The sequence below is a fragment of the Homarus americanus genome, unplaced genomic scaffold (assembly GCF_018991925.1).
Source record: "Homarus americanus isolate GMGI-L3 unplaced genomic scaffold, GMGI_Hamer_2.0 scaffold4060, whole genome shotgun sequence".
Lineage (NCBI taxonomy): Eukaryota > Metazoa > Arthropoda > Malacostraca > Decapoda > Nephropidae > Homarus > Homarus americanus.
The window spans coordinates 8,745,049-8,806,244 of NW_024746161.1; the positions used below are offsets into that span (position 1 = coordinate 8,745,049).

Below are 61,196 nucleotides of genomic sequence, written 5' to 3' on the forward strand. Positions count from 1 at the left end.
TCAAAACACAAAGGTAATAACTAACTACCCCCCACACCCCCACACCCCCACCCCCACCTCCACACACACACACACCTTTTAAAATCATCACTACTTAAAAACAAACTTGAATCAACAAAGAAAACAAAATCATATAAAACACTACCACACATCCCTCCCTCCCTCCCCAGAGGAGAAACATTCACAAACCTAACCTAAAAGAGACAACACACCCAGACAACCTGTTTCCCCCAAGACGAACCATTATTTGCCTAACCACTCTACCAAATGACATTCTTATCATCTCTTGAATATCATAAGCACCCCCCTCAAGACACTTATTAAAAAATATAATAAAATAAATAAAATAATATTAGTCCCCTTGAGATCAGGATTGTAAAAGAGGGGTGGGGCGGGGAGGAGAGGAGAGGGGAGAGGAGAGGGGAGAGGAGGAGAGCATTTCTGGCTAGTGAGTGAGTCGAGGAGCTGTAATGCGCCCGTTCACCCCGAGTCAGACAAGCTTCGTGTTTGTGTATAAGAACCAACTCACTCCATCTCGATTCTTATCCAAGGATCTTCAACTACTCGAGGTGTTTATAAAAGAATCGCCAGAGATTCTAATACGAGGATCAGTCTTTGATTCTCAGATACCAAAAACAAAATAAAAACAATACCATTTGAGTCTTAGGGATATTTCAGCAGTGAGAAGCTGTGACTCTTACCGCGACCTCAGCAACACAAAAATGACTTCTATGTCAAAAAACTTCCCATCCATATCACTCCTCCAGGTAACAGAAGCTAAATGACAGACGGAGAAAAAAAAACACACCTGCACTCATTAACGATAAGAATGACACCTGTATTGTGGCTAATTACCTTCACGGCCACTGACAAAATCTTCAAGAGGGAACGTTAATGCCGTCGACCAGGTGTATTGAATGTTATAAGTGTGATAATTAATTTGATGTCAATTTAATTAGAATACAACAGGTAAGTGTAGGTAAGTGTCTCTCTCTCTCTCTCTCTCTCTCGTGTGTCTGTGTGTGTGTGTGTTTGAAGGCGGAAACAAGAGCGTATAACCCGACGACCCTGTACAGTAGTAGTTGAGGAAGAGACATGACCCCTGGCAACTGCTCCCCCTTCTCCCTTCACTTTTAAGTTGAGACTCTCCTCCTCCTCCCCCAATGCCACATCCTCACTCTTCATTTAACACTTGTCTTTCGATATTTAAATCTCTTAATACAGATACGAAACAGATTTTTGTTTCCCTGTCGGTGTGAAACTTGTTATAATTGTTGTTCCTCTTCGTCTCATGTGTTTACAACCGCCGCAGCACTACACGGGGAAGGAAGGAGGTACTCCACGTCCTTCACACACACTGTAAGGTCACATCTCTGGCCATGACAACCGGCAGGAGATAGATGACTTGGTATTCCTTTACGTGAGACATTGAAGACTGAGGAGTGAAGATTGAAAGCCTCGTGATTCAATTCATAAGTCCTGACGGCTCCGAGTGGAAGAGGACTTGATATAGACCACGAGAGATTGTAGTTCCGCTCTCCCTTCTCCCCATCGCTCCTCATCGCTCCTCCCCTAAACTCGCTTCACTTCCTCATCTCACTTCCCATTTTCACCTCGCCTCACATCACCCCCCCCAATCCATCTCACCTCTCCTCCTCACCTCATCTCCCCTTACCTCTCTTCTCCCCTCACCTCTACGAGTGTCAATTATTCAAAAGTTTTCAACTTTACGAACTAAGATATTCCTTAACGACAACATAAATAAATAAATAAATAAATAAATAAATAAATAAATAAATAAATATATATATATATACATATATATACATATATATATATATATATATATATATATATATATATATATATATATATATATATATATATATATATATATATATATATATATATATATTACACTATACATATATATACATAAATATATATATATTACACTACACTACAAAACACAGCAGAAATACGTAATGAAACACGCATTTATTTCCATCATTTCATAAAGAAACAAAATTGATCACACACCATCATCAAAATAATGTGAATATAAATGACGAGTGAATGACAGACGTTCAGATGTAAACAAAAAATAAATAGAAATAAACGAAATATGATAATAAACACTGATTTGGTTAATTGGTTGCTTACAGAAAGCATTAACCGATGGTTCACTGTGCTGTAGAACTCAAGTAGGACGGTCATTGTACCTACTTAACTAACTCTGTAATAAAGGTCTCCCAAGGGGCGCCTTACCTCGAGTGTGTGGTGCTTCACTTATCGCCTCGAACACTGCTCGAGATGTCAACATTGCTTCGCGTATCTGAAACAGGAACACATTATGAAGCGGTTGCCAAGTGTAAGTGTATCAGGGAACAAGGGAACAGGGAATACATCATCAGGTAGCTACCTGGTATAGTGTATCAGGGAACAGGTAATTACTTCATGTATAAAACTCACCGGTATATATTTACTAGTATCTTATAATCTATTTCACCTTTCCCTAGGTAGGAATTCAAAACGGTTAATATAGTATATTAATTATTATCTAAGCGACTCTCGGTTTTAATTTGACGTTTTATTAGTATTTCCACTATAAGAACTCACCATCTTCATATTTAATAGTCCTTAAGGCTTAAAAATTAGTCCCTCCGGTGACGAAAGGAACTCAGAGTGTCCACAATATATCCCGCTCTGGATGGGATGGATGATGACGTCATATAAACCCGTCATAACAGAAAAACCAAACAAGAAAGCATCAACAACGTATACCACGACTTTCACGCCTCCTCAGTGTGCCAAACTTTCCCTCACACTAATTATTCACAACTTGATCCTTGTTTATATGCTAATGACCAATGAAGTACGTAACATTGTTGGCGGGTGAAAGTATATACAGTGTTTAACTCAAAAAAATCGGTTGGGGTGAGAGAGAGAGAGAGAGAGAGAGAGAGAGAGAGAGAGAGAGGTGGTGGTGGTGGTGGTTGTTGTTCATGAACCTGACAGGAGGGGTGAGAGTCTTCGAGGGTACGTGAACTCTTCCTTCTTCCTCTACCTCCTTGTTCTCCTGAATCACCCCTCCTCCTCCTCTTCCTCAATCCCTTTCCCCCCCTCTTCCTCAATCCCATCCTCCTCCTCCTCCTCCTGTGTTATGTAGTACAGGTGTGTTATGTAGTACAGGTGTTCTGTAGTACAGGTGTGTTCTGTAGTACAGGTGTTCTGTAGTACAGGTGTATTATGTAGTACAGGTGTGTTATGTAGTACAGGTGTGTTATGCAGTGTGTTCTGTAGTACAGGTGTGTTTTTGTAGCACAGGTGTGTTTTGTAGCAGGTGTGTGTTATGTAGTACAGGTGTGTTATGTAGTACAGGTGTGTTCTGAAATACAGGTGTGTTAAGTGGGATACAGGTGTGTTATGTAGTATAGGTGTGTTATGTAGTACAGGTGTGTTATGTAGTACAGGTGTGTTCTGTAGTATAAGTGTGTTAGGCAGTACAGGTGTGTTCTGTAGTACAGGTGTGTTATGTAGTACAGGTGTGTTCTGAAATACAGGTGTGTTATGGAGTACAGGTGTGTTATGTAGTATAGGTGTGTTATGTAGTACAGGTGTGTTGTGTAGAACAGGTGTGTTATACAGTACAGGTGTGTTATACAGTACAGGTGTGTTATGCAGTACAGGTGTGTTATGCAGTACAGGTGTGTTATACAGTACAGGTGTGTTATGCAGTACAGGTGTGTTATGTAGTACAGTTGTGTTATACAGTACAGGTGTGTTATGCAGTACAGGTGTGTTATGCAGTACAGGTGTGTTATACAGTACAGGTGTGTTATACAGTACAGGTGTGTTATGCAGTACAGGTGTGTTATGTAGTACAGGTGTGTTATGTAGTACAGGTGTGTTATGTAGTACAGTTGTGTTATGTAGTACAGTTGTGTTATGTAGTACAGTTGTGTTATGTAGTACAGTTGTGTTCTGTAGTACAGGTGTGTTATGCAGTACAGGTGTGTTATGTAGTACAGTTGTGTTATGTAGTACAGGTGTGTTAGTAGGTCAGTATAACACCGTCGAGCCTGACTCATGGCGATAACATCAGAGTGTCAACAACAGGGTAAACACACACACACACACACACACACACACACACACACACACACACACACACACACACCCATACACACACACACACACACACACACACACACACACACACACACACACACACACACACACACACACACACACACACACACACACACACACACACACACACACACACACACACACACACACACACACACACACACACACACACACACACACACACACGTATTCTCATTCTTCTATACTTATAAGACTCTTGTTCACTATAAAAAAGAAAGGATTATAACTTGGTTGTAGGTATATAGTTGTGTAGTAAAAATCTTCACGTGTTAGCTTAAAAAAACACTATTGATAAGACTCCCACCAGTACCTCTTACCAATTAAACTGGATAAATGGCTGTAAAACCTTACTACAAAAACAAATGCCTTGTATTGGTTTAGAGATAAGGATGGTGTTTAACCCTTTGATGATGTTGATGGTTTAACCCTTTGATGATGGTGATGGTTTAACCCTTTGATGATGGTGATGGTTTAACCCTTTGATGATGGTTTAACCCTTTGATGATGTTGATGGTTTAACCCTTTGATGATGGTTTAACCCTTTGATGATGTTGATGGTTTAACCCTTTGATGGTGATGGTTTAACCCTTTGATGATGTTGATGGTTTAACCCTTTGATGATGATGGTTTAACCCGTTGATGATGATGATGGTTTAACCCTTTGATGATGATGGTTTAACCCTTTGATGGTGATGGTTTAAGCCTTTGATGGTGACGTTTTAACCCTTTGATGGTGATGGTTTAACTCTTTGATGATGGTGATGTTTTAACCCTTTGGTGGTGATGGTTTAACCCTTTGACAGTGATGGCTTAACCCTTTGATGGTGATGGTTTAACCCTTTGATGGTGATGGTTTAACCCTTTGTTGATGATGGTTTAACCCTTTGATGACGATGAATTAACTCATTTTGGACGCTGATTTAACCCTTTAAAGACAAGTGTTTAACCAGGTAGAATAATCTGGGATGCCTTATCTTCAGGTGACCCGTTTATTTATATTACCCAACACAACTATGGCGTGAGTCTAATATCTCTAATTAAAGGAATATTTTATTATCGTGTAATAGTTAAAATAATTAAGAGAATTACGAGTAGCGATAAATTTAATGTTTTTTCCTCGATAAACTGTGAGATAAAAGGATAATTATCTTAGTATTTACTGGAGTTATTAACAAACTTCAATGTAATGACAGAGGTAATGTGTTTTTCCTTCTATATAGATTAGTTCATTCTTGACTGTCTGTGGATAAAGTTATTTTCTCTTTATTTATACAATTTTATGATATTTTTGTTATATATTCCAGTAAATTACCGTAAACTTGGTGATGAGGTTCAGTTTTTTTCCTGAATTAATCTTAACTTAACCTAACCTAACCTAACCTAACCTAACCTGGCTTAACTAAAGAGCAACATTACATTTTGTGACAGTAAAGGCCGAAACGCACAGTAATACCTCCCTCACCGCCTCCCACAGCGCCTGCCTCACCGCCTCCCACAGCGCCTGCCTCACCGCCTCCCACAGTGCCTGCCTCACCGTCTCCCACAGTGCCTGCCTCACCGTCTCCCACAGTGCCTGCCTCACCGTCTCCCACAGTGCCTGCCTCCATCATCTCCCACAGCCTGCCTCATCACCCTCCCCTGAGTGCCTGCCTCATCGTCTCCCCCCAGCACCTGCCCCTCATCGTCTCCCCAGCGCCTGCCTCATCTCGTCTCCCACAGCGCCTGCCTCACCGTCTCCCACAGCGCCTGCCTCATCGTCTCCCACAGCGCCTGCCTCACCGTCTCCCACAGCGCCTGCCTCACCGTCTCCCACAGCGCCTGCCTCATCGTCTCCCACAGCTACACATGAATTAACGTGATTCAAAGAAAAAATTGTTGAATCACCTTTCAAGTGCTTTTAAATAAATTAATTAATTTCAGGGTGAGGCAGTTCCCGGTCCTCTGTGGCGGCGTTTCAAGCACTAGGAGAGGAGCGGGAGATCAGTTAGTCTCCCCCCTCACCCACCCTACCCGGGAGGGGCTCAGGTGCGCTCCACCACCAGCTTGATAAAACTCCCCCTACCCTCCCTCACCCCTCCCCACGATCTCCCCTACCCTCCACAACTCTCCCCCACCTCCCCTCCCCTCCTCCAAATGCAGCCCTCATCCCCCCTCACCCCCCACCACCACTCAGATCGAGCAGCTGGCAGGAGTCACGTACATAGCGCCACGCCCCGCCCCGCCCTCCCTCACCCGCCAGTCATGTACCCATTCACCTGCAGCCCCGCCCCTCGCCCCACCACCACCCATCCACACACCCACACGGTCTTAAAGTATTAACCACCACCACCAACGACCATTAACATAGTCACAATGCCTTGCTAAAATAATGATAACAAGAATAATAATTATATCACCACGCTTAGCCCACTATATTCATATACCTCAGCCCACACTGCCCACACTGCCCAACTTCTTCAAACACCCCACACACTACTTCCCACACTACCACGCAACATCATTCCCCCCACATCATCCCCCCCACACCATCTCCCCCACCCTCCATGTATACTTTGACCACATAAAACTCTAACTAAAACTACTAACACCACCATTGAGTATTTAAGAGCCTCTTGTGCGTTAAAAAGTCAAATTAAAAAATTATTAACGTCACGAGAGATGTAATGACATGGAGGAATATGATTGAATTCTTAAATGGTAAAGTGAAATCTCTTTTTAACGGATTATATGAAGATGAAAATCCGTTATATCGAGGGTCCGTTAAATATGAAACTCCCATTTAACGGATTATACGGAGAGAGAAGTCCGTTATATGGAGATTTCACTATAATCAGATTACAGTCACACTTATGTCGGATTCTCGGTCAGTCGGTCAGTCGGTCAGTCGGGGATTGTGATGGACAGGATATAAACTTGAATTAAATAAATGTCTACTGGTGTTGTGCAGGTGTGTGGGTGTGTAAGTGTGTAAGTTTTCAGGTGTGTAAGTGTCTAGGTGTACAGGTGTGTGGGTGTGTAGGTTTGTAGGTGTTACTGTATTATTATCATTATTATTATTATTATTATTATTACTACTACTACTGGTGTCATTACTATCATTACTACTACTACTATTATTACTAACACACAAACAAACACAATGACCGACCACAACATTCCCCCCTAGAGACATAACTCACAACACAACCCTATATATCTACCCCTTGTTTATAATTTTAACCCCCCCCCCTTCCCTTCCCCTATAATGAACACTACCTTCCTGTTAAACAACTCCCCCCTCGTCTCTAATGGTATGGAATTAAATATATATAAAAATGTAACTGGGTTTTTTTTTTCTTGGGAGTATTATAGTGCTTGGATTATCAGCACTGTTGGGTTGGGTTGGGTTGGGCTGGGCTGGGTTGGGTTGGGTCTGTCTGTGTGTGTCGGTCTGTCTATCTGTCTGTCCTGAGGCTCTACGTGTGTCTGATGATGATGACAGAAAACACAAGAATGTCATTTTTTTTTCTCATTTGCCACGACAATTTTCAGTCGTCTGGTCACCATGGCAACGAAGAGATATGGCTGCCCTCCTCCTGGTCGGATAAAAGCGGCCGTTGCTCGTGATAATTTGCCGGGAATATTAAATGCACTAATACGCGTCAGTTCGCTAAGGTACAGTAAATTACAGACAGATTACAAGGTCCACCGAGCTGTACCAGGACACACCAGCAGCCATCACACTATCCCACATTCTGAAACTTTTGTACGATATATGTATTTTGTTTTTAAAAGTGGGTTGGTGTGGGTTGGTGTGGGCTGGTGTGGGTGGGTGTGGGTGGGGTGGGGTGGGCTGGTGTGGGAGGGTGGGGTGTGGGGTTTATGGTGTGTGTGTGTGTGTGTGTAAACAGGTAGAAATGCAGAATGAGTGATGGAGCAATTCTTGGCCTGTTGTGTTCTGTAGGCTACTGTATTCTCCCTCTAGCACCACCACTAACACCTCATCTACCATCACTACCACCACCACCACCATACATACGTTCCATCTCTCCACGTCTCACCCCCCACCTCACCTCTCACTCTCCCCACGTCCACCCCTCACCTCCCCCCCCCCACTTATCTTCCACCTCACTAGCTCATTACCTCACCCCATCAACCACACATGTAGGTCAAAGTGTTCAAGATGGTTAAAATAATATGCATAAAGTGATATATATCTGTCAGGCGCCCTTGTTGAGGTGTTGCTCTCCAAAATGTGACCCAGTTGTAGTGAATTTCAATACTGTAATAGTTTATCGACAGTGTGACCCGGTGTGTGTTTGTTTGTATGTGTGTGTGTGTGTGTGTGTGTACCTAAGTGTCAGTTCTGTGTTTGTTTATCGACAGTGTGACCCGATGTTAACATAATAGTATATATCGACAGTATGACCCTGAATTAGTAAGCTTCAGTAGCCCATCATCTTACAGTAACACACGAAATTTTTTTATTTATATCAAGCTTCAAAAAACTTTAATCTCGTGAGCGTAATGTTGATATATTAATCGTAATTTGTGTTCGTATACCTGAACTTCGGACACTATCAGGGCTCGGGGTTCAGGGGTAAAGATTCAGAGCTCGGGTTCGGGGTTCGGGTTCGGGGTTCGGGGTTCGGATTCGGGGTTCAGTGGTCAAGATTCCACTCTCACCACCCTCAAAAATACCTGAAGACTGCTGACGGAAGTGACGCCTTTGACTGCACCATTAGAGATTTTATTTTTGGGGACGCGATTGGTTGATAACGGCTCACTGTCCACTTGATGACGGTGAAAGTTTGTAAGTGGTGTTGGATGGTGGTAGCGACTGGTGGTGATGGTGGCGGTAGAGGCAGACAGTGATGGTGACAGTAGTGGTGATAGTGACTGGCTAATGATGGTGACAATGGTTATGGTGGGAAAGGGGGAAGGAGGATGGGGTAGGGTGGAGTGGGGAGAGGGAGGTGCCGTGGGGATGGGGAAGGGGAAGGAAGGAAGGGCGGTAGTCTAGTTCAGTCTAAGGGTGATGTAGGCTTTACGTTCATTTCTCACTTCATTAATTCTATAAAGACTTAAGTACTTCAGTGGAAATAAGCTTAATTAATCTTACCTGTATGGCGAGTTTTACCTGAAGATATAACGCCTCACCTAAACTTTTGTCCCCCCCCCCCAAAAAAATAGTTAAATAAGTTGGAAGGTCAATCTTCAGGTGTTTCAAATCCCACTTCATCACAAATAACGCGTAAGACTGTCAAGACTGTCGCTCCTAAACCACATTAACACACTCCCAGGCAGCTGAGGACAGGTCAAGTCAGGTCAGGTCAGGTCAGGTCAGGTTTATGTTTTGTGAGGAGTTACGTCATCAACATTATGCTTGAAACGTGTTTGTGTCACGTAGAGAAGTTATAATATACCTAAATTGTTGTTCAAAGGTCACTTATGTTTGGCTCTTGACACTGATTTACTGATGAAAATGAAACAAGAAAGAATAATAAATGATTATCTGTGGACCTAAAGTACCCATTTGCATCAGGGTTCGTTTACCTAACACCTATTTTAATTAATGTATATTGAAAGTGGACGAAAGAAAATGTTTAGGATCTGTGTTTGGTTTAACTGCTGATACCTGGTTGAATTAACTGTGGTGGCGGTGGTCGGGAATCTTCCACACGTCTGCTGAAACCTAAAACACTCCACCCCGCCACCGCCACGTGTTATGGTAATCGGAAAGGGATACATGTGTGTGTGTTGAGTTAAGGAACACATATGTGACTCATATAAAGTCACATATATGTTTATCTGTTCATCTATCTCTCTCTTTATGATATACTGGGCATTATTTAAGACGAGACTGAGAGACAAACATTCTTGCATTATCTTACTTTTATGCTCGGTCCCCACTCACATGTGTCCACGTAATAAATCACCAGCTGAAAAATTAAGATTATGCCCTTGATATAACTCTTACTAGGGGAATGGAAACTACCCAGGATAGGTTAGATTAGTTTAGGTTAGCTTAGTATTAGTGCGGTTGATTTATACTGAAATAAGCTGGGTATATGGTTAGGTTAGGGTGGGTTTGGTTAAGTTAGTAATAGTGCGGTTAATTTATACTGAAATACACTGGGGTTGGATTCGGTTAGGTTAGTGTGGTTAATTTTAAAGTGAAATAAGCTGTAGGTTAATCTTCAGGTGATCCTAATTAACGGTGACCTTGGTAGGGGCTGGGAAGTGCTGAAGACAACAGCTCAAGGCTCGTGTCACCCTCTTGCAGCCACATAACTTAACTTAACTTAACTGTACATATGTATTGACGCGTCATAGCGTTAGTCAGGCCGCACCTCCATTATGCGGTTCAGTTCTAGTGTCCTTATTATAGAATGGATATCAATTCACTGGAGTCGGTGCAGCGAAGAATGATGAAAATGATTCCGGGACTTAGAAACCTTCCATATCAAGATAGGTTAAAAGAACTAAACTTGCATTCCCTAGAAAGACGAAGAGTGCGGGGAGATATGATAGAAGTATTCAAGTGGGTGAAAGGAATCAATGAAGGCGATATAGATAAAGTTCTTATAATATCCGAGCAGGATAGGACTCATAGCAACGGATTTAAGTTGCATAAGTTTAGGTTTAGGAAGGAGATAGGAAGGAACTGGTTCACAAATAGGGTGGTGGACGAGTGGAACAAGCTTAGCAACTTTGTAGTAAGTGCTGGAACTCTGGAAAGTTTTAAAAGGGGTCTAGATAGATTCATGGATGATAGAGAGTGGTAGTAACTCTCGACAGGAGCTGCCATGCACAGGCCAACCGGCCTATTGCAGACTCCTTATTTTCTTGTGTTCTCTGTCTCTCTCTCTCTCCAACCAACCATTTTTTTTCTTTTCTTTCTTTTTTTTCAGTTTTAACTTTTCAGTTTTTTTTATTCTGGCTATTACAGTTTATCATCAAAGTTAAATTATAATAGATACAAAATTAACCCCATGAAATCCCACCCCACCCCCCCCCCCCCAAAAAAAAAATTTGACGCAGTAGAAATTGGATAAAATATCACTCCACATGCTTGGGAGGATATTCTCAGGATATTCACATACATAAATATTCACTGGGGATATAATGGATATTTGGAAAGTATCTACAGTATATTCAGGGTAATTTGCCGCCACAGACACATCCAATGTTTACCCAATGAGCTGCGTCGAATCAACCGAGTGAGTGTACAGGTGTGTCTTAATTTTACAAACATCAGGTACAGTACATTCTGGTTTTTTCTCGAATATTTATACACCTTGTAGTTTGGGTTAGGTCAGGTCAGGTCAGGTTAATATCCTCCTCAGTAATTGTAACGGTAATGTGTGTGATTACCTGACCACTATCATCTCGTTATCAAACTGATGGTTAATTTTCTCGTCACATTATCATTAGCGTTAGCGATTTTTTTTACTGTTAAGTGTGTATGTTATGAATTACTCCCATATTCAGATTACAAACATACACACGCGCGATAAATACACAAACACGCGCGCCAAATACACACACACTCACACCAAACACACCAATCACACAAAAAACACCTACCCACACACACACACACACTAATAATAATAATAATAAACAAAACACACAATCACACACAAACAGGAAGCAACGTTCTTGACCTACAGCTTTCAGGTTCAACTCAAAACACCTGCACTATTTTCTGAGCCTCTATTTTAAGGAATTACCTGGCGAATTATTTTTAACATTATATAAATAAACTTAAATTACGGTTTCCTGGAAGCCTGGGTGAACCGTGACGTGGTCTGAGCCAGGCAAATGACAGAGACGAAATGTGAGTTACGAGGGTTATTTAAGTGTGTGTGTGTGTGTGTGTGTGTGTGTGTGTGTCACCATTTCCTTTGGCCATCTGGAGCTCCACTTTTCAACACGTTAGCGTAGGTGAAGGTCGCAGTGCAGCAGTCAAGGTGAAGCTTACCAGGAGAATGTGCCAGGTGAGAGGGCTAATTGAGGCGTTCAGGTGAAGTAGCAAATAAATGAGGTAAAGAAGTACTGATGGTACTGAAGATAAAAGATGAAGTTACTAGGTGATGGGAGAGAGTGAAGGGACAGGGGGTGTAGGAGGGGACTATATGAAGGGACAGTGGGTGTAGGAGGGAACTAAATGAAGGGACAGCGGGTGTAGGAGGGGACTAAATGAAGGGACAGGGGGTGTAGGAGGGGACCAGGTGAAGGGGAGCAGGAGCAGCAGCAGGAGCAGCAGCAGGAGCAGTAGAGGTAGAGAGAGATATAATACGTAGTGCAGTGAACTATTAATATAACTACAGCCCTTCGTCGCCAGCCTTAACCTCACCCCTGCTCCCTCACCCTTACCCCTCACTCCTTCCTCTCAAAGCATGGTGCGTGACCCTAAATACAGACGGTCACAATGAACCAATCTTTTTCACCAAACTAAGTAACCCCACCCCTCCCCCAACTGAGTAACTCCACCCCTCCCCAGCTGGATCCACCCCTCCCCCAGCTGGGTAACCCCACCCCACCCCTCCCCAACTGAATAACCCACCCCCCCCCAACTGAGTAGCCCCCCCCCCCAACTGAGTAGCCCCCAGCCCCAGCTGAGTAACCCCACCCCAGCCCCAGTGCCCCACCCCCTCACCCAACTGAGTAGCCCCACCCCCAGCCCCAACTGGGTAACCCCACCCCCAGCCCCAGCGAGTACCCCACCCCACCCCACCTCCCCCAACTGAATAACCCCACCCCACCTCCCCCAACTGAATAACCCCACCCCTCCCCCAACTGGTGTCAGGACCGCTAAAAATACCATCGTGGAGGAAAGAGTTCCGTGCTCGTAATCTCTCTAAATTCACGGTCACTATATACCTGGCGTGAACGATATGGTGTTTTGGTTTTTTTTTTTTCCTTGGAGCATAATAATAGAAGCTCGTCGACCATCCAGCATGAAGGATACCACAGGAGAGAGAGAGGAGGGAGGAGGGAAGGGGGAGAAAAACTATATATAGGTATTGATTCTTAGGTGTAGCCAGACTTCCACCTCCTGCCTAGGTATTTTTATCATGAAGGGATGGAGGGAGGTGGAGGATTATAACCAGAGGACTATAGTTAGAGGCAGACAAGAGTTACCTGGTTATTATTACCTTGGGGGATAATGAGGTATTGGGTGATGGCTCTCTAACGCCCCTCCCTCCTTCCCTCCTTCCTTCCTTCCTTCCTTCAACCCCTCTCTGCAATCTTCATCTTTTTTTTTGTATTCGTTTCAGGGGGACCAGGGTGTTGTGTGTGTGTGTTGATAGGGGTCAGGGTGTTGTGTGTGGGTGTTGATAGGGGTCAGGGTGTTGTGTGTGGGTGTTGATAGGGGTCAGGGTGTTGTGTGTGGGTGATGATAGGGTCAGGGTGTTGTGTGTGGTGTTGATGTAGGTGTTTGTGTGAATTGATAGGGGTCAGGGTGTTGTGTGTGGGTGTTGATAGGGGTCAGGGTGTTGTGTGTGGGTGTTGATAGGGGTCAGGGTGTTGTGTGTGGGTGTTGATAGGGGTCAGGGTGTTGTATCTATGTGTTGATGTGTACTGGGTGTTGTGTCTATGTGTTGATTTGTACTGGGTGTTGTTGGTTTGTACCTATGAATGTATTGGCGAATAACAAAGCCAACTCCATAAATGCGGTTTCTCTCTGCAGCAGACGGTATAGCCTGACCCCCCGTTCCGTGAGTTGACCCTCGTCTCGGACCCGGGACTCACTAATGGCTGATGAGATTTCTCCCTTGAAACTATTTACATTTATAAATTTGTTTACCATTGACTGGGATTAATTATTTTACATTTATTCTAATTTATTTGCCTTCTGATTTCTCTTCATCCCTGACCCAACAAACTAACCTAACCTAATCTAACTCTTATTGAAATGCAAAATCAAAACATTAATCTCTCTTCCTCACTTCCAGCAGAACTTCAAAAAAAAAATCTTCATAAGAGTTCGGATTACATTCTTTTTATTCTGGAGGTAAGTAATCCCATCACCGCTAGCAATAACAGGAATTAATATGAAAGCGATAACACATCTTTATACACCTGAGAGAGAGAGAGAGTGTGAGACGAACGGGCAAGTGAACAGGAAAATTTGGTCGGGGGAAAGAACCACTAATTTCGCCCTATATTATTATTATTATTATTATTATCATCATATATACCACATCATTCAATAATTACTTCCTCCCATCCCTATTTGGTGATCGTTATATCGAGGTTCCGTTAAATCGAGTTTTTTATATCGAGTGTCTATTATATCGAGGTTCACTGTATATAAAATATTATACAAAGAAGCATTGAAATTTTACCTCTATTCATTACAGGTAAGTTAGGCTATGATCTTACCTGTACTTAAAATGATCTGGGTTCACAGGTAGGCAGGAGTATATTGTACACAAGGCAGCAGTGGCAAGGGAGGTAGCATAGTGAAACAAGATGGATGACGACCGTAGACTTATCAAACACACCAACTTGCAACAATAAGTAAAATTCATTCCATATTACATTAAATACCGTTACTATACCACTTTTAAACCATAGATAATCATTTCTGTAATCTATTTAAGCTCATATATGTAAAAAAAAAAAAGCAGCATAACGTGAGCTGAGACACACTGAGACGCATATCTGAAAACCTGACCATGCGCTGAGAATTTTTTTACCTTTGAATACAACGTTCGCCCCTTGTCACAATATATATATATATATATATATATATATATATATATATATATATATATATATATATATATATATATATATATATATATATATATATATATATGTGTGTGTGTGTGTATATACACCTCAGACAGACATACTGACATTCAAAAGCTCCATAAAAAGAAGAAAAAATTTGAATAAAATTGTCAATCCTCTTCTCTGTTTGGTATTTGAGAGTTTGAGAAGGGTGTATAATGAGAGTGTGTGTCGTGAGAGGCCCAAACCAACCTGTGGCAGAGAGGGAAGACCGAAATAGAAACTTGAGGAAATGGAGGAAGACGGTGACTCCTGGGTCATTACTCGCCTGCCGCCGCCCTCCTCCTGCTCTTCCTCCTCTTCCTGCGCCTGTTCTCCTCCTCTTCTTCCTCCTCCTATTCAGCTCCTGCTCCTCTCTTTCTTCCTCTTGTTCCTGCCCCTCTACCAACTCCTCCCTCTCTTCTTCCTCTCTTTCTTCCTCTTGTTCCTGCCCCTCTACCAACTCCTCCCTCTCCCTTCCTCAGCGCCACCCACACGCACCATCACAGCACACCACACTGACTAATACACGTCTGATTTCTTAATAACAACGAGAAGTATAGCGTAAATATAATACTGTGAATTAATCTTCATGATCACAAAATTTTTCTAAGTATTTACTAACAGTGAAGCGAGAGTTTATAACACAAACGCTGTAGATACGTCTAAAACAACGCCACATTCTCTTATATCAACCAAACCATTCTCGTCTTCCTTGTAACTTCAAAAGGGGTTAAAAATATTACTTCTTGTGATGATTTAAATAAAAAATATATCCTTCAAGGCCTCAGGGCATCGACCAAGACCTTAAGAAGTTAAATAGAAATTAAATTAAAACTATAGTTCTTAATATAGTAACGTTAGTTTCTATTATCTTGAAAGACCCAGTTAACACGAAAATCTTCCCACACCTGGTGACCTTCACACACCTGGTGACCTTCACACACCTGGTGACCTTCACATACCAACTGACCTTCGTACACCTGGTGACCCTCTCATACCTAGTGCTCCTCCCACATCTGGTGACCCTCCCACACCTAGTGACCTTCCCACACCTGGTGACCTTCCCACACCTGGTGACCTTCCTACACCTAGCGCCCCTCCCACCCTTAGCACCACTCCCCCTACCACTCTCACCCCTCCCACCCTTAGCACCACTCCCCCTACCACTCTCACTTCTCCTACACCACCACTCTCACTACCCAATCACACCATTATATACTAAGTCTCACGGTCAAAGAATGTCCTGCTGTTCGGGTGATAAAACACAGGCTTCAAGTACCACAGTGTTTGATACGTCCAAACAAAAACAGTAATCAAGATGTTTTGTTTAGTTTTTTGATGCTAAGTTATGTCTCTAACTGCGTGGTGGCGTCGCTGTCACTGATTGGTCGAGTTAGATCACTTCAGCAGTTAAAAGGTATACTGGGTGGTGGTACATCCAGCGCTGATTGGCTCAAACATCTGGCGCGCCATGTTACATCAAACCAATGATTGGTTAAAACCTCTGGCGGGTCGTAGGTACTTCTACCACTGATTGGCTAGAATGTTTGGGACGTCATGGTACATCGGCCACCTGATTGGCAAAAAAAAAAAACACGTGAACCGGAAAAAAATTCCAGAATTTTTTTTTATAGATATTTTTTTACTCTGATATCTGACTACAGTTCGGGGGTCACCAGAACGCTCTCCACACCCTTCAAACTCAAAATCCCTTAACGAGCGACGAGAACACCTGCGCTATAGGTCAGGTAGATAAAGCAGCTCTTGTCAGCCCTAAACACCAGCATCTTCGTTCACACAGCACAAATTCTGTAGATGTACGTGACCCACACCACACTCATCTCAGTTCCCTTATACAACATGCCAACATAATAACACTGTAGTTACATAATTCATCTCCTGTATCCGTTAATGTCTTATTATACTGTATAGGTTATTAGGCATACAGTGAAACCTCCATATAACGGATTTCACTCTCCATATAATCCACTAGATGGAGGTTTTTATATCTAATGGACCCTCGATATAACGGACTTTCATCGCTATATAATACGGTAGGAGGAGGTGCCACATCTAATGGACCCTCGATATAACGGACTTTCATCGTTATATAATTCGCTAAATAGAGGTTTCACTGTACAAATAATGAACTTCACTAATGCACTAATTACAGGTGAGTTAATCAAGGGACGTACGAGTTAGAGGTTACCTGTCAGCTGAAAGGTATGTGGTCAGGTGTGGTGCAGGTGTGTGGTGCAGGTGTGTAGTGCAGGTGTGTGGTTCAGGTGTGTGGTTCAGGTGTGTGGTTCAGATGTGTGGTGCAGGTCTGTGATGCAGGTGTGTGATTCAGATGTGTGGTGCAAGTGTGTGGTTCAGGTGTGTGGTTCAGGTGTGGTGCAGGTCTGTGATGCAGGTGTGTGGTGCATGTGTGTGGTGCATGTGTGTGGCTCAGGTGGGCAGGTGTGTGGCCCAGATGTGTAATTCAGGTGTGCTGGTGTGTATGGTTCAGGTGTGTGGTGCTGTGTGGTTCAGGTGTGTGGTTCAGGTGTATGGTGCAGGTGTATGGTGCAGATCTGTAAAGCAGGTGTGTAGTTCAGGTATGTAGTTCAGGTATGTGGTTCTGATGTGTGGTGCAGGTGTGTGGTGGTCTCCATGGTGATCTCGTTGCGATATAAACACGAGTTTCCTTGACGGTATTTTTTTTTCATTTTTTTTTCTATTCATCAAAGGTCTTCAATGGCTTTAACTTAAGTGATTCCTACGTAATTAAAATTTACTTATATGTGATTTATTTTTATTTTTGGGTGTTGTTAACGTGTGGTAGTTATTATTGTTGTTGTTGTTGTTGTTTTTGTTTTTGTTGGTGGTGTTGTGGTTGTTGTTGTTGTTGTTTTGTGCTTGTTGTTGTTTTGTTTTTCATTGGGGGGGGGAGGTGGTGCGTGTTGTGGTTGTTGTTATTTGTGTGTGTGTGCGCGCGTGAGTGTTTTGTTTTTCTCTGGAGTGGGAGATTGGGGGAATTAGGGTGAGGGAGGTTATAAATTCACCCCCCAAATAACCCCTAGATGACTACCTGTATATCAATATGAGTGTCCCATCCCACCTCCTAACCTAACCTAACCTAACCAAATAAAACCAAACCTAACCAAATCTAACCTAACCTAACCAAATAAACCAAGCCTAACCAAATCTAACCAAACCTAACCAACTCAAATCTAACCAAACCAAACCTAACCTAGCCTAACCAAACCTAACCAAACCTAACCTAACCTAACCAAACCTAACCTAACCAAACCTAACCAAACCTAACCAAACCTAACCAAACCTAAATTTAAAAAGTGGCTAAAGAGAACTCATTAACATCTCTCTCAAAAGCCACGAATAGAAAAAGTATAAAAATATAATCCAATTATAGGGAAGGCATTCGAGGGACTAATAATTTACTCAGTTATATGACACATCAAGACCAAGTTGGAGCCTTAGTTGAAGTTATAGGAATTATAGTAGCAATAATACCTCGGGTCGTATCATTAACTCTTATCATTCTACCTGAAATATGGGAGGAGGAATAATTCTAGAGAGGTAACCTGGCGTGTATACAGACCTTGTGACCTCACCTGCAATACTGTGGTGTGGTGTGTGAGCGCGTGTGTGTGTGTGTGTGGTGTGGTGTGGTAGAGGCGAGGAAACAGGGTCAAGTAGAGTGAGGATATAGATGCAGCGTCTTGTGAGTAGGAGGAGGAGGAGGAGGAGGAGGAGGTGGTGGTGGTGGTGGTGGTGGTGGTGGTGGTGGTGGTGGTGGTGGTGGTGGTGGTGATGGTGATGGTGGTGGTGGAGGTGGTGGTTGTGGTGTGTCTGATGTCAAGTAAACTGTACTGTAGTAATTCGAATTGTCAACCACCTCACTCACTCTCACACATTCTCACACTTACTCACTCTCACTTACTCTTAATCTCACTCACTCATTCCCTCACTCCTTTCTCAAAAATTCGTATCTGTTCTCACTATTGCAACTATATATACCCACTAGCCTCTCCACATCCCCATAGTAAACTTATCATTAAACAGACAATACCAATGATTTCATACGTCAGTCAGTGTTATTTATATCACGGGACTGAAGCTAACATCCCTCAAATAAAGTTGTAAATGTCAACACGTGTAATATTTAGAGAGATCTGAACCCGTGTTGCGTAGTAGACAGAGTTGACATGACATTTAGCGAGATTCAAACCCGTTTAGCGTAGTAGAATAATGACATGATATTTAAGGAGATTCGAACTTTATGTTGCGGATTAGAGTGGTTCATTATGACGTGCGAACCCTGTATTTCTCTCTCATATAAAAACAAGAGAACATCAGTTATTAGCGATCACATATCCAAGGAAACTAACCGCCCAAACCCGACAGTGTATACCGGGGAACGGAGGAATACACACAAATTAGTATACAGTATAGTATTACCCACAATTGTTATTCAGTAATGTCTTCCCTGAAATCCATAAATTATATATTAATGTGTAGTTCAATGTCTCTCATGCTCACACACACACACACACACACACACACACAGCGATTCTCAAGTGCGTGTGAAAGATATGTTAAGAGTTACCAAGTAAAAACATTATACAGACCATTCCACCACCAAGTGTCCATTCATTCCTCTTGTTTTGTCTTGTTTTTAGTTTAAACAATAATGACACACACACACACACACACACACACACACACAAGTTGTTTTATGCCACGGCGATAAACAACGCTTCCAGATTCTTACCTATACTATAACAACCAATAGTTAATACTAAACTAAACGTGACTAAATTCTATTACATAAATCAAACGCCCCCTTACTTATCAGTACACACATTATTATGAACATATATATATATATTAGCAAAATAAACTAATACACACAGCTAAGATACCGGACACTAATTAAAATACGTAATAATGTAATGTATATTTTTTCTTCATTACCCAAACACAGGTATATATTGTTAATGCTTGGGGAGGGAGGGGGGGACATTACGTACTAATTCCCCTTTCCTTCATTGTTTCCATCCTACCCACATCCTTCCTCCCTCACCCTTACACTCCACACAACCCTCACACCTCCTCCTCCTCCTCCTCACAACCCTCACTCCTCCCTCACCCTCACCCTTGCACTCCACACCACAGGCAATCGATAGTGCAGGAACTTTGGTCCATGGTGGAGCAGCGGCGACCCTGCCAGTGTCTGCTGCCTCCTGCCCACACCACTATCACCACGCCCACACCACCACCACGCCCAACACCACTATCACCACGCCCACACCACTATCATTCCCACACCACCACCACCACGCTCAATACCACTATCACCACACCCAACACCACCACCACCACCACGCCCACACCATCGCCACGCCCAATACCTCCAATACCACACCACCATTAACAATAAATATAAAACACTACACACACACACACACACACACACACACACACACACACACACACACACACACACACACACACACCTTCTCATTCTACAGCCTCGATTGTGTATATTTGTGTTAATTGCGTTGTATTAATTGTTTATATTCAGTCAAACCATCACTAAGTTGTTGTGTTATCTTTATGTGATAGTTAACTACTGTAGTATGGTAGTGGTTCCGGTATGGTGATGGTTGTGGTTGTGATTGTAACGATGGTTAGTTGTAACGGTGGTGGTTGTAACGGTGATGAGTATGGTGATGATGGTTAATGATGATGGTGGTTGTGGTGATAGTGGTTGTGGTGATGGTGGTTGGATGGGGACGATGATAGTGATGATAGTTGTGGTGGTGATGATGATGACTGTAATGGTGACTACGGTGATAATAATACTGGCTGTAGTGACTATAGTGATAATGGCAGTGACTATAGTGACGATGATAGTGAGGATGGTGACAGCGGTGGTGGGCAGAGAAGAAGAGAGACGACCATTGGACACTGAGGCGCCGCAGTCAGCCCTCGCAGTAGTGATGGTGATAGTGGGAGAGAATGAATGTGTGGGAGAGAATGAATGTGTGGGAGAGAATGAATGTGTGGGAGAGAATGAATGTGCGGGAGAGAATGAATGTGTGGGAGAAAATGAATGTGTGGGAGAGAATGAATGTGTGGGAGAGGAATGACTGTGGGAGAGAATGAATGTGTGGGAGAAAATGAATGTGTGGGAGAGAATGAATGTGTGGAAGAGAATGACTGTGTGGGAGAGAATGAATGTGTGGGAGAGAATGAATGTGTGGGAGAAAATGAATGTGTGGGAGAGAATGACTGTGTGGGAGAGAATGAATGTGTGGGAGAGAATGACTGTGTGGAAGAGAATGAATGTGTGGGAGAGAATGACTGTGTGGGAAGCTGCTGTCGCTGCTAGTGTGGCTGAGAGAGGAAGGGGGAGTTGGCAAGGCAAAAACAGTGTTTGTCTTGTGTTGGTACGACTGCCGGTGGAGAGAGAATGAATGAGATAGAGAATGAATGAAACGGAGATAGAATGAATGAAACGGAGAGAGAATGAATGAGATAGAGAATGAATGAAACGGAGATAGAATGAATGAAACGGAGAGAGAATGAATGAGATAGAGAATGAATGAAACGGAATGAGAATGAATGAAACGGAGAGAGAATGAATGAGATAGAGAATGAATGAAACGGAGAGAGAATGAATGAATGAGAGAGAATGAATGAAACGGAATGAGAATGAATGAAACGGAGATAGAATGAATGAGACAGAGAATGAATGAAACGGAGATAGAATGAATGAGACAGAGAATGAATGAAACGGAGAGAGAATGAATCAATGAGAGAATGAATGAAACGGAGAGAGAATGAATGAGAGAGAATGAATGAAACGGAGAGAGAATGAATGAAAAGGAGAGAGAATGAATGAGAGAAAATTAATGAAACGGAGAGAATGAATGAAACGTAGAGAGAAGGACTGAAACAGAGAGAGAATGAATGAGATAGAAAAGGAATGAAACAGCGATAGAATGAATGAAACGGAGAGAGAATGAATGAAACGGAGAGAGAATGAATGAAACGGAGAGAATGAGTGAAACGGAGAGAATGAATGAGACGGAGATAGAGAATGAATGAAACGGCGATAGAGAATGAATGAAACGGGAATAGAATGAATGAAACGGCGACAGAACGAATGAAACGGAGAGAATGAAACGGAGAGAGAATTAATGAGATAGAGAATGAATGAAACGGAGAGAATGAATGAAACAGCGATAGAACGAATTAAACGGCGATAGAATGAATGAAACGGCTATAGAATGAGTTGAATATGGCGTAGACGATTAATGTAAATTAGTTAGAACGTGAAGGTATATGGTAACATCAAACGTTATTACGTCTTTGTGATGAATGAGTGTGGAATGAGGAATGGTGTGTGTGTGTGTGTGTGTGTATATATATGTGTATGTATGTGTGTGTGTGTGTGTGTGTGTAATATGCCCGTGTACGTGGTTATTTGCGTGTCTGTATGAGTAGTGTGTTTGTGTGTGTCAACAGAGAAGCACCCGAGACCAACTTGTGTTCACATACCCCCTCCTCCCCCCTCCCCCTCCAAGTTGTGATCTCATATTTAAAGTACACGTCTGGACATCATTATTCATAACACTAATATTGACGTATGAGAAAATTACCAATTCTGTTTTGACTTTTTTTGGCTACGTAAAAAAAAAGAAAAAATAATTCTTGTGTGTCATAAAGAAAATTGATAGATGAGTTTTTTTATTGCTCAAAATTGGATCATTCATCAAAACTTACCGAAACAGAAGACGATCACTCTTACCGCCAACAAACTATGGTACTAGAATATTTTACCTGGGATTTTATTTGTTATTGATTATTTAATTCCCTTTTATGCGATTTTTTAATATAATACATACATACATACATACATACATACATACATACATACATACATACATTACTTACATACATACATACATACATACATACATACATATATATTACAGGTAAACGATTTCCAAGGTATACAATGCAGTTATACAAAAAATGGTAAAGAGTGAGTAATTGGACCCAAGGATCGACAGTAAAAGCCATCAGATCCTGTTTCCCAGTTGAGGTGTTTCATAAGTACACCAAAAGCAGAATTATAAGCGACAGTCGTGGGGAAAATGCACAACAATTCGCCAGGTAAATGTCCACTAAGAAAAATTAAATATAACTCCATTCATATAAGCTAAATATAATTCGTCAGTGATAAAAAAAATATATCTATAAAAAAGAAGTTTGGTAGATGAATATACTCAGTGTGGTGGTGTGTGTAGCTTGATCAGTGTTGTGTAGCAGTGCGGTGAGGGGCGATGCAACTTTCTGGGGTGTAACTAACTCCGTGTTCAATCACTGTTTAAAACCAAGAGAGGAATATTGATGCAAGACTCTATAGTACACGGTATTAAAGCTGCTATCCCTCTGAGTGTACTAACTAGAAGGTAGTAGTAGTACCAACCAGCCCCGATACAGTACTTAATTTAAGAACATTTTGCTTCGTATCATCGATCAATGTGTTAGGCTACGGAGATTCTTGCCAGCGCAGCATATTTAGTTTCCAAAGGCTGTACTATAAAATGTGAACATGTCGCTGAATTATACTGTTTCTCCCTGTTCAAGATATATTTAAATCATTCGAATCCTCATCCCCAGAGAAGCTTGATATCTTATGTGTATTGTCTAACGGGATATTTCTCACATAACCACCTAGGCTTTTTTACACATAGAAAGTCTTCTACGTTCAGGTTACCTTGTACACACTAGTCTACAGCGTTTACCACTTGGCAGTTTTGAGGAAAATCGCAGCAGGTTTGGTTAGATTAGGTTAAGAAACAGTATGTGCAGTGTTTACTTGGTGCGCTGCCTAACATGACAGACTGCGTCACTTAAAGTTCTTCAGTGTGAGAAGGCAAAATAATAAACTTGCCGGCGGAAAAAAAAAAATCTCACCAATATTTTAATCGATATTTTGCATGAATTGATTATATGGCATAAAAAAATCACAATTCATGATATGATAGATTTTTATGAGATAAGTTACGAGATATTTTAAATCAAACTCAACAACAAGCAATGAATTAGACAAAGGTTTAACACCCGGAATGGTTTAATAATTTTGTGACTGCGAATGAAAAAAAAAATATGCATTAAATTTTATATATGTCTGGTAAATGAACAGTCTAATGCTACTGTTTATAACTGTGAAGAAACAGCGGAAGCAGATATTACTGGTTATAAAAATTAATCCATTTACTCTCCGAGTTGAGAAGTATATACTGCTCAACAACGGTGATTCCTGAAACTAGCTAAAGCTGCTTAGAAGAATGTTATCATATAGATCTATTATGTGTATGTGTGTGTGTGTGTGTGTGTGTGTGTGTGTGTGTGTGTGTGTGTGTGTGTGTGTGTGTGTGTGTGTTCGTTTAAGGACACGACAAGGTCAAGCTGTACATAACAAAAAGTTCCAACTCCCAACCTTGACAGCGATTGTACTGTAGTTTTTTTTGTCTTAGTCTGTGTTTGTGATCCCAAATAACCTGACAAGGACTATATCAATACTTGGCTGTGGTGTACCAGAAAAAATGCGAAAGTTGGTCCCATAGGCAAGACAACCCGCTAGGAGACACCATAGATACTGGGGTCTTGGTGATACGGCGGGGCGGAGTGTGGAAGCCGGCACTTCACGCGAACCACCACCGTCAAGACAGATTTTGCCTTTAAATATTAATCATCCAGTTTACGGTAATATAAATGTATGATTAAAACAATTAATTTAAGTGACGTTTTCACCAATGTAATGATCACAAAAATATGAAACTGTGTTCACCAAGGCGAGTATAGCGTTCTTACTTGGGTGAGCATTTCTATCACATAAATCAGAAGAAGAAAAAAATATTTAAAGATAACAGTTTACACAAAGAAAAAATTATCTCCTTTTTTGGGGGTATTCTCATTTTCATACTAAAACACCATAACTCTTATACATTCACCATGATGTCAACATTAGCTCTTCCAAATGTGTTGTTGAGAGAAATGTTATGATGTGTGTTGACGAATGTTGAAAAAAACGTTGGTTGGGGGAACATTATTTTTGTGGTAACAGAGAGAGGACATTGTTCTACCCACAGCTGCAGGACTATAAATATGTGATGTGTTTTAAGCCTTCATGTGTGTGTGTGTGTGTGTGTGTGTGTGTGTGTGTGTGTGTGTGTGTGTGTGTGTGTGTGTGTGTGTGTGTGTGTGTGTGTGTGTGTGTGTGTATGTGTGTGTGTGTGTGTGTGTGTGTGTCTGTGTTTGGTGTGTCTGTATTTGCTGTCTGTCTGTCTGTGTCTATGTTTGGTGTGTGTGTGTGTACCTATGTGACAGTATGTGCGTGTGATGTCTGTGTGTAGGTTTGTGTACATGGTGCTTAGACTGCACATATATGTGTGTGTGTGTGTGTGTCGTATTTCTTGGCGGTAACAGAGTTCATAGTGGTTATGGAGTGCGTCTAAATGATGGGCGGGGTGTGGTAGTTAAGGCTGTGTTTGGTTAGAGTGGTAGTTAAGGCTGTGTTTGGTTAGGTGGTAGTTAAGGCTGTTTGGTTAGAGTGGTAGTTAAGGCTGTGTTTGGTAGAGTGGTAGTTAAGGCTGTGTTTGGTTAGAGTGGTAGTTAAGGCTGTGTTTGGTTAGAGTGGTAGTTAAGGCTGTGTTTGGTTAGAGTGGTAGTTAAGGCTGTTTGGTTAGAGTGGTAGTTAAGGCTGTGTTTGGTTGGTAGTTAAAGGCTGTGTTTGGTTAGAGTGGTAGTTAAGGCTGTGTTTGGTTAGAGTGGTAGTTAAGGCTGTGTTTGGTTAGAGTGGTAGTTAAGCTGTGTTTGGTTAGAGTTGTAGTTAAGGCTGTGTTTGGTTAGAGTGGTAGTTAAGGCTGTGTTTGGTTAGAGTGGTAGTTAAGGCTGCGCTTGGTGAGAGTGGTAGTTAAGGCTGTGCTTGGTTAGAGTGGTAGTTAAGGCTGTGTTTGGTTAGAGTGGTAGTTAAGGCTGTGTTTGGTTAGAGTGGTAGTTAAGGCTGTTTGGTTAGAGTGGTAGTTAAGGCTGTGTTTGGTGAGAGTGGTAGTTAAGGCTGTGCTTGGTTAGAGTGGTAGTTAAGGCTGTGTTTGGTTAGAGTGGTAGTTAAGGCTGTGTTTGGTTAGAGTGGTAGTTAAGGCTGTTTGGTTAGAGTGGTAGTTAAGGCTGTGCTTGGTGAGAGCGGTAGTTAAGGCTGTGCTTGGTTAGAGTGGTAGTTAAGGCTGTGTTTGGTTAGAGTGGTAGTTAAGGCTGTGCTTGGTGAGAGTGGTAGTTAAGGCTGTTTGGTTAGAGTGGTAGTTAAGGCTGTGTTTGTTTAGTGTGGTAGTTTTTATAAGTTAAGGCTGTGTTTGGGTGGCGTGGGTGGTGGGTACTATACAGTATGTTTGGGTGGCGTGGGTGGTGGGTGGCTGCGTGGGTGGCAGGACCTAGTGTTACAGTAGCGAGGACGGCGGTGGAGCGGCGTTCCAGGTTGAACAACTCTCCGGATCTATTTTTAGAATCTTTTCCTATTGGAACATTTTCGACGCTGGGTTTTGTTTTCCATGACCCTAATGTCACCCCTGCTTCAGCCCCATGACGTCAGAACCTTCTACAAGACCGAATTCTCTGAACGAAGTAGATTTCTGATCTAGAGCGGATCGCTGATTGGTGAAGCTATTTGACGTCAAAACGTCCCGCGCTCCCATTGGCGGGTGAAGCGCGTAGTAATCAATAGTTACCGGAGGCTCAGCCAATCACTGCACCCTGAATAGATGAAAGAAAGTGTGAATCGGGTGCGTAGGAGGATGTTGTCTGCGCAGTGGTGAGGGATATATAAGGGAGGAAGAGCGAGGAGCGTTCACTCAAGCTGGTAGAGCGACAAGGAAGTGAACCACGAGAGAAGAGAAGAGACGAGAGAAGGACAAGACAGCCAACAGCCACAACTCGGCATCTCGCAACCTTGTGTGAAAACCTGATTTGAGGAACTTATAAAAAAAAAGTATTAATTAACGAAGTGAGGAAGTTTATCATAAAGAGTGATATATATTGGAAGGCGGATCCGAGCTTGTGAACTAGTTAAATCAAAGGTAAGATACACGACTATACTTGTGGTGTGTGTGTGTGTGTGTGTGTGTGCGCTGTGTGTATTTTAGGAGACTTCAACGCTGTCTGAGGCTAGTTGATGGGCTGTTCTTGAGGTCTTGGCTGAGGGAATATATACATTCTAATATACACTTTTAATAACACATGGAGATACTGTATACACAACCTTCACTACTCAAATGACTCAACTTATAACCGATGTAAAATAAAGAATAATTTTAAACTCCATCTATCACGTATAAGTTTAAAGTGAAAATCTTTAGCATAGCTTTAAATATTACTCAAAATAACAATGTTCTGTTGATGACTTCCCCCAACGGTTGGCTGTATCAGAGGAAGACTTGACCTTTGTAACCAACCACCACCACCACACAGCTGATCTATATATAGCGTGACTAACAGTTCCCTTTAAAGGTCCGAGCAGCTAAATCGGGAGTGGTCCTTCATGATTGATCCCCCACCTGCCCCGCCTCTCCAGGTGTGAGGGGGAGGGGACGGGGTTAGTGACGACGGGCCTGGTAACAAGTCGTTCTTTGGGATAATTTCGTAGACATGTTCGATATTTGATGTGATCAGAAGACGCGATTTGTTGTTTTGGTAATTTTGTCTCTTCAGAGTTCTAAAAAAAATAAGAACATCAGTTTTTATATATATTTAGCATAACCAACGTGTCTCTTACCGGTGTATTTAATGTAAGAACTTTAAAGTTGGTTGATATAAGTTGCGTGACTTATCAGAACCACCGGGAGAAGCTTGTCTTTACCTCTGACTCATTAACAGCCTGTCACTCACTCACCTGACCTGCCGCACGCAACACCCCACGCCGGGAGAAAAGTGCTAAGCCACGTTTTCAACAGAGGTCAGTTAATCAATCGTCAGCCATGAGAATTTGATCCTTAACTACCTTGTCGTGAAAAACTGTGGTCGTCGCCAGGATCGTGTTATGTCGCGTGTCACTCCTGCTTTTACCACCAATATTTAATACTCTCGTGGGGACCCAGACAACGAAAAACAGCCTCTAATGTCCTTCTAGGCGGCGACAGGGATTATATTTAGGCTTAATCGGAAGAAAATATTGATTTACCAACCAAGGTGACGGCTATTTCTCGCCCCGGAGTCACATTTGTCACCGTGTCTCTCTCCGACTAATGTTGGGGCGGCCATATTGTATGTTTACCAGTGATTTTCTTTAACCAATATAATGCGCAGAAAATGTGTGTTGATATCGATGATGTTGTCAGTTATAGCAGTTTATGTTGTCATTTTAAATAAGTACATGCACTTTTACCGGGGCTACATGTAACAATTCAAAAGAGAGATATATAACAGCCTCAATAACAAGACACTGGTGGTTATGACACAGAGTTAACAGCGCTATTATGATTCTCTCACAGATGGAGACCACGAAGGTGCTGACGTCTCTGCTGGTGCTGACCCTGACGGGGCCCACCCTCGGCTACCCCTACACCAGGGGCGTAGTCTCAAGGACGAGTGGGCGTAGTCGAGACCAGTTTCTGGATGGAGGCCTGGGGGACTATCTGATGGGGTACACGGACGACGAGCAGTACGCCCTCCCCCAATACGAACCCAACAAACGCTACGCATTCGCCGCCCAACGACCCAGAATAAACCCTGTAAGTGAGCGAGACATTGAGTAATCACGTTACAATCGCTACAGTTAGTCTAAAAATAACTATAAATATTTCAACCACACCAACTTGTCTAAAATAGTGATTATTTGTTATATTTTGGTTATACTTTCAGGAGACTCTGGCCGCGTTTCTTCCCATCTTGGCTGATGCTAATAATGATGACGACTACGTGTACGACTACAACACGTACTCCGACGACGATGGTACCTGGTACGAGAACACCGCCAATGGTGAAACTGTCGAGGACAACCTCCTGCCAGTACTCCTCCAGCGTCGTACATCCAGGTGAGAAAAAACCTCCTCCTCCTCGTCCTCTCTCTCTACCTGTAGCCTAACACACATTGACAAACGATAATTATTCCTCGTGAACTTTATTTGAGAATTGAAGAGTAGTCCATCCCGCCCCAGGTACTCCATGGACGACCTAGAGACCCTGGAACGCAAAGCTGCCATGGAGGACAACACAGAGAACCAGCTGTACGCCCTCATGGCCAACAAGGTGAGGCAACCAACATCTTTTTCACTGGTAACATTTTCCATCAACTTTTGCTATTAATAAACCATAAAATTATCATTCTTCACTAACGTTTCAACATTTTGTCTCCTCTTTCAGCAACAGAACTTGAAGAGAACCAGCATCCCCTTGTTGGGAAGCCGTGTTGCCGTCCCCCCCAGACTCCTGAGGAAGGGACAGAAGGAGGAAGCCTATGATATCCCTGCTACCTCCGTCAGACGCCCAGTATTTGCCCGTACAGTCACCACCCAGCCTGAGGAGCAGGTACATACACACACACCTGTCATTCTTAAACACAGTCATTAGTACCTTAACTCCTATACCTCAACAATATATCTTACAACAGCTTTAGAAATAGAACAAAATAATACCCAAACCTTAATGTCCTTATCAACAGACCGAGACACAGTCCATCAACAAGAACGACAACAACAGCAACACACAGAAACCTGAAGAGACTAAGAAGGACTCAAGTGACAGCAGCAGTACCACCACCACCACCACCACCAACCACAACAATGTCCTCAGCAGTAGCAGTAGTAACATCAATGAGGTACTGCCACCAGTTGAGACAGCGACCATGTCCCCGTATATTTCCGAGCGGCACGAGGCCTTCAAGAACTACCTGGACACCGAGAGGAAAGTCCGACAGGTAAGCTTGATAATTACTCTGGTGTGTTACCTGTGTTGTATGTGTGAGAGAGAAAGAGAGAGAAAGAAAGATATAACAAGTGAGACAGTAAACCTGAGAAAGTGTGAGAGGAGAAAAACACACATATACAGTACACACACACACACACATATACAGTACACACACACACACACACACACACACAACAAGGAGATAACGGGAGAACAGGGATATAACAATAAGATAACAGGAGAAAACGGAGATAACAGGGATATAACAGGAGAACAAGGGTATAACAGAACAAGGATAAAACAGTTAAGATAACAGAGATAACAGAAGGAGTTAACAGAACAGGGATATAACAGAACAAGGATAAAATAGTTAGGATAACAGATATAACAGGAGAAGAAGGAGATAACAGAGGAGAAGGTAGGAGAAGTAACGTTAGTGGTTATAATGTGGCTGGACTCACCAAACCCAGGGGAGCGTGGTGTGCCTCCTAGCAACTGGCTCTCTCTCTCTCTCTCTCTCTCTCTCTCTCTCTCTCTCTCTCTCTCTCTCTTCTACCCATTTCTCTTCCCTTTTTTTATCCCTCTTAATTCTCTTTATCCTTCGGGGTTTTTTCCTTCTCCGCCTCTTATTCCAACCTTCCTCCTTTCACACACACATTGTCTTATCGTGTATCTTTCCTTCATTCGTATATCTTATCTATGTTATTTCCTTCTTTATTCTTCTATCTTCCGTCAACGTATATAATTCTCGTTCGCAGTTCAATAAAATGTCTAATAACTGTCATTCTAAACAAAACAGAAAAAAAAATCCCTCAATATTAAAATCCTCCTTATGTCTCCCACATCTAAAAGTGATTATTGCATTACATGAAACTATTCTGGCTTAACTACACTTTAAATAACTCTTACATCATGTTTTGTTCATCGAGGAAAGAATTTGGAAGAGTTGAGAAATAACGAGTAAATACCCAAAGAATTAGATTTTAGAATAAGGATAAGTTGAGAAATATGTAAATAATTATCAAAAGAATCCAATTTTAGTCCTAGTCTAATATGGTGCAATCAAATATCACCATTAAGACTAGTAGCGATAGATCTCTAAATCCCGCGAGGTGGTATAAAGGGCTGGAGTGTAGGACAGAGGAGGTGTGTGTGTGTGTGTGTGTGTGTGTGTGTGTGTGTAGGGTTAAAGGCAAGGCGACCGTGTAGTGCCTGGTGACAAGGGTGAGGCTGGTGTGGAGGGAGGCGGCGGCGCGTGGGCGGGCGTTCAGCTTATTGATCCAGTGTATCATAGTGCAGCTCCTGGCGCCGCCCTCCACCACCATCACCACTACTACCACCATCACCACCACACACCACCACACATTTGCACTTCTCTGTTATTATTGTCTAATTTGAGTTCAAACTAATTCACTTATGACATGATACTCTTACCCTCCCCTCTCTAAAATCACCAGAAATATTTAATTTGCACACCATAATTACGACATAAAAATAAGCGTCTTCTTGCCATTATGTTAAAAAAAAAATATGTAAAATTAAAATTCACAAAAAAATGAGTGAAGGGAGGAGAGAGGGAGGGAGGGAGGGCAGGCAGCAACAGTGGCAGGGAACAACAGAGAGGTCCACCAACACCTTGTAAATAGAAATGTTTCCATAGAGACCCGGCGACACACTGTTGTTAACACACACACACACGGGCTCACGCTTCACCCTACCACCTCCCCTTACCCCCAACACCCCCTACCCCACCACCACCCCCTACCCCACCACCACTATCCATTAACCACTCTTCCATTTGTTTTGTTTTCAGTCTTCTTGTTATTTCACTATACTCAGATGTTATTATACTTTGTTAAATAATTCCCATGGAGTTCAGGTTTAAGGTAGCCAAGCTCGGTGAAAACGCTCGGTCATTTATTTCGGTAAAGGCAATACACGTCCCTCCCACGCCCGACACACACAAGTTGCCAAACATCGCTTTGGGTGCAGATGGGCTCACTCCCACGCACACAATGTTAAAGCTGAACCACCTCCCCCTGTCTCTCCTGCCCTTGCTCTCCTCCACGCTGTCTGTGACCTGGCTTCTCCCATTCATCCAAATATATCTGGCAAAAACTTTCTCTTAATACGACTCATCATCAATACCTTGTTCGCGTTGGCTTAAGTCTCCTCGAAAAACCAGCTTTTGGAAGGATTCAATTCCCAAAGGTTCTGTTACCATGGAGACGAAAACTAAGCAACCTGTTGGGGGTCCTATGTGGGTGGTAGAGGCTGCCAAGTACTACCATCACCCTTTACCCCCACCTTCTGTTTCCCTCTACACTCACGCCCTATGGTAAAGACTTGAAAGACATAACCTACATATATATATATATATATATATATATATATATATATATATATATATATATATATATATATATATATATATATATATATATATATACTCCTTTGATGACCGTCAATTCCAATATTGTCCCAATAACTGATAAAGTCAGAGTAGGTTGTGTTGGTAGTGCTGGAGCCGCCCACACCAGGGAACTTAAAGAGAGATATACCGCTAGATGGTCACTTCCCGCGCATCTCACTCATACATCACACGGTCCTTCCTCCTTCCCTCGGTGCTCCCTCCTCTCGCCTCACCTACGTTCAAATGTCTTCCCCTGAATCTCGAGTCTTTGATGGTATATTCTACGCCTGTATCGTCACACGCTGCCCCATGTTCATTTGCCCACTGAAATATAGTTTTATATTCAATTTCCTGTCATCACATTCGTTAACTACACAGGTACACGATTTAAGAACATAAGAAAATAGGGAGTCTGCAATAGGCCGGTTGGCCTGTGCATGGCAGCTCCTGTCGAGAGTTACTACCACTCTATCATCCCTGAATCTATCTAGCCTCCCTTTAAAACTTTCCAGCGTTCCAACACTTAATACAAAGTTGCTAAGCTTGTTCCACTCGTCCACCACCCTGTTTGTGAACCAGTTCCTTCCTATCTCCCCCCTAAACCTAAACTTATCCAACTCAAATCCGTTGCTGCGAGTCCTATCCTGCTCGGATATTATAAGAACTTAAGACCAACTATATACAGTATACATTTTTATTAAGCTTATAACTTTACATATACTGTTTCAGTTTATTAATTATACCCTCGATAGCAAAACTCAAAACAGATTTAAAACAGTAGTGAGTCAGCCTAAAAGACAAAGTGTCTTAGAATAAAAGAACTTTAAAGGGGAAGAGAAGAAAATAAGCCGGGAGGGGAGCGTCGGAGTGGAGTATTAACGCGCCCAAGCCGAGCCTCTTTGTTGTCAAGTACTCCTCCAGTAAGTGTCCTCACCGCAGCCACTGACGTCAGCTCCCTTCTTCTGACGTCAACTACACGAGCACGGTGATTGGCAAGGAGAGGCTATGACGTCAAACCTCTTTATACTTATTGGTCAAGGTTTAGTAGCGTCAGAAAATTCCATCGATAAATTACAAGACCCACTGCTTATTGCTGACGTCAGTGGTCCATAAACGGGCAACCAGAGAGTGTTTTCTGTTTAATTCTTAACTATCCAGCATTGTGTGTTGGTATCTGTCCAATGTTATCAAACAGGCTAAACCCACACTAAGTGAGTCACACAGATCTCAATAGCGAGGCCTTAGACTTTAAATAAATACTGTACATAAAACTTGACTGTGTAGGCAAGAGTGTGTTGTGGTGAGCGTCATCAGTGCGGTATAGCGTACTTGTGGCACGTCTGGGAGTCTCCATGAATAATTTTTGTGTATAGATTGTGAGGGTATTGTGTACGCCGCCTAGAGTGTTGTAGTTTTATGGTGGTCATGACAAAATGCTATATTTCGTGTATTATTACAGTTAGTTATTACTGTTAGACTATGTGGCTGACGACATCCTTTCTTCCTCAACAGCTCCAAGACATCGAGATGGAACTCCTGGAACAGAGGCGGGCGCCCCAGAAACGTTTCGTGGCCGAGAAACAGTCACTACCACAGCAGTTGGTCAGCCTCAAAAAAGTGGCCTAAGGCTCACAACTCTACCTGGTGTTCCTCATTTACTGACGACATTGGAGATGATGACGAGGAAGTGGAGTCACGGAGGAACATAAAATTTCTCTTCGACAACACGAAGACTGTGTCCTTGACGCAAGCATTATGGTATGGGAAGCATACCAGCAGCATACAATGCATGAGGACAAAATCAACTCAGCATGAGGACAACCCCACATAACACAGCTGGTGAAGGCAGCAATGATTGACGTCCTCACGTCATCTGGCCGTCACAGTCAGCTGACGATGAGGACCGTCACCCCTTGAGGGCTGCCTACGTCTGGAGGTTGCTAGCAGAACCTAGGACAGGTTTCCTGACGTGACAATAGCAGGCTTCTGAATGCCTGAATGATGTATAATCCATTTATTTGGTTTTATAATTCTAATTTTCCACAACCCTGAGGCGACTTGGAATCCATAAAATGTGTTCACACTCTTTGAACTTAGATAACTTTTGCATTTGATGCAAATTCGGATAATGTATTGTTTTGTTTGTAATGTTAATGCACACATCAGCCTTTGTAAATATTGGTTGTTACTTAGATCGAATCTAAATTCTAAGCAAAGAAACAATTTTGAGAAAATTCTTCAGTAAGAAAGTTAATTATCTAAATGCAGTTTACTCCCAACAACGACTGGCGTATTGTGCTGCCTTGTCAATAATATTGTCACATCAAGTAGCTTACTATTGACCGAAGAAAAGAGGTGTTTCTTTGCTCTGTAGGTACTGATGAATTTGTGCACGAATCTGAGCCCCACGCGCTGAGCCGTAGAGCCCAGATCACTTTGTCTTGACACAGTGGAACAGCGAGAGATTGGTGATATTTATCTCTCCAGCAGTCACCTCTTGTGTGAAGTAATCTTTTCAGTGATTCTCTCTCACTTTCTTTGGGCATGCATATACAGTACATACTCATCTTAATAATCTACATCCCATAACAAACCATATATGGAAATTTTATCAGAAAACAGCGCCTTAAAATTGCCATTTGGTGCATTATAAACGCAGTTCATATAATATCTTTTAATACTTTGAATTTCCACTCCAAGAGATGGAAGTAAAAGTTCTAATGTTTTATGATATACAGTATTCATCTATAAGACTCACCACCCACGGGGAAGCCAGTTAACTAAGTACTTGACAATATATGTGTATCATTAATATTTAATCATTATATTCAGAGAGTTCACTTGTGCTGGCCGACCCTTGGTGTATTGGCTGGGCATTTCACCCATAGGACTTGTTCACCATTTCTTCTGCCGATCTCTTCTCCTGTCTCTCAATATATATATATATATATATATATATATATATATATATATATATATATATATATATATATATATATATATATATATATATATTCCTTCCGTTCTCTCTTCTACTACTTGGAGTTTACCAGCAGTTTTTGTTATGTAACTTCAGTGTTTTCATTGAGTTGCGATCCTGAGAACAGAATCTTGTCCCAGTTCTCAGAAGAATGTTTGGTAAGATTAAGATTATTTCGTGCTACAAGTTGTACCTGTTTATATGAGTTACTGTTTACATTTAAATTTCTGATAAAAAAAAAAGAAAATGGTTGAATTTTGCCCAAGTGAGATTTTTACTGGGGTGGGCGGGCCTCAAGTGACAAATTGCCATGTCTTTCTCATACTTATTCTCTCATCTAATGGTATTGATCAACATTTATCTCGTGGGAAGGTGACCAGTGTACTTTACGTAGTGGTGACCGTAGCCTCAACATCGTGGATAGCGACGCTGAGGCTATTACCGACCTAGAATAGATGTACTGATACTGACTAGTGTATACTCTACCGGCAGATAAAGTCATTGTCATCTTCCCGCCTGTATCCTAAAGCTTCATTCATCTCTGCTGTCTCGATCCCGTTGTTTGGGCTCAAGCTGTTTTTATTTTGTCGAATCTTTTATCCTGTTCCGATGCCAAATATTATCATTATCAATATCCCACTATTAAATCCTTCTTCTAAGGATATTGAATTTGTACATTGTATGTACCATATCACCTCAAAAATCAAATGACTTATTTTTGTATAATAAAAATAAAAAAAATCCAACAAGAAACAATGTTATGGTGACAGGGCATTAGCGAGATCTGACACATATCATAGTATATGTTGGGATGCCAATTGGTCATTTCTTCTTCAAATTATAGGCCCTAATGCCTTTAAGCAAGGAACTCATTTCTTGAAATGTGATACTATGTAATTTCTCTGATATTTGTTAATAAACTTTTATCTTTTATTAATCTAGCATGTTATTGTTGGAGCCAATATAAAATAAGCCAGGGTGGTCTGCCAAAGAGAGAGGCCCTGTATATATGCGTCACATCTAGCGTAGCCACATTATGTTAGTCAGCAATTTTTACTTCCTACACAGTTCTTGTCTTTCATACTATTTTTCAATAAAATATATAAATATTTAATCATCTATTCGTAAAAGAGATTACCTCACACTGCCTTTATTACCGAGACACGCAAGTGACTGTGTACAAACAACAACAAATTATGATATAATTTAATAATATAATAACAATAATCCACTTCCACTGTTAAGAGACAACAGTACAAGTTATACATCAGTTACCGTTCTGATATGCAATCGACATGAAACTAGACAATAACTACATGTGAAGAAATATAAAGTATCTCAAAAAATAGTAGTCCTGGTTATTCAGACTTTCCTCAAAGACTGGGTAGGGTGTCCATACAAGCCGGAGGAGCCAAACTATTGAGGCAAAGAAGTCTAATATTGACTGAGCTGCCCATTTTCTACGGATTAAAATCACAGAATCGTCTACGAAATCCTGTGGTTTTTGAGTGATCGGCTAAAACAGTCAACAAAATTCCTTACTTAACTAGTTCTGTTGAGTTATTCCGAGGGTTTAAAAGTCAATATTAAGTCAACTGCTAAATGTGTTTGATACGAGACAGCTAATTTGACTTTCAAGGTCCTAAAGTTCTCTTGGTGAAAAAAAAAAACAGTGACTATTTGAATGATTGAAAATAATAAATACAGTAATATAAAAATTATAAAAGACAATACTGTATGTCTCCTTAAGAAAAGAAAAAAACGTTTGAAGGTAGACTATACTATTTTGAACCAAACAACAAAAGTAACCCTGCCCCCTCACTAAAGAATTCAAAACAATGGCCCGTATTATTTTTGATACGCTGCTTATCCAAACTTACAGCTGTAACATTTACCTACCTACTAACCAGCATATGAAAAAACAACAATACAGTACAGACCAAGAGTGCAGTCATGCAAAACACAAAACTGATCAAATCATTTTCACCCTTACAAAACTGTATATCATTATAGTACAGTTACCGGAACAGCAAAATGTATTCGTTATCTATACGGTAATTAAGAACCACTTGATTAGTTAGCCACGTGTAGGAGAGATAACTTAAAAGACATTACTCTGATATCAACAAGGTTTTTCGTCTGAATGTGCCTCCTACCTCCCAAAAGATACAAAAATGCCATCACAAGAAGAAAAACTACAATATCCTTCCCCCTACAACGATCACTACATGCAGAGGGTGTAGGGAGTGACAGTTTGGCAAAAGTTTTCAAAATCTAATTGCTTGGGTTGGATTATTTGTCTATCGGCCACGCTAATTCCGAATATGTTTGAGTTTTTTACATCATTGCATTAGAAGGTTTGTGGATACTTTTGGGTTTGGCATGAAAAACGCGAAAAAACTGTAAATAATAAAGGGACTGGCAATGTGGCACAACCTGTTAAAATCAAGTTATTGAATTGGATTATTCGACTACTGTGTACACTGGTTCATAATATGCTATTGTTTTACAACTCAATGCGCTACAAATTATGCCGATATTTTTGCTGCAAGTCACCACATACGTATATTTCGAAAACCAGGGCCCAATATTACCAACGGCGTGGATAGATTCCGTGGAATGAATTCAGGACATTCCCGCTCATGGAACATTACCAAACTCCGTATATGTGCCAATGGCAGGCCAATGGCAATATTTACAGAGTTTGTTGAGGCTCCCTGGACGGGAATGCCCTGAATTTATTCCACGGAATCTATTCACGCCGTTGGTAATATTCGTCCCAGGACTGATCAACGAATTCAGCCCAAGTAGCTTGACTTGGACAGTTAAGGACAAAATCTCAGTCCGTACTTTTGAATAAAATATTGTTCAATAGGTGGTGATATTGAAGTGCTGAAAGTTGTTTTTTCTGTGTTGTTTTGCAGTTAGTTCAAAGGGCCGCCACCAAGATGGGTCGTCCTAAGATTAGCAACACTCAGCTGCGCCAGGGTAACGATAAGGTGTTCGGGGTTCGGATGCCTCTGCCATCTAACAAGTTGCCTCTGAACAAGGAAGTTGGAAGTGCCCTGGCTTATGAAGCAGAAAACGAGAGGTTAAGGAGAAGAACAAATGCTTTTGATTATATGGATGCCACCAACAAGGTGACTGAGAAGGTACTGGATGTGTATAGGAAGGCCACTGTCCCCACTATCTCTGAAATCAGGGTGAAAATGAGAGTCCACGACCTGTGGAGGATGCGGAGGGAGACGATGATGATGAAGGGAAATGGACAGAAACAGAAAAGGAAGAAAACGAAGAACGGGAAGCTGAAGATGAGGTTCGAGGATATAGCTGAGAAGTTGTTTGATGTGGCAGACGACAGCAAAGTGCACGAACGAGAGAAAAGCTTCCTGGCAGCCCAGAGGAAACCGGGAAGGGAGGGCTGCATTGATGGCGTTGACAAAATTGTGACTGCCAAGCTGAAAGAAGAGAGGGAGAAGGAAGCGAAGAGGGCAAAGAAAAGGGCTGAGGAAGAGAGGAAAACTGAGAAGATGAGGTCAAAGAGTAAGGAGGAGATGGAGAGGATGTCGTGTAAAGTGTCGGCAGTGGATGACAGTGCTCAGGAAGAAGATAGTGATTATAAGGATGTCAATGACAATGAGTTCAAGGCTATGGTCGACAGGAGAGCAAGATCAGAGAAAAGGAAAAGGGAGAAAGAAGCCGAGGACAGGATCGGAGAAACTGCTGACAGGTTCAAGGTATCCAATGATGCAGTGGCTCACATCGCAAACACCATCAGAGCTGCAGACAACATCATAACTGAAGGGGACAAGTCTAAAGTGACTAACTGGAAGAAAGTGGAGAGAGTCAGGAAGAGGTCACGAGAACAGAAAAAAGAAAAGTTCAGGGGATTCCCGTCCAGGGAGCCTCAACAAACTCTGTAAATATTGCCATTGGCCTGCCATTGGCACATATACGGAGTTTGGTAATGTTCCATGAGCGGGAATGTCCTGAATTCATTCCACGGAATCTATCCACGCCGTTGGTAATATTGGGCCCTGGTTTTCGAAATATACGTATGTGGTGACTTGCAGCAAAAATATCGGCATAATTTGTAGCGCATTGAGTTGTAAAACAATAGCATATTATGAACCAGTGTACACAGTAGTCGAATAATCCAATTCAATAACTTGATTTTAACAGGTTGTGCCACATTGCCAGTCCCTTTATTATTTACAGTTTTTTCGCGTTTTTCATGCCAAACCCAAAAGTATCCACAAACCTTCTAATGCAATGATGTAAAAAACTCAAACATATTCGGAATTAGCGTGGCCGATAGACAAATAATCCAACCCAAGCAATTAGATTTTGAAAACTTTTGCCAAACTGTCACTCCCTAGTGTACAGAAGTGTGATCTACAAGCTACATAACACACACTGATCGATTTTTCCTACAGTAATTGTCGTATCCATGACCTTCTACAAAATTGTAATAAATAATGATAATATTAATTTCCAGTTTATGTTAATGCATCAATCAGGAGGCGGTACATACCACTCAGTTATTTACACACTTACTATGACACACACACTAAAACACACACAATATAATACACTTAAACTCGCCATGACACACTATAACACACCAAAAGACTCTATAACACACTCACCATGACACTATGAGAATCACCACAGAGCTACAAAACACTCACAATAGCATCCTCGCTATGAACACACTATGACACACCCGCAAAGACACACTTACCATGGCATATATACCGTTACACTCACCATGACAAATAAAGCATTACAAAATCATCATGACACAAACAGAAACACTAATATAATTGCACCATGATGCACTTATATCTACGTATTCACTAGGATACCCTCAACACAACACACTCACATTCACTCATGATACAAAATCAATGGTGAACTGTATTCCTCCTGACACACTTATTCTCACAACCGCCCCATGAAACACTTTACGACAACAATCCATGAAACAATCACCACATACTCAAAAGTATAGATCACTTTAATACAGCAAAGGCAGTAAACATGACTCTTTGTATCCGTAGTTCATTCGGGAGTAAACAAACCCTCACAAATGGTCTAAAATACACCTCAGGTTAGCCATCGAACCCAACGCTTATATTAGCCAGTTAGATTATGCATCTTCGTCACCTGGAATATACTGTATGTCACACCATCGTGGATCTCCTTAGTTAAAGTACAAATAAAACAAAAAACAATTCATTGCATATTAATATACAGTACACAATCCATAACACACACACACACACACACTATAATACACCTTTCAAGATTCACTTTACACAAGTTAAACACATTTGCGGGACTTCAGTTCATTGACACAATTATAATCTCAACACACCACGACGCAAGCCATCTCATTTACATCATCGAACAACACACTACGACTCGCTCACTAGGATAAAACTACCATAAACACCCTCATAATACACACCCCATGACACGATGACCATGAAACACTAGACACACTTATCATGGAACAATTCATGGTATCGTCCCCTGAAGTAAAACAAAAACAACTACCTAACCAGAAATCGTAGAATTTAAAATAACGTAAAAGCCCAAATGTTCTCAACCGTTTTCAATAACAAACTATGATCTGTCCCGTTATACAGTACAGTAGATGTTATACCTGATGAATCGCCATCACCGCTTATTTCACCTTAAGTTAAACCACCTAAACACTATTTGGAGGGTTGACATTAGTTAGCGTTAGGCAGTGGCGTATATACAGTATGTTCATGGAAAGGGGGGGGGGGGGCCAACTCCCGTGAGTCTCAAGATGAGGCTATGTAAAAGGATACCCGTTTCATTTTTCATTCACTTTTTAGCAATCATATTTTATTTACATAACAGTAAAATAAGCAGATATACAGTAGGTTTAATTTGCAGTTGCATTTTGGAAACTGTTATGAAACCAATTATACAGTGTACAGGCAATTGTATTCATGGAACACAAAAGTTCCTTAGCCAAAAATTTTTATACATGTTAAAAGAACACATTTTCTCTTCTAGGATTGTTGAAAAATTAAGTACTTGACAAAGGAGTTAATAGATAGATAGATTGATAGATAGATCTAGATAGATATAGATATAGATAGGGTATTAGCTTACTTGTGAAGAGAGAGAACAGTACTAGTTTACTTGTGGAGAGAGAGAGAGTGTACTAGCATACTTTTGGAGAGAGAGAACAAAGTATCAGCTTACTTTGAAGTCCAAAGCCAAGTAATCTGTTCTTGCCTCCAAATTCATTGAGGACCTCATCACAATTAAGTTCCATTTCTTTGTGGACAAACAGTAAAACTAATCCAATCAGTCTTTGTTCTGACATAGTGGAGAGCAAATACGACTTCAGATACTTTAGGCAGCTGAATGAGAGTTCACTTGTAACAGTTGTCACAGGAAGTGTTGCAAGAATATGTATCAGAGTTTGGATGTTTTGATATGTGCCAAATTCTCTGCAAAATTTTGGTTGGGCAACAGCCGTTTATGGTCTGTCTTTTCCATGTGTTCTGCTCTCTTGCAAACTACTGGCATCAAGGAACTAACTGTAAATCACATCTGCCTCGCTTACTTCCGAGAACATTCTCCTTACACAGAGAGACGGTATCAGGTAGCAGAGCTTCCGAGAGAATTTGCTTAGGCAGCTAAGTAGTAAAACCCTCTTTCAGTTGCAGCGTAACTGTGTCAATGAAAGGCAAAATAAAACGCGCCTGTAATAGGAATAGGAGTATGTTTCATCAGCTGGGGGATTAGACCGTCTGTTGTCTCCCTACACTTCTTGGGGCCTTAATTTCACTCCCACAGTTTTGTTCTGCATTCTCAAATAATCTTCTGAATGTATCAATATTTCTGTACATTTACAACACATCCATACAGTCCTTAACTGTCAAAAGCTTGTACCAGATCCATCTCAACAACTTGCAATTTCTGAGATAGAGGTCTCGTAACATTATAATAGCTGATAGAACCTCCGTAATTACAAGGAAAGAATATGATGTCATACTCTTTAAGAAAGCTGGAGATTTTTCCACCAAAGTTGAGTCCTTTGATGCAGAGAAGCCTTCTAGTGCTGGATACAATGCTTTGAAGATTTGAGTAGACGATTGAGACTCAACCCATATTGTGGGGCGGTGCTTTTTCAGTCTACTATGACAGTCAGAAGAACTCTTGGTTATCATACTTTACAAATGAGCTGAACGCTTGTTTGATTCCCTGAAGAATGTGATTATTTCTCTCATGATAGTACAAACTGAATTTCTCTTACATTTGCTGCGTTCTCTAAGCAAATTTTAACGCAATGAGACAAATAAAAAACTAACAAATCAACTCTGTATTTGCTTTATGTAAGTTATAGCAACAGACCTTTTCCGTTAGTTTACCTTAACTGCTCTCTCACCCTAATGTAGAGGGTTTCCATCGTTAAAGGGAAGAAGTTGCAAAGGAGTGGTGCTAATGGTGAGAAAAAAGGGGAGGGGGCATGGCCCCCCTATATACACCACTGCCGTTAGGGTGGTTAATCTTAATGTGAACTAAGCTAGGGTGGAGATTATTCAGGAGATACAAAATAACCATTCACATTACTCGTTATAAAAAAACAAAACATATCATCACACATTACCTGCACATCGTCAAAGAACCACCGGACCAGAATAGTAAACATCAACTTGTTCTGTGATCATCGAGGCTTGTTCCTATGTGGCTTTTCTGTAAGATTACCAAAAAATTTTACTTTTTTAAAACTAAAGCACTGTACATACTGTATATCATCACTCTCTCAAGCATAAATAAACTAGTGAAAGATATTGTTGTCTTTTCGTACACACCGTAACTATTACATTCATGACATTTTGCTAGACTAGAGTTATGTAACTCAACGCGAATCCGTTGTCGAAAACTGGAAAAATCGATACTTCATAACTTGTCTCTTTAAAAACAATCAAGGAACTGCTTCAACTACTCCCGAGTCCTAGAGTGGAGAGTATGCAATTTTAATGAGGTAAGGTGTGTACTTTAAGAAACAGTATTATAGTGTATGAAACCTTTTAATACATTTTTAATAGTTTTTATTATTTCGTTGAAATATCATTTTGTTATTTTTGTGTATTAATTAATTTTGAAAAGTGTCTAAATAACTTTATGTTCTTATTTGCATTATTATTGGAATGTGACTCGTGTGCTTCATTTTCCACAGGAGTCAGGAGGAAAGTTCGAAACCACTGAATGAATTTACGTAGGAAATGGCCGGTCGTTACTTGAAGAAAATATTGACGAAACAATCACTGATTTATATATAATTTTAGGGAGAACAAACTACAGAACGATATACAGTATACAACATATAAGATGGTAGTATTGTTTTAGTCGTACGATCACAGCTGCTTCTCTAGACGTGTGGACTCGGGTATGTGTGTTCGGGGTGGCAATTTCATATAAGTATTGGCGGTGGGCATTTTTATTTTTATTTCTTTATTATTTACAATTATTTGTAGATTATAATATTTGTAGTTAAGGAATTGTGTGGATGTATAGGAATTTTTGTGTTGTACGTCGATGCTATGTTGTTCAGTGACTGGGGAAGTTGTTCGTGGCTGGAAACTGGTTAAATTCAACAGTGGATGATTATGCTGCCCTTTAGTTTCCCTGTATTGCTCTATGTTGGATACATGTTGAAACTGTTAATTCAATATAGGTTAGGTTTGAACTTAAAAGTTAGACTCATATTAATTACAACTGGCGGCTCCCCAAGAAATAGGGTTTTACAGTCCAAGACTCCATGCACTTGAATTGATAATCATTATAGATAAAGGGTCATTCCTGTCATTACTTGTGTTATAACTGAAGTGATATTGACATTTTCTTTAATAGGCAGAGTTACGAACAGTAGAGTATTGAACAGTACAGTATAGCCAAAAATAATGCAATGGTCAACGGTGGTACATCAGTAACGCGCATAACTCTCACCAATCAATATCAAGGGTTCGAGCCTCCGTCCGGACATACGTGAGAAGGGTGTTATCCAGTGTGACCCTCACTACCAGACACCACAGGTTCCCGGTCCCCGGTTTCCTCCTGGTCACAATTTAGTAGTCTATCTGAGACCAGTTGAATTGTATCATGGTTATTATACTAATATTTGGTCAGCAATCTGTGATTATATACGAGTAGATTCAACCCCAGATAAGTAACGTTCCTGGCTGTGACCACCAAGTCAAATTTACTACTCATCAGCCTATAAATTGTTCAGGTGGTCGCTCTGTTCTTTGTTACGACCTTCATTATTTAGTGTTTGTGCAGGAGGAAACTGAAGTACAAATAGAAAACCTGCCATGTTTAGTAGATTTACTCTGGATAAAAACCCTTCTCACATCTATCCTGGGCCGGGGAGTAAATGAACCCAGATACACGGGTTACCGCTGCACTATGTGAGATTGGAGTTAACGCCAACCCACATATATGAGGACGGTACTCTGATGAATCTATTTACAATTAAACTACAAAATAGAAACAATTCTACTTGACCATAAGTATGACATATTACATTGTACTAGTAACTAAAACCAATTGAGTTGTTTTTTCCACGGCACAGCATTAATGAATCAGTAACACACGAAATCATTGTTTCTGCTTAAAACTGTAATATTGTGAAACATGCCATTCCAATCTCTTATGACTGTAGAGAAGACAGTGTTTTATGTTTGATTGCGTATTCCAAGCAGTACAATATTATGTCTGGCTTAGACAGAACCCAGTCCCTGCAGAGTATAAGGAAAGTTTTACATGGTTGGTTAATTTTACTTATTCTAAAATGTTACCCTCATTGCAGTTGATTTGGAACGTCCAAAAGAGGGCCAAGAGACATGTGCCTGCACTCCGGCACCTCAGGTACCAAGAACTTGCCAACAGAGACGTGACCGACCGCCCAAGCAGCTCACAAGCCGATCAGAAGCAAAGAGGGTAGATTAAAAGTAAAGCTATGTCCGTAAAGGCCATCACGTAAACATAAGATATATTTTTATACTCATAAAACCCCGTCAAACATAATTTTACCTAAGTTCTCCTTTTCACATACTCTTTATGGGTTCATAAAGGAAAACGTAAAATAATATGGTAAACTACTATGATTTAGATCAAACTAATATTAGTCACGTTTGCTTGAGGGTTAATCATTGTATGGTAGTTTGTATGTAAAAGGAGCTTGACATTCGTAACCCAAAGGCGGCTTACTCGTGCTAAATAAAGGCATCCTAGCCATCAGACATACCTTGATGAAGAACAGGGAAGATAAACATGCAGGCAGTTACATGGACCATGGCAAACACATTGTTTTGTGAATGAAAATTAATGCATTTCTGTTATTTGGTTTCTGTTAGTTATCAATGATGTCCTCTTGAGCTGACCTACACAGATCATACCATTGTTGCTAGTAAAAAAATGCCGGAATAATTTATTAGTGAAGCGACTGCAATCCCTTACAAAGACACGAGGTAAATAGAAGAGGTCCTACTCTACTGCAGTTCTATATAATTTCACCACGGACACTCTATTAATTATTGAAATTAAAACACTTTCTATATAAATATTAGAAAAAAGTATTCTAAGCACCAATTCAGTCGATTATCCTGGTGTAAGTTAAAATAAGGAGTTTAAGCTACGTCTCATATCCTCATGCTCTTATAATTAAACCATCACTAAACTATTGATCATAAGCTTCTTGGCTCTGAAACAAAATTCTTGCAGGTCATGATTGGTGTGACTGAACCTTGGGTTGCGGGATTTAGACATGGGAGGTGGTGAGACTGAGGCATGGGTGGTGTGACTGAGGCATGAAAGATGTGATTGAGGCAAGGATGATGTGACAGAGGCATGGGTGGTGACTGAGGCATGAAAGATGTGATTGAGGCAAGGATGATGTGACAGAGGCATGGGTTGTGACTGAAGCATAGGTGGTGTGACTGTGGTATGGGTGATGTGAGTGAGGTATGGGTGACATGACTGAGGCATGGGTGGCGTTACACAAAGGACTAGAGAGAGGGACAAAGATCTAGACAGGGGAACACTGCTTAGGTAGAGGGCACCCCAGCCCTCCTGCCACTCTGGGGGCACCATAGACCATGAACTACCCCTGGAAGTGTCCTTCAGTCACCCTGGGAATGTCAGACCTAGAACCGCTTCTTGGGACACCTCGGACTGCCAGCCACCCCTGTGAACACCCAAGATTGCAGCTGCCCCTGGGTGTATACCATTTGCATTTTGACATTGGATCATAACAGCCATTCCTCTGACCACTCCTAAAAGTGAGATCTTTCTGTAGCTCTTCACAGTCCATTTGGTTTTTAATTTTCCTGAATTACTTGACATCATCCACAAACATAAGGTTCTACTATATTGTTGGAGCCCTATTAGCCTTCCTAAGCACACAGTACATGTAAATTGTATAAATGCTCCAGTCCAAGTAGAATACTGTTAGTATAAAGTACAAATGTATTATGCACTGTACCATTACATACACAGTACTGTTAACACCTATATATATATATACATGTCACTAGAAAAGGTCTGCCAGACTATCATAATATTTACCCCAGCCACAAGTGCAGTTAATATGCCCCAGTATTAACTTACACCTTGAAGTAACTAACAGATAAGAATAAAAATTCTACATGTACATACAGTATATTCTCATCTATCTAGAACTAATCAGCGGCAACAACAAAGTACGGTTATTATCACATTATTGCAATCCATAAGTAACTCATTTTTCCAGGCAAGACCAATTTAAATGGATTTTAAATGGATTTTATTATTCTTATAAAAATGACTTACTAAATTGAAGAATTTTTATATAATTGACTACGATAAATGTTGGCAACGATGTTTGGTCAACGGTTCTTTTTTTACAAAGCTATGCAAGATGCCGAAAAATTTGTAGTACTGTACAGTATACTGTACTAGTACTGTATTCAAGATATTTTTCCCAAATTTCTTTCACATATTTTATATCACTAAATAAATTTACCCTATAATTGTATGTACAGTACAATCATGGTTGAATTTACTTTATTTTTTATTTTTCCAATTCAGACTCGGGTGTTGGTGGGAGGAAGAGGCTGTACGTGTAAGGAGGCGATTCACGCAGGTGCTGCCCATTTTTATAAGAGGAGAGGACTTCTGCTGGTCATTGCTCTCAACCACTTTTCTTTCTTTATAAATGTTCAGTAGCTTTAACCATTAAATTATTTTATAGAACTGCACTTCAATTATTGTTCTACAACTGAAAACATAAAATGGTTACAGGTATGAAAAACAAACTGCTTCCTTTTTTTTTTCTTTACTAAAGGGTACACACATTACTCTGCATCATCTTTGCTCTTTAGAGCATCTGCCTTCCTTATGGCAACACGGTCTTGTCTGCGCTTACGGGCTTCCTTTGCCTTGGATCGGCGTGCTTCTGCCTGGTCACTGAGCATCTTGGCACGAGCATTGTCGGCCTTCTTCTTGTGGATGTACTCCATAAGCACACGCTTATTTTTGAAGACATTACCCTTCACCTGAGAAAAATCATCTTATTAGTACTATAGGTAAAAACAAAAATTAAGCCTACTGTTATATTGTCAAATGCAGTGAGATTCAGATAAAAGGACATTATTATTCAACAATTTCAAGAAAAATAGCACATGGCAAACCAAATCTTTTACCCCCAAATTTAAGGTATTTGCACCAAGCATCAATTCTACACAAAATAAAATTTCACTCGTGCCTTAAACAATGATCACCTTCATGTACAACTCATGATACAGATGCCTGTCAATCTTCTTATTGTCGCGGTACTTTCTCAGCATGCGACGCAGGACAACCATACGGCGAATCCAGAGGATCTAGAAATAAAATTATAAACTACAGGTTATATGGAGAACAAGAAAATTACAACCAATTTTAACAATACTGTGGCTAAGTATGGTATGTGCATTAGTATTCATACAATGGAAGTCGTTACGGAATATTAAAGGAAATTATTTTTCCTGGCTTTTCTTTATCATATTCACAATCTCGTCCACCATGGCCGTCAACCAAGAACACACATCTGTTACATGCTACTGTTGCCTATTTTCCACTTTATATGCCACATACAGTCCTTTGATACTATAATTGGATTACCTGGTCACATGCTCTCAGTAATTGTACTCCCAAATTTTACTAGTCTACATAAATAACCCAGATATTCCTTGGAAACATTCAGTAATTCCAGTGACCCTTTACCAACCCTGAAACTAATCAACTAAAGACAAAGGAATTAAGAATCCTAAATAAAAACAAAAGCTTGAAGAAGTAAGGATAAAGGCCATAATTAGCCACTTATCCCTATCCAATTTCTAATGCAAAACCAATGGATCAGGAAAAAAGGCTGTGTATAATGTTCAAGTAGGAGTTGTACACCAATTCCTGTTCAGCCGATATTGAATTAAAGATCAGAGGAAAAAATGTTTTTAAGACTGCATTAAAAGACCAAATGAAAGAAGGGAAGGTGGTTACTGGGGTTTGAAGAAAAGCTTTGGGAAGGAAATGAATAGGGTAAGAATGCCAAGATAATATAGATACTGTATGGTAATTAAGAATTAAAGATGAAATAATATCACGTAAAAAATACATTGGTCCCTTCATTACGGGGACGCCACTTTTATTCAGCAGAGACGAACCCGAACACATAAGGTTAATGGGAAAGAAGTAAATACAGTACTGAACAGGTACAGATACCATGCAACTGCTACTTAACACATGATAAAGGCAAAATTGGCTGACTGGGATGCTAAAAAGGTGAAAATAAAGTGAGGATGATGTGTAACTAGCTGTGAACTAGCTTACAAATGTTATGGCACCAAGAGAGAATGGAAATGTTAAGGATGGTAGATAAAAATGTGACTTGAGTGAATGGTGTTTGTTGAATCGGGCTATACCAGTGCATGGTAGCATTAACTGTCATGAGAACTGTCGGAAAAGCAGAATATATAGAAACAGATTTTGTGGGAACTCATGTGTATCAAGTGTTTGTATTATGGAGCTTGAGCGAAAAGTTTCCGGAGAAGGATTTTTTTGTGCCCTGGGTAATACAGTACAAGCACCTGGCACAGCACTGAATATAATAAGAGGATGTTACAGCATTAAGTGTGAATGAATGACCACAAGTCTGTGTGTGCATTTGATTACAAGTACCCTGCAATAATAATAATAATAAATGAGGTGGGGGAGAGTGCAAGCACTTTCTACATTTTTTTCTTCACAACTACTGATGCCCAATGAATCTGCTTCCACATTATGTGGTTTGAATTTTTATGGAGTGCCTCACCTTTTGTGGCATACGAGCATTAGCAGTACCCTTCCTCTTGCCAAAGCCCATATGACGACCTTTTTATGTAGCTTCTTGATTCTTGCGGACACGGGCCCGTGAGTGAACATTGTGGGGCTTCTTGATGATCAAACCATCCTTAATCAATTTGCGGATGTTCTGACCTGTAAAAATAAATAATTACATGATTTCATTTAGAGGAATCTGTATAATTAAAATGCTTTAACACCAAATCATTAAGTAAATTCTCCATTCTTAGAAAAGTGGTACAATACAACTCCTAATTTTTCCATTATAAATATTGGACATTATTAACTGGAAACAACAAGGTTTCTGAATATTTAAAAATCTTAGTACACTCTCAAAATTAAAAATGTACTTAAAATAACAAATCAACATGAAAGAGTCAAATTGAGATCTTTTGACTGTTTTGACTGAAAATACATATACTGTATGTACTTACGAGAATTAGCCTGGCCAATCTCCCCTATCTCGTTGGGATCCAACCAAACTTTTTTCTTGCCACATTTCAACACCTCAGAAGCGAGGCGCTTCTGTACCTTGAGCGAACTGTAAATAAAAGTATCCTCTTCAGTACAAGCCCTTGACATAAATGATGTGAAAAATGTTCAGAGTTCCTGAAAAACCAGTTGAGCACAAGAAGCTGTAAGATGGCTGTGGAAGGACATAGAGCTGGAACCCTAATAACACAAGTAATATTTTGCCAGGTATCTATTTCAAGTAGCATAAACACAAGTTGTTTCTACACCAGGTCTCTGCTCTTACCTTCTGCCAACAAATTATATAATTCAACTTACTGTACTGTAATATTTAAGGTTGGGTTTAGTTAGTTTTAATGTTTAAGGAACTTTCAGAATACAACTGATATGGCTGTGTAACTCCAGCACTTTTGCCATCTTTGATCAAATGTGTGGTTTGTATTCGTGTAGCAGTGGCCAGCGTGTTTATTTTATGGTATGGTCAATGCCATGAGCAGCAATGCATGGATCATACATTACAGCAAGAGGCAAAGAGGATGGAAAGGCAGCAGTTTATGAAGGTCCTGACTGTGGAATTAATGAAACTTTGGGCACAACAGCGGCTCTCGCCCAGAACTGTCAAGAACCTTGATTGGCATCATGTGCCGCATGTGTGAACCTTCCAAAGACAGGAAATCGAAGAAACTGTGCACCAGCTGCCAGCGCCACATCTGCCCTCTCCACAGCATGCTCATCTGCTTTGACTGCCAGTAAATGCAGTCCTATCCTGCTCGGATATTATAAGAACTTTATCTATATCCCTTTATTGATTCCTTTCACCCACTTAAATACTTCAATCATATCTCCCCGCACTCTTCGTCTTTCTAGGGAATACAAGTTTAGTTTCTTTAACCTATCTTGATATGGAAGGTTTCTAAGTCCCGGAATCATTTTCGTCATTCTTCGCTGCACCGACTCCAGTGAATTGATATCCATTCTATAATAAGGGCACCAGAACTGAACCGCATAATCGAGGTGCACCTAGTGATTTACTTCCTTTCCATCTTTTGTCTGTAACCATAAGCATACCAGACCGTCCAGTTTGTTTTTTATTGCGAGTTTTACTCAAACCTGACCGCCATTTTGATGCAAATTAGCGATTTACACAAGAAATGAAGGTCAGATTTGGGTAAAACACAATATAATACACGCAAAAAAAGCTGTTCTTGTATCAAAACCTGAGGACAGCCTACGGATGATTATTTACCCTTCCATTTACGTGTTAAGTATCAAGAAAATATCTCCAGAAATTTGGGTTCAATTCCATAATTATTTCTGGTGTTAACTGTTTCCTCCAACTTTACCCATTACAGGTATATACATGCAAAATTAAACATAAAAGATGAGGCGGCATTAAATCATATCACCTGATGGGTCCGACTAATTACCCAAATGAACCCAAATGTAGCCGCAATGAAGTCAAATAATGGTCCTACATGAATAAATCGGACTGCCAATCACTTCTCGACTAGTATTTGGTGTCACAGTCACAAAAAAATTGGAAAACTTAATTGAATCTGAGTTAATAGATAAAGTGCATGTACCGAGATGACCGAGTAGCTGTTAACCTTAATCACTAACCCATGCACCAACTATTCACTACACAATATCCCAAAAGCTAGCTTAGGCATAGTGGTGTCCAAATATTCACCTTCTAAACTACAAGACACCTAACTGCTACAGGTACTAATGAATAATTATACCACTCTCACTTCTACTCTAAAGGGCTAACTTCATACTTATACAATCAACAAAAGCCACCACGACTATATCCTACCAATTAACACTCTCTAATCCAGTGACAACAGTATTATGTATAAATATCCTGGGGACAGCATGGCGGCCCTCACTACAACAAGCATCAGCGTGTATAACTATCATCCACTTCACTCACTAATATCACACCAAACTCCATCACTTTCACATTATATCTCAAAGCTCTGTTAATTGCTCCTATATAAAACAATTGATGTTACCAATAAACTAAAATAATGTAGAAATATATAATAAAATGCTGTGTTTACGGTCCTCACCTCATCGTGGTACTTGCTGAAGAGAAGAGGGATATGACGTCACGGCGAAAGGAGTTCAGACAAGAAATTTCATTGGTTAATATGTACCTAATATATAACTAATTCGAAAGATCTCATTGAAATAAAATATAAAAATAAATAATTCTGTGAAGTTAATATTTTATTTATTTAGTTATTTTTCGAAGCTGTGAATTCATTGTTATGAGCCAAAGTTGTCAATGTTAAAAATATATTAAAAGTAGAACTGCTTATTATTATATTTCTCATTTGATACAAACTAACCAAAATCAGTGTTAATATTCTAAATAAAACTATAATTAGAATCATTAGGATATTTTTTGTAGTCTACTTTAAAAAAAATTCTTTGAAATTATATTTGTGGTATAATTCCAACATTACTATTACCTGAATTCCAGCTCGGTCTTGATGTTATTACCACATGTTTTGCAACAGACACAGTTATTCATTTATTCATTGATTTAAGCATATTTACCACTGAGTAAAAAATCCGTGATGTTTCTAAAAATAAAATTACTTCTTGGTTTCTGTCCGGAGCAAACATGCCCCACCTAGGGTGTCAGTAGCACAGTATACTCAAACTGATTTTTTTTTGGGGGGGGGGGTGGGTGGGTGTTGAAGCCTCTAAATAACCATTTATACCATTTTAAGAGTGAAATATCATTATTTGTGACATTTAAGACTCGAGGCCAGTGTAAAAAACAGTAAATGCTTAGAAGGTTAATGAAACATCACAAAACTGCATCATTATTGAAATCAGACCAAAATGTGCATAATTACTTACTATACACACCACAATAAACTAGTCATATTTTATTTTGAGAAAAGTCTCAGGTTTTACTGTTATTCGTTCATTTGTATTACCTAGTTGCTGCTTTTGCTTTCATAGGGAAGGAGCTTCTTTGAGATTGGAATTTGTAATCTGAAAGGGTTTTTGTTTTTCATTACCATTGCAAAAATATGCTTTTCCGCAATTGAGTGTAGTATTGCAAAAAACAGCTGTGCCTTTTGATTGAGAATAGGGAACCGAGGGCTGCCATCTACATTGTTCCTGGTGGAAATACTGTAGGTCCCCCAAACAACATCAGTGGAGTGCAGGCTGGATTTTCTTGAATTTACAGTGTCCTCAACATACTATATTGCAGCCTTTTTTCAGGGCGAATCCAGGAATATCAAAAGGGTGGCGGGGGTCAAGAAGCTGTGGGTGGGGGCATGACGAGCACAGTGAGTCCAACCAGCTGGGGTTTTGGGGGCACGCTGAAGCTCTTTTTTTAATCTGACCAATATCATGGGCATTTAAAGGCCATTTTGAAGTCATGCACACTTGATATTAGGAGATATTCTGAAGTCAATAGTAAATACATTTTACAACACAAAAATGCCTCAGTACAATACAGCATTAAAGAAAAAGTATTAGAATTTTCTGGTGAAAAGAGGGTCCTGGACCCCCAGGACCCCCTGGATCTGCCCTTGTTCTTCACACATCTGCTAGTGCAGTACAGTAAATCAATTTCCTCTAGTAACTGGTATGAAATTAACTCATCCTTAAGTACAGTACTTAAATTTTTGATGAAGCATTGGTAACAGGAAGAGGAAATGGATATTGTACCAGGCAATCACATCATTAAAGTTGAGACAGTTCAGCATTCTTGAGCACAAGGTCATCTTGTGGCAAGTGGCTTTCTGCATAATTAAATGCTTCCACATAAAGGATCTGACATAATGATAGAACTGCTCGATCCTGTTTGTTATATCCATCTTTGATTAATTTCTGGAGTAAATTTTTGGTTGTGAAGCCAATGTCCAGCTGCCTATTAGTCTTCTTGGCCATGTCATCATCAAGGTCTATCAACTTTACTCCTATTTCTTTCACAATACACTATTGAGATCCAGAAACCAGCCATCAAGAGTTCTCAAAAAGTCGAGCGATACATCATGCAAGACTGAAATCAGTGGGTTTGTCTTTGTTGTCTTCTAATTTGTGCCATATTCTATATACTTGCTCTAATAAATGTGCACAAATGGGTTTGATAGTAATTCACTGACTTTGTTCTTAGTGGTAATAATTTGCAGTGCAGGAGTAGTTATCATGTGATGTACAGTCTTGTTCAAGATCCTTCGAACACTGCCGGAGACAGCCGGCAACTCAAGGCCATTTGTTTACTATAGTACGTAGTAAAAATTATGAATAAATGTAAAAGTGATCGGTGATTGGTTACTTAGTTCCTCATTGCTTAACTTAACGGTTGGGCTTCATTTTTTTATATCATATTATACTACGATCATAGTAAACATACGGCCTCAAGTTGCCAGCTGTCTCCAGCAGTGTTCGAAGAATCTTGAACGAGACTGTACCCTCTGCAGCATTAACATGTATGGATGATCAAGGATATGAAAAGTATAGATTTTAATTGTGGAAGTGCCAGAATCTAAACAGGTTTGTCCAGATGGAGGCTAAAGACTTTTGACTTGCAGCACTACAAGAGAACACAACACATCACAATACCCAATTCTCCTTGGACTGATGACAGGCTATAAATTACATTTCAATAAACAAAACATTTGCTTTGAAAGTTTATTCATTGCAAAAAAATATGGACATCTTTAAAACGTTAAGTCTTTGATAAATAATAATTAAAATCTCCAAATTTGAAAACTTATCAGAATGTCAGTGCCCCAAATATAAAGCAGAGATGAAGTCTTTGGTATCACTTGAGCAGTGATTCTTAAGATTATATTATCACTTCAAACATCACATAACTGTCTCATATTTTCCAGAAACTGAACATAAGTAGTCTTCTGTGCTGCCGTTGCTGGAATAAAGTGACCACCAGGATGTACAAGAGTGTATGGTTCATCAAATAACTGAAGGAGGTCTTCACTCATACTGATCACCTGACAAGAAAAAAATTACATTTATGTTAATTACGAGACATTCATAGTTTACAAAATCTTACAAATGCATGGAGCAAAATTTGGATTGAGGTATTTATACTTATACATTAAAATGTGCTGTAAAAATAGGGTACAGTATTGACTTAATGAAGGACTGAAGCATGTAAACTGAGATGCCAGCAACATTGAACACCATAGTTGTAATGTACAATTATACAGCAACAGGACATATTATTCATGTTAATAATATAACTAATGCAGATACAGTTCCTCAGTTGCATTTATGGCCAATGAAATGTCTTGGTCAAGAGTTCATCCCCAAAATAACCCATTACATCTTGTAAACTACCCATGCCATAAAGGAGGTTTTATTATTCTAAATTTTAGATTTAGTAAATTCAAAGTCTGTCCTGAGAGAAGGGATAGAATATAGGTCACTACAGTCAGCTCTGAACTATAAATGTAGGAATGATCCTGAAAACATATTTTCTCCCAGGTCCTGTAGCCAGGTGGCTGCCTACTGGAAGATCAAGTCTCCAGACTATTTCCCATAACACAAGCTGTGGGTTGATTTGTTAACTCATTTGGCTATACCAGCCACTCTTTGTTCCTCATCACACCACTTGCCTGAAAAAGGGCAGATATAGTATATTCCTTCTCGGTACAGGATACCTTCTTTGAGTCATATTTGTCCAATCTACACACAACACCAAGACTACTGTCCACCATACAGAACAGTATTGGATTTCAAAATCCATTCACCATTTTCTAATTCAGCAGAGCATTTCTTCTAAAGTGATACTGAGGCACAAGCTATATATTAAAGGTTAATCTTGACATACATACAACTTGAAAACCAGTTCCGCAATCTATTTGCTGGCATGAAAATTAACGAGGAAATTCAAAATCCTATCACATCATTAAACAAGGCAACCAGATGACCCACCAGTAGGTCTCCTTACCTTAAATGAAAACAGATCACCTTTAGCAAAACCTGAATATTTACATCAAAACATCTTTAATTTGTAACAGTCCCAACACAATTTGTCTCTGTGTTGTTATTTTAAACACAGGATTACTATTTCCCAGGCATGAATGATGGGATTTAAGTGTGGTGATGAAAACTGAGTAACCAGTGGTCTTGTTTTCTATTTTGGGAAGAGAGGAATGTGAATGAATGGGAGGGATGGCAGTTAGTTCATTTGGACAAATGCTCAGTATACCCATACTTCAAAATTGCTCCTTTGGTAGGGGAGATAACAAGGATCCAGGAAAGATAAAAAGACACCAACATGTCATACTTAAAATACAATCCCATCTGAGAACTTTCCTACAACAATAATAAATATATTTCATCAAAGCTAAACTTGAAACAGATGACTCATCATTCCCATAGATTTTCAGTCTATAGGCTCTGGGTGAAATTTCATCATACTCTTTTTTTTCTGGCCAAACAAGGAGACTCACAATCCACCACAAAAATTCTGGCCAGTGATATCAATACAAAATGGCATCAACACACATCTCTATGGAAAAATGAACTTGTTCTTGTATTTTGACAGTGAATTTTCAAAGGTTTTATGCATTATGACATTCCTTTAAAGGTGAGATCTTTAAGTGAGTCTGATTAATAACTAAACCTATGCAGTAATAAGCAACTATTACAATACATACCTGATCAGTTTCACCAAAGATGTGAAGAGAGGGTAATGTGATTCTCTTGGAGTATAAATGTTGGTGTGGTGATGATCCGGATCTAAAGGCTGATGCAAATATTGCAAACTTGAATGAGAATGGCAGTTTGCCCTGCTGCTGTAGTCCACACAACAGTCCTAGCATGGCTGCACCTTGACTAAAGCCCAATATCCCATCAAAGGGACCAGAATCCTTAAAGCAGGACTCGACTGCTTTCAGAGATTCCTGAAAAAGACTTAATAAACTGTATTGTGTTATAATAGGAAAAGATAAATGAGGGACTTATATGGAATCCCATTTAATAACTGAGGGTCAAGAGATTAGACCAATGAGATCCCAGAGCATTTTAAAGTATCCATCTATGTGGTGGTTGCCTCTTCATTCAGCAAAGATAATCGGTCAGGAATTAATGCTTCTAACAATCACTGCACCACTAAATAACCCCTAGCAATAACTGTGGGCTCTTGACTATAACATGCGATTTCACATAATCTCTTTATTTGTCAATATTCCTTCATGATCAATGAGACATAGAACCATCTAAAGAATGGGAGGTAAAGATCATGTGTCAAGAGAATTACGGCATGCACCACAACTAGGATGCTTGGCAGAACTTTCTTTTCAGGGGAATGCTAAAATCCTTTAAACACCTGTATGTGTCTCTTATGAAGAATTCTAGTTCTGAGGGCTTAAATTGACAGTACAGGTACCGGGTATGTATTCCTTTTTTTTTTTGTAAAGTGGATCACATTTTCTCATAGACTCCAATTATGAAACCTGAGATACTGTATGTTCCTTTTAAAAAAATCTCCCAAAACACCTTAAAATGCCATAAAACATGTTTTTCATGACATTATGCTGAACAGATACTACACAATGATTATAAGGCAATAACAATTCTGTACAGGTATACCTCGCTAACCGACGCATATAGGAGACTGTGAAAAGTTATTGGTTAATGAATCAATGGTTAATCCCATAAGAATATAGCAAATTCAGGGGGTTAGGGACTGGCCAACCCCCAAAAAACTCTGTAGCATTTCCAAACATGTGGCTAACAATATATTTTTGAGGTAACATTTGTACTCAAGATTTGCGCTAAGTGATATGATACATGTAATATTTGTAAAGAAGGCTTGACTATGAATCCAACAATGCCACATGTTCCATCGAGGGGTGGAACACTATACTGTACCTGTGGGCAACTATACATCATACATGTTGTCAAATAATTTACTTACCTCAAACCCTTTTGCACAGTTAGTCTCATCCTGAGCTTTAAAAAAATCATCTGGTCGGCTAAACCACCACCCACAACCACCATCTTTGTCTTGGGTCCCTCAACTGGCGGCACTGACACTGGTGAAGTTATGAAGACAACTTCAGCATGTTTTTTCAACTGCTTCCTGTATAAGCAGTTATCAAAAATATGCATAAATAAATAGGTTATCTAGTACAGGTATACATGTACAATATATAAAAATAATCAAGCTGTTTTTCTTTTTTATAGAATATCCCTACAACATCAACAATTTTTAAGGTTAAATAAGTACAGTACACTGGATGCTAATTATCTACATTTAAAAATACAGTAACCATGCAGATTACGAGTTTACTACTGTACTTAAATTAAAGAAAAAGATCACTACACTTGTTTCTCTCTCCGTCTTCCCCAAATATTGCAAAGAAAGCAATCTAGTTTGTAACAAATAAGTGTATAAGTGTGTGTGTGTGTGTGTGTGTGTGTGTGGTGTGTGTGTGTGTGTGTGTGTGTAACTGTGTGTGTGTGTGTGTGTAACTGTGTGTGTGTGTGTGTGTGTAACTGTGTGTGTGTGTGTGTGTGTGTAACTGTGTGTGTGTAATAATAATAAAAATAAACGGTTTATTAATAGAATTGCAACCGGTGGCTGTGTGTGTGTGATTAAAGCAAATAATTAGTGTACAGTACTGTATCCAAAGACAAATATTCTATCACAGTACATAAAGGTTATTGTAAGTGCAACTATTTCTAAGTATTATTTACATTCCATTCTCATCCAGTATTGTACATACAGTATGTATATCCATACATGTTCATTGAGCTTCAGAACAACAATATAGAAGCAACAAGTTCACTAAGCTTCACAACAATAAAATGGATGCAATAATTTCTCTAAGCTTCACAATAATTATATCACTGCAGCTGGTTCACTGAGCTTCACAACAATAACAAGAGTACAGTACTGTACTGTATGAGCAAGTGTCAAAATTAAAAAGCACTACAACAGTTAATGCTCTTATACTGTAATGAGAATGACAAAAAGTCTAAATTTCACCAACCACTTGAATATTTTACAGTACAATACTGTACATCAATTAATTTATTCAGTAAAGAGATTCATCTGCAGGACTCATCGGTACATTCTTCCACTTTCATGCATTACTCTCATTCACAGGGTAATCCTTTCATGACCCTGGTATAATCCACTCATCATCAAAACTACTGATACACAGTACAGTACTGTATATAGGTGGGTCTCAATAGAAAACTAGACTATTACTGTGAAGATATGAGAAGACAGTGATGAAGTTAAAGTATATGTGTGAGGTGACAGCAAGAATGAGAAGAAGACAGAGAATAAGAGAAGAAGGAAGAGTGGAGGAGGCCCTCCTTAGGAACGTATATGGTAGGCATGGAAGAGTGAGCAACCTGGAGGGGAACCTAAACACATCATCCCTTAAGTTTAGAAGGAAACAATGTACTGTGTGTGTGTGTACATATGGTGTGTATGTGTGGGTGCATGCATACATTTTGTGTGTGTGTGTTGAGTATGGATGAGACCATAAGAAAACCTTGTTGAAAGGACCCAACTACAGTACCTCAGAGCTCCTGTCTTTCTCGAAGCTGCTTCCAGTTTGTCTATAACCATGAAGGCACAGCAGTCTTAGAGGTCTTTCTATGCTTGTAGTCATTATTTGTCCAACTGAATTTTGCAATGCTCTGAAACATAAATATTTTCATTACCATATGAATCATTGTAAACTTAAAAAACAACAAAGCCCTTGCTACTATTACTAAAAAAAAATTACATTTATAAAACTGTAACCTGGTCATTTATGAGATATTTGTGAGGCATGAAAAAAAGTTGTCTTCTAAACAAGAATTATCCATACATTGTATTAGTCTTTTTCTCAAATCAAAATTAATGTCCCTTAAAAGATCTCCAAAGTGGGTAAGGCTTTGAAGATGAGGGAAAATGTGGGGTTAAAACACAAAAAAACAACAACAATAGAACCTTCAAGAACCTAAGCTAACATTTTCTAACTTATAATATAACCTATTTAAACAAAATTCTGATCTTATTTATGTGATGGATGAACAATCACTGTTTCTGTGAACCTGGTTTCATATGCTGCAGATCGTGCTTATGTTTAGTAACTTATCTGAGCATGACCAAGATGCAACAATATTGATGGTTTCAAATTTACTAAACACATTTTCACGGAGTTTATATTCATATCTCTTTCAAGTGAACTTCACATGATCTGCTTTGACCAATCAGAGGACAATTCAAATCTCTAAGGAGATTTAAGCATGGACAAAAATTTTATATATCAGTATTCATTTGCGTTAAGGCTCCCTTGTGATCAAAACACAGAAACCCTTTTGTCGGCTGTTTACCATTGTCATTTAACACAGGATATTGCACAGTATACTCCCACAGCCTACATGCACCATATACCTACAGTGTCTATATTCATGCTGAACTGTTTAGTTATATAATTTACAAACATGCTTATCCAATTGTAAACCTGTATGACAACTTCACTGAATATGCTGTACAATATACTTGTATATTATTATTACCCCTTCCTAGGTCAAGGAAGGTTAGTTCAGGTGTACAAAGGTTTATTTTTTTTTTGTGTGTTTTAAGTTTTTAACCCCACGTTTTCCCCCATCTTCAAAGCCCTGACCACTTTGAGGGATTAATTGTCAGTGCTTGTGTGTAAGTGGACATATCTCCATAAAAAGCATTATCCCCCAAAAATAAGGGACATATTCTTTCAAATCAAACACAAGAAAAACTATTTTTCTGGTTAATATTTAGTAGTTGCCACCACCTAACTGAATATTGAGTCATATGAATGTATGGGGAGATAGAGAAAAAAATTTTAATAATCTATACTATAATGTTTCAATCGGAAATTTATAGTTTTCAAGTTATTTAGCATTTATTTTATATTTGACCAATCAGCGTGAGTGCCGATATGATGTAATACTCATGTGCCGTCTGTGTGTGAATGACATACATTGGAATGGCTGGTGCATTATTCAGAGCAT

General features: G+C 40.1%; 3 protein-coding genes across 4 annotated transcripts; 1 reads left to right on the plus strand and 2 right to left on the minus strand.

Moving 5' to 3' along the window:
• The first annotated feature begins 26,863 nt into the window (after nt 1–26,863).
• LOC121879127 lies at nt 26,864–36,249 on the plus strand. 2 transcript variants are annotated; one of them, XM_042385711.1, is made up of 7 exons: nt 26,864–27,095; nt 28,506–28,745; nt 28,876–29,048; nt 29,157–29,262; nt 29,377–29,541; nt 29,675–29,929; nt 33,845–36,249. In XM_042385711.1, the coding sequence occupies exons 2-7, from the start codon at nt 28,506–28,508 to the stop codon at nt 33,956–33,958; spliced, it is 1,053 nt and encodes a 350-aa protein (XP_042241645.1). In that variant the 5' UTR covers nt 26,864–27,095; the 3' UTR covers nt 33,959–36,249. The 2 variants fall into 2 exon arrangements, with proteins under 2 accessions (XP_042241645.1, XP_042241646.1); XM_042385712.1 differs by having other exon boundaries at nt 29,172–29,262.
• An 11,417-nt stretch (nt 36,250–47,666) lies between these two features.
• Nucleotides 47,667–52,337, minus strand: LOC121879128 (60S ribosomal protein L19-like). The gene is made up of 5 exons (XM_042385713.1): nt 52,268–52,337; nt 50,159–50,265; nt 49,696–49,859; nt 48,128–48,229; nt 47,667–47,902 (listed from the first exon to the last, which is right to left on the minus strand). Exons 3-5 carry the CDS (start codon nt 49,744–49,746, stop codon nt 47,702–47,704), a joined length of 354 nt encoding a protein of 117 aa, XP_042241647.1. The 5' UTR covers nt 49,747–49,859; nt 50,159–50,265; nt 52,268–52,337; the 3' UTR covers nt 47,667–47,701.
• A 1,712-nt stretch (nt 52,338–54,049) lies between these two features.
• On the minus strand, nt 54,050–59,827 carry LOC121878979 (esterase OVCA2-like). Its single transcript, XM_042385430.1, has 3 exons — nt 59,735–59,827; nt 56,855–57,100; nt 54,050–55,180 (listed from the first exon to the last, which is right to left on the minus strand). Exons 1-3 carry the CDS (start codon nt 59,825–59,827, stop codon nt 55,031–55,033), a joined length of 489 nt encoding a protein of 162 aa, XP_042241364.1. The 3' UTR covers nt 54,050–55,030.
• Between the last annotated feature and the right edge of the window lie 1,369 nt (nt 59,828–61,196).

What these genes read in the sequence shown, in the direction of transcription:
- LOC121879127 (XM_042385711.1), top strand. Translation starts at nt 28,506, where the DNA reads ATGGAGACCACGAAGGTGCTGACGTCTCTGCTGGTGCTGACCCTGACG. An exon ending in CTCCAGCGTCGTACATCCAG is followed by an intron (nt 29,049 to 29,156) that starts GTGAGAAAAAAC and finishes ATTGAAGAGTAG; the next exon opens with TCCATCCCGCCCCAGGTACT. An exon ending in CCGAGAGGAAAGTCCGACAG is followed by an intron (nt 29,930 to 33,844) that starts GTAAGCTTGATA and finishes CTTCCTCAACAG; the next exon opens with CTCCAAGACATCGAGATGGA.
- LOC121879128 (XM_042385713.1), bottom strand. Translation starts at nt 49,746, where the DNA reads ATGGGCTTTGGCAAGAGGAAGGGTACTGCTAATGCTCGTATGCCACAA. An exon ending in ATGCTCGTATGCCACAAAAG is followed by an intron (nt 48,230 to 49,695) that starts GTGAGGCACTCC and finishes TTTTATTTCTAG; the next exon opens with ATCCTCTGGATTCGCCGTAT. An exon ending in ATCATGAGTTGTACATGAAG is followed by an intron (nt 47,903 to 48,127) that starts GTGATCATTGTT and finishes GATTTTTCTCAG; the next exon opens with GTGAAGGGTAATGTCTTCAA.
- LOC121878979 (XM_042385430.1), bottom strand. Translation starts at nt 59,827, where the DNA reads ATGACTACAAGCATAGAAAGACCTCTAAGACTGCTGTGCCTTCATGGT. An exon ending in AGAAAGACAGGAGCTCTGAG is followed by an intron (nt 57,101 to 59,734) that starts GTACTGTAGTTG and finishes AGTCTTTTTCAG; the next exon opens with GAATCTCTGAAAGCAGTCGA. An exon ending in TCTTTGGTGAAACTGATCAG is followed by an intron (nt 55,181 to 56,854) that starts GTATGTATTGTA and finishes TTTTCTTGTCAG; the next exon opens with GTGATCAGTATGAGTGAAGA.